We start from the raw sequence: 71,379 nt of genomic DNA, 5'->3' as shown, positions 1-71,379 counted from the left end.
ACATAATGACCGCTGCACCTCAAAGGGCACATTTCAGCCTTGCCCACGTGTCGGATGGGAGCAAAACCTCTCAGATGAAAGGGGGACAGATGTAATCACCCAGGAGAGCTTAGCAAGCCAATGCTGCTAGTTAGCAAAGTGCTTCACGCAAAAAGAATGCTTCAGGTCCCCCGGGGCTTGGAGACAGGGTATAAAAGTCCATGCGTCTCCAGGCGTGCCATCCGCTACACTTGCTGCCATCTACCCAGTCAGCTAGGTAAGCCTGAACCCACCCGGGCTCTTCGTGCAGGCGCGCTTGTGGTTCTGACCCGTCCTCCTCCCTCAGCTTCCGTCTCGTGCTCATGCCGTGCTCTGTGTTTCAGCTCTGCCTCGCTCGCTGAGAGATGTCTTGCTACAGACCCTGCCTCCCTTTCCCCTGTGGACCAGCCCCCCTCGCAAACAGCTGCAACGAGCCTTGTGTTCTGCGGTGCGCTGACTCCACCACCGTGATCGAACCCTCCCCGGTGGTGGTGACCCTGCCGGGCCCCATCCTCACCTCTTTCCCCCAGAGCACAGCCGTGGGATCCTCTCTGTCAGCTGCTGTTGGGAGCTCCCTCAGCGCTGGGGGGGTCCCCATCTCCTCGGGGGGCGGCCTTGGATTTGGCAGATTCACGGGCCTCGGGAGCGGTCTGTGTGGGCCCCTGCGTTCATGCAATCCGTGCTGGTAGGGCCAGGGGATCGCTCACGTTGGAAAGAACAACCAGGAATGGAGAAACGACACCTGGATCCAGGACCGGGGAGATGCCTGTGGTTTCCCAGTGCGTGGGACACCTGCCTCTGCCCTTGAATGGAAGGGAGCCGTGTGTCATCTCTTGACACCGTGCCCCTCTTGCTCTTATTCTTCCTGCGCTGTCCTTGCTACCGCCTGGTAGCCCCCTCATCCTCCCTCCTGGGCTTCATAGCTTTCGCCGTTGACCAAGGCAACATACTTCACCCGCCCTTGCTGTAGCTGGGAGTGGATTCTCACCAGCTGCAGCTGCAGTGGGGGGAAAGGAACGCCTTGCAGGTGCTTTGCACCCCGCTGCAAAGGGTGACGTCCTCTTGCCCTGTGGAGCCCTTGACCTCTCATGTGCAGTGCTCTTCCCCTCCCCTCCCGTCCCCTCCCCTCCCCTCCAAACGCACACTTTCTGTTCTCATTAAAGAAATGCTGCATCCCAGCCAGAGTCTCCTTGTGGTCCTTTCACCTGAAATTGTAACTGCCCCTAGGGAATGCCTGCTGTGGGGCTGGGGATTTTCTCTACAGGTCGATGCACAGACTCCTGCTCAGCCGTTCCACGCTGCCCTTGCCTCATCCCTGGCCACGTGCAGGCCAGTTGCTTTGAAAAGGTCTTTCGCTTGGTCTCCCACCAGGCGTCCGTGGTGAGCGGAAGAGGATGGAAATGGCGAGGCCCACTGCGGAAAGGCAGAGAGGGGTATTTGGAGGCATGCGGATGGAGAGGGGAGGACCTCTTTCTCCTGCCACTCGCTCTGTGCCCAGCTCTGTGTTCACCGGGCACAGAACCGGTGCGGGCAGTTTTGTTTGGGCCAGTGAAGGGACAGCGGGACCAGGAACTAGCCCGTCCACGTGGTGCCGCTGTGACCCTTTGAGGAAGGTGATGCTCACTCACAGGCACCGCTGTCAGTGATCCGTCCTAAGAGCACGATGCAGGCTACAGGCACAGGGTGAGCTGAACGGCAGGTGGCGTTTTTGTTCTTGGACCGTGAAGTCTTGCCAAGACAAAGCGTGACTTGCAGTGATACCAGGGCAGTTTCCTCGGCAGGCCGATGTTGTTTTCAACAGAGTGAAAGGGTTGGAGGCAACTCCCAGGGCAAGCCCCTGCCTTGCCCAGGCATGGCCATGCGGTCGTGAGCCTGGAAGCCTATGGCACGTGGAGTCAGTGATCACACCATGGCCAAACCATATCATGAACACTGTGTGACCGCTACCTGCTCCTCGCCGACGGAGATTTCGTCAGTGTGTATGCAATCATAAGCGTGCATGCACTGTTTGGTTCTCTCCACTTGAAATGTTATGGGGCTGTTCTGCACCACATGGCTGGGGGAGGGATGTGACAGAGGAAGAAACAGTGCAGGCTTGTCTTCTGCATCTCAGTAAGAAAGGCCCAACAACAGGTGTCTTAATAAAAAGGTGTTTTAATGAGATAGCGTCAGAAGAGATATATAGATAGCAAGTAAATCTTGTGTGCCTTCAGATGCTGGGCGCCCTGCCGCCTTGCAGCATCGGACAGACTCCAGGAGGATTTTCCCATGGCATGCTGTGTGGATCCTATCGGTGGAGACCCTCCTACTGCCTAGCATGCCATGGGGCCTCTTCTTTTGGGTAACAAACAGAATCATATGTCTTCTCCTGACAGGCTGCAGTTTCATCTCTGTCACAGCACAGGCTGGCACGGAGCGCTCCAGCTGGTTCCCTTAACAGCAGCTCCTTACGCTGACACATTGGGCCCTAAGTACAAGGCCCAGTCGAGCAGACGGGGCCTGTTCAAGATCACCAACTCCACAAATACAATGTCTACTGCGCGACTCCCCGTACAATGGCTTCTAGCACCAACCGTGTGCGCTTTTCCCAGGAGCTCCAGCTTTATGAGTATGTTAAGAATATTAGGATCTGTCACCCAAGGGAGCCCTCAAAGCTAAGTCCACGTTCCAGGCCTGATTGCTATCAGCATCTGATAACGTACTGAAGTTGTCTTGCAATCCAGGCTCTGTAGCAGTCCAAGTGAATGCAGAGCTGGTGAACGTCACCACGGACGGCATCTGCGCAGCATGCCATGCCCTGACTAATGGCTGCACCACTTGGGGTTCCCAGCATCAGACGGGAGGAAGGATCCTACCATTTGCTTTCACCGTTGCTATGCTAGTAATAAAATAATTATCTCCCTTGGAAGTGTTCACACCTTTCTCACTGGGTTCCCCAAAGAGCCAGCACTTCGTGCTTCAACTCAGGCTCATCCGCTTGTCTCCTGTGGGACACCCTACGGCCACAGAGCAAAGGGTTCTTTCTGCAGTCTGTCGAGGTCCAGCTGAATGGCAGTGCAGCAACCATCTGGTGCAACAGCCCCTCTTCCCAGTTTTGTATCACCTGCAGACTTGCTAAGGGTGCACTCTGACCGTGGTCCAGGTCATTCCTGAAGATGTTAAACAGCACTGGACCCAGTATCAACCCCTGGGCTACGTGGCTGCCTCCACCACAGACAAGGTTGTGGTCCTGAGGACTGTGACCTGCTCAGTAGCCTCCAAATTCATAGAATGATAGAATCATAAAAAAGTTTGCGTTGGAAGGGACCTTTAAAGGTAATCTAGCCCAAACCCCCCCTGCAATGAGCAGGGACATCTTCAACTAGATCAGGTTGCTCGGAGCCCTTCCAACCTGTCCTCAGATGTTTCCAGGTACGGGGCATCTTCCACCTCTCTGGGCAACCGGTTCCAGTGCTTCATCACCCTCATCGTAAAAAATGTCTCCCTTATGTCTAGTCTAAATATACCTTGTTTTAGTCCTATCGCGACAAGCACTACTGAAAAATTTATCCCCATCTTTCTTACAAGCCCCCTTTAGTTACTGAAATGCTGCAATAAGGTCTCCGCGGAGCCTTCTCTTCTGCAGGATGAACAACGCCAGCGCTCTCAGCCTTTCCTCACAGGAGAGGCGTTCCATCCCTCTGATCATGTCTGTGGCCCTGCTCTGGACCTGCTCCAACAGGTGCATGTCTCTCCTGTGTGGAGGACTCCAGAGCTGGATGCAGTACTCCAGGTGGGGTCTCAGCAGAGTGGAGTAGAGGGGCAGAATCACATCCCTCAACCTGCTGGCCGTGCTTCTTTTGATGCAGCCCAGGATACGGTCGGCGTTCTGGGCTGTGAGGGCACCTTGCCAGCTCATGCTTACCTTGCCATCCACCTGTACCCGCAAGTCCTTCTCTGCAGGGCTGCTCTCAATCCCTTCATCCCCCAGCCTGTATTGATACCGGGGGTTACCCCAGTCCAGGCGCAGGACCTTGCGCTTGGTCTTGTTGACCTTCACGAGCTTCACACGGGCCCACCCCTCAAGCCTGTCAAGGTCCCTCTGAATGGCATCCCTTCCCTCTAGAGGATCAGCCGCACCACTCACCTTGATATCATCCACAAACTTGCTGAGGGTGCACTCGGTCCCACTGTCCGTGTTGCCAACAAAGATGTTAAATGATACTGGTGCCAGTACGGACCCCTGAGGGACACCACTCATCACTGCTCTCCACCCAGACATCGAGCCATCGACCGCAACACTTTGAGTGCAACCATCCAGCCAATTCCTTATCCACCGAGTGGCACACCCGTCAAGTCCATGTCTCTCCCTTTCAGAGACAAGGATGCTGTGCGGGACAGTATCACATGCTTCACACAAGTAGATGACATCAGCCCTTCCTCCGTTATCCACCGAGGTTTTAAGCCTGTCGTAGAAGGTCACTAACTTCTTCAGGCACCATTTCCCTTACGCAATCCATATTCACCATCGCCAACCACCTCCTTATTTTTCCCATGTGCCTTAGTGCAATTTCCAGGAGGATCGGCTCCGTGATCTTACTCCATGATCTTGCCAGGCACAGAGGTGAGGCTGATGGGCCTGTAGTTCCCCAGGTCTTCCTTTTTCCCCTTTCTAAAAACGGGGGTTATGTTTCCCCTTTTCCAGTCACTGGGAACTTCACCGGTCTGCCATGACTTCTGAAATTTGATGGATGGTGGCTTAGCCACTTCATCTGCCAGTTCCTTCAGGACCCTCGGATGCATCTCATCAGGTCCCATGGGCTTCTGCACCCTCAGGTTCTTTAAACGGTCTTGAACGTGATCTTCTCCTACGGTGGGTGGTGATTCATTCTCCCAGTCACTACCTTTGGATTCTGTGAATCGGGTGGCTTGGCTAGAGCACTTGACGGTGAGGACCGAGGCAAAAATGTTGTTGAGTATCTCTGTCTTCTCCATGTCGGTTGTAGCCAGGGCTCCCTTTTTGCTCGTTGGGTGTTACAGTTTCTTTCGTCTTCCTTTGTTGTCCTGTGTACCTGAAGAACCCTTCTTGCTATTTTCCACATCCCTAGCCAAGTTCAGCTCCAGCTGTGCCTTGGCTTCCCTGATCCCCTCCTTGCACTCCCGGGCCATTTCCCTATAATCTGCCCAGGATTTGTATACCTGCTTCCACTGCCTATGTAGTTTGGCCTTGTGTTTTTGTTTGGCTAGGAGGTCTTGACTTCACCGAGCTGGCCTCCTGCCTCCCCTGCCTGACTTCTTGCACGTTGGGATTGAGAGATCTAGCACCCTAATAGAAATGTCTTGAAGTATGTCCCAGCTCCCGTTTGCTCATTATCTCTAAGGGCAGTCTCCCGAGGGGTCCCACGCACTAGCACCCTAAACAGCCACGTTTGCCTTTCTGATGTTTAGGGTCCTGACTCTACTTATTACCTGTCCTGCACCCCTCAAGACTGACAGTTCTACCAGGGCAGGATAGCTGCAGCCCAGGGGGAGGCAGAGGCTCACGCAGGACTCAAACCCTGGCCTTTTTGCATCAAATAGCAGAATACCTCCTGCCTGGGAAGAGTTAAAAAGGGGAGGTGCAATTTGACTTAGGTGGCTTGATTTGATTTGATTTGATTTGATTTGATTGGATTGGATTGGATTGGATTGGATTGGATTGGATTGGATTTAACTGTGCTGGGTTGGATATGGCTGAGTTGGGTTTGGTTGGGTTAGGTTTGGCTTGGTTTCCCAACAAACACAGTGGTCTTTGCGTGTGTCCCCGTGTGTGCAGCAGGTGTGTACAATCGTGCACCTGTTGAGAGATGCATTCAGTGAGGCCTGTGACGATCACACTGCTCAGCAGTCCTTGTGGCTCACCCTCCGCCCAAGTCATACAGACATCAGCGGTACATCAAAGAGCTGAGCTGGTCACTCTCATCAGGAAGGTCCAGCTGTTTCACTCCTGGATGTGAATGGTGCTGTTCCTAGAGGACGTCAACTTTGCTGTTCTTCTTCCCACGGGACATGTGAGTGCAGCTTTGAGGGTTTATTGTTTACTGTAAAACAAGTCTATCAAAGGAATGGGCAGAGATGTTCAAAGAGCCTTATGACTCCTTGCCTGAGGGTGATCCAAGCCAAAATGGATTTGTTTTTCTCCTCATGCTCATCCTGGAGGCCAAGAGCCTCTGTGGGATGTGGTAAAGGCAGGGAACCCCAGCTCTCCGATGCTATTGTGGGGTCAGGGTCAGAGCGAAGTAGTTCCCTTACTGGGTCCAGGAAATTTGAAGACTGCAAGAGCTGGGCAGAGGATGAGCCAAAAAGAGGCTGGCTGGCCATTGCCCAAATGTCTAAACATGCCTGCTAAGCGTATGAGTCTCTGCTGGTCAGGCCCGGGCCCTGAGCTGCAGCCAGCGGTGAGGTGACTTCAAGTGCTGAACTCCTCAATGCCTGAAGGGCGGTGTGTGGTCTGGAGGGGCGGTGGTAGTGGCCGTGCTCCAGGAATGTGCGTGGCCAGCGTGCCACTTAGCGTCTCTGCGAGCAGCTGAGACGAGATGGGCAACAGCATCCTGTGGCCTTAGGGAGCAACATAATGACCGCTGCACCTCAAAGGGCACATTTCAGCCTTGCCCACGTGTCGGATGGGAGCAAAACCTCTCAGATGAAAGGGGGACAGATGTAATCACCCAGGAGAGCTTAGCAAGCCAATGCTGCTAGTTAGCAAAGTGCTTCACGCAAAAAGAATGCTTCAGGTCCCCCGGGGCTTGGAGACAGGGTATAAAAGTCCATGCGTCTCCAGGCGTGCCATCCGCTACACTTGCTGCCATCTACCCAGTCAGCTAGGTAAGCCTGAACCCACCCGGGCTCTTCGTGCAGGCGCGCTTGTGGTTCTGACCCGTCCTCCTCCCTCAGCTTCCGTCTCGTGCTCATGCCGTGCTCTGTGTTTCAGCTCTGCCTCGCTCGCTGAGAGATGTCTTGCTACAGACCCTGCCTCCCTTTCCCCTGTGGACCAGCCCCCCTCGCAAACAGCTGCAACGAGCCTTGTGTTCTGCGGTGCGCTGACTCCACCACCGTGATCGAACCCTCCCCGGTGGTGGTGACCCTGCCGGGCCCCATCCTCACCTCTTTCCCCCAGAGCACAGCCGTGGGATCCTCTCTGTCAGCTGCTGTTGGGAGCTCCCTCAGCGCTGGGGGGGTCCCCATCTCCTCGGGGGGCGGCCTTGGATTTGGCAGATTCACGGGCCTCGGGAGCGGTCTGTGTGGGCCCCTGCGTTCATGCAATCCGTGCTGGTAGGGCCAGGGGATCGCTCACGTTGGAAAGAACAACCAGGAATGGAGAAACGACACCTGGATCCAGGACCGGGGAGATGCCTGTGGTTTCCCAGTGCGTGGGACACCTGCCTCTGCCCTTGAATGGAAGGGAGCCGTGTGTCATCTCTTGACACCGTGCCCCTCTTGCTCTTATTCTTCCTGCGCTGTCCTTGCTACCGCCTGGTAGCCCCCTCATCCTCCCTCCTGGGCTTCATAGCTTTTGCCGTTGACCAAGGCAACATACTTCACCCGCCCTTGCTGTAGCTGGGAGTGGATTCTCACCAGCTGCAGCTGCAGTGGGGGGAAAGGAACGCCTTGCAGGTGCTTTGCACCCCGCTGCAAAGGGTGACGTCCTCTTGCCCTGTGGAGCCCTTGACCTCTCATGTGCAGTGCTCTTCCCCTCCCCTCCCGTCCCCTCCCCTCCCCTCCAAACGCACACTTTCTGTTCTCATTAAAGAAATGCTGCATCCCAGCCAGAGTCTCCTTGTGGTCCTTTCACCTGAAATTGTAACTGCCCCTAGGGAATGCCTGCTGTGGGGCTGGGGATTTTCTCTACAGGTCGATGCACAGACTCCTGCTCAGCCGTTCCACGCTGCCCTTGCCTCATCCCTGGCCACGTGCAGGCCAGTTGCTTTGAAAAGGTCTTTCGCTTGGTCTCCCACCAGGCGTCCGTGGTGAGCGGAAGAGGATGGAAATGGCGAGGCCCACTGCGGAAAGGCAGAGAGGGGTATTTGGAGGCATGCGGATGGAGAGGGGAGGACCTCTTTCTCCTGCCACTCGCTCTGTGCCCAGCTCTGTGTTCACCGGGCACAGAACCGGTGCGGGCAGTTTTGTTTGGGCCAGTGAAGGGACAGCGGGACCAGGAACTAGCCCGTCCACGTGGTGCCGCTGTGACCCTTTGAGGAAGGTGATGCTCACTCACAGGCACCGCTGTCAGTGATCCGTCCTAAGAGCACGATGCAGGCTACAGGCACAGGGTGAGCTGAACGGCAGGTGGCGTTTTTGTTCTTGGACCGTGAAGTCTTGCCAAGACAAAGCGTGACTTGCAGTGATACCAGGGCAGTTTCCTCGGCAGGCCGATGTTGTTTTCAACAGAGTGAAAGGGTTGGAGGCAACTCCCAGGGCAAGCCCCTGCCTTGCCCAGGCATGGCCATGCGGTCGTGAGCCTGGAAGCCTATGGCACGTGGAGTCAGTGATCACACCATGGCCAAACCATATCATGAACACTGTGTGACCGCTACCTGCTCCTCGCCGACGGAGATTTCGTCAGTGTGTATGCAATCATAAGCGTGCATGCACTGTTTGGTTCTCTCCACTTGAAATGTTATGGGGCTGTTCTGCACCACATGGCTGGGGGAGGGATGTGACAGAGGAAGAAACAGTGCAGGCTTCTCTTCTGCATCTCAGTAAGAAAGGCCCAACAACAGGTGTCTTAATAAAAAGGTGTTTTAATGAGATAGCGTCAGAAGAGATATATAGATAGCAAGTAAATCTTGTGTGCCTTCAGATGCTGGGCGCCCTGCCGCCTTGCAGCATCGGACAGACTCCAGGAGGATTTTCCCATGGCATGCTGTGTGGATCCTATCGGTGGAGACCCTCCTACTGCCTAGCATGCCATGGGGCCTCTTCTTTTGGGTAACAAACAGAATCATATGTCTTCTCCTGACAGGCTGCAGTTTCATCTCTGTCACAGCACAGGCTGGCACGGAGCGCTCCAGCTGGTTCCCTTAACAGCAGCTCCTTACGCTGACACATTGGGCCCTAAGTACAAGGCCCAGTCGAGCAGACGGGGCCTGTTCAAGATCACCAACTCCACAAATACAATGTCTACTGCGCGACTCCCCGTACAATGGCTTCTAGCATCAACCGTGTGCGCTTTTCCCAGGAGCTCCAGCTTTATGAGTATGTTAAGAATATTAGGATCTGTCACCCAAGGGAGCCCTCAAAGCTAAGTCCACGTTCCAGGCCTGATTGCTATCAGCATCTGATAACGTACTGAAGTTGTCTTGCAATCCAGGCTCTGTAGCAGTCCAAGTGAATGCAGAGCTGGTGAACGTCACCACGGACGGCATCTGCGCAGCATGCCATGCCCTGACTAATGGCTGCACCACTTGGGGTTCCCAGCATCAGACGGGAGGAAGGATCCTACCATTTGCTTTCACCGTTGCTATGCTAGTAATAAAATAATTATCTCCCTTGGAAGTGTTCACACCTTTCTCACTGGGTTCCCCAAAGAGCCAGCACTTCGTGCTTCAACTCAGGCTCATCCGCTTGTCTCCTGTGGGACACCCTACGGCCACAGAGCAAAGGGTTCTTTCTGCAGTCTGTCGAGGTCCAGCTGAATGGCAGTGCAGCAACCATCTGGTGCAACAGCCCCTCTTCCCAGTTTTGTATCACCTGCAGACTTGCTAAGGGTGCACTCTGACCGTGGTCCAGGTCATTCCTGAAGATGTTAAACAGCACTGGACCCAGTATCAACCCCTGGGCTACGTGGCTGCCTCCACCACAGACAAGGTTGTGGTCCTGAGGACTGTGACCTGCTCAGTAGCCTCCAAATTCATAGAATGATAGAATCATAAAAAAGTTTGCGTTGGAAGGGACCTTTAAAGGTAATCTAGCCCAAACCCCCCCTGCAATGAGCAGGGACATCTTCAACTAGATCAGGTTGCTCGGAGCCCTTCCAACCTGTCCTCAGATGTTTCCAGGTACGGGGCATCTTCCACCTCTCTGGGCAACCGGTTCCAGTGCTTCATCACCCTCATCGTAAAAAATGTCTCCCTTATGTCTAGTCTAAATATACCTTGTTTTAGTCCTATCGCGACAAGCACTACTGAAAAATTTATCCCCATCTTTCTTACAAGCCCCCTTTAGTTACTGAAATGCTGCAATAAGGTCTCCGCGGAGCCTTCTCTTCTGCAGGATGAACAACGCCAGCGCTCTCAGTCTTTCCTCACAGGAGAGGCGTTCCATCCCTCTGATCATGTCTGTGGCCCTGCTCTGGACCTGCTCCAACAGGTGCATGTCTCTCCTGTGTGGAGGACTCCAGAGCTGGATGCAGTACTCCAGGTGGGGTCTCAGCAGAGTGGAGTAGAGGGGCAGAATCACATCCCTCAACCTGCTGGCCGTGCTTCTTTTGATGCAGCCCAGGATACGGTCGGCGTTCTGGGCTGTGAGGGCACCTTGCCAGCCCATGCTTACCTTGCCATCCACCTGTACCCGCAAGTCCTTCTCTGCAGGGCTGCTCTCAATCCCTTCATCCCCCAGCCTGTATTGATACCGGGGGTTACCCCAGTCCAGGCGCAGGACCTTGCGCTTGGTCTTGTTGACCTTCACGAGCTTCACACGGGCCCACCCCTCAAGCCTGTCAAGGTCCCTCTGAATGGCATCCCTTCCCTCTAGAGGATCAGCCGCACCACTCACCTTGATATCATCCACAAACTTGCTGAGGGTGCACTCGGTCCCACTGTCCGTGTTGCCAACAAAGATGTTAAATGATACTGGTGCCAGTACGGACCCCTGAGGGACACCACTCATCACTGCTCTCCACCCAGACATCGAGCCATCGACCGCAACACTTTGAGTGCAACCATCCAGCCAATTCCTTATCCACCGAGTGGCACACCCGTCAAGTCCATGTCTCTCCCTTTCAGAGACAAGGATGCTGTGCGGGACAGTATCACATGCTTCACACAAGTAGATGACATCAGCCCTTCCTCCGTTATCCACCGAGGTTTTAAGCCTGTCGTAGAAGGTCACTAACTTCTTCAGGCACCATTTCCCTTACGCAATCCATATTCACCATCGCCAACCACCTCCTTATTTTTCCCATGTGCCTTAGTGCAATTTCCAGGAGGATCGGCTCCATGATCTTACTCCATGATCTTGCCAGGCACAGAGGTGAGGCTGATGGGCCTGTAGTTCCCCAGGTCTTCCTTTTTCCCCTTTCTAAAAACGGGGGTTATGTTTCCCCTTTTCCAGTCACTGGGAACTTCACCGGTCTGCCATGACTTCTGAAATTTGATGGATGGTGGCTTAGCCACTTCATCTGCCAGTTCCTTCAGGACCCTCGGATGCATCTCATCAGGTCCCATGGGCTTCTGCACCCTCAGGTTCTTTAAACGGTCTTGAACGTGATCTTCTCCTACGGTGGGTGGTGATTCATTCTCCCAGTCACTACCTTTGGATTCTGTGAATCGGGTGGCTTGGCTAGAGCACTTGACGGTGAGGACCGAGGCAAAAATGTTGTTGAGTATCTCTGTCTTCTCCATGTCGGTTGTAGCCAGGGCTCCCTTTTTGCTCGTTGGGTGTTACAGTTTCTTTCGTCTTCCTTTGTTCTCCTGTGTACCTGAAGAACCCTTCTTGCTATTTTCCACATCCCTAGCCAAGTTCAGCTCCAGCTGTGCCTTGGCTTCCCTGATCCCCTCCTTGCACTCCCGGGCCATTTCCCTATAATCTGCCCAGGATTTGTATACCTGCTTCCACTGCCTATGTAGTTTGGCCTTGTGTTTTTGTTTGGCTAGGAGGTCTTGACTTCACCGAGCTGGCCTCCTGCCTCCCCTGCCTGACTTCTTGCACGTTGGGATTGAGAGATCTAGCACCCTAATAGAAATGTCTTGAAGTATGTCCCAGCTCCCGTTTGCTCATTATCTCTAAGGGCAGTCTCCCGAGGGGTCCCACGCACTAGCACCCTAAACAGCCACGTTTGCCTTTCTGATGTTTAGGGTCCTGACTCTACTTATTACCTGTCCTGCACCCCTCAAGACTGACAGTTCTACCAGGGCAGGATAGCTGCAGCCCAGGGGGAGGCAGAGGCTCACGCAGGACTCAAACCCTGGCCTTTTTGCATCAAATAGCAGAATACCTCCTGCCTGGGAAGAGTTAAAAAGGGGAGGTGCAATTTGACTTAGGTGGCTTGATTTGATTTGATTTGATTTGATTTGATTTGATTTGATTTGATTTGATTTGATTGGATTGGATTGGATTGGATTGGATTGGATTGGATTGGATTGGATTTAACTGTGCTGGGTTGGATATGGCTGAGTTGGGTTTGGTTGGGTTAGGTTTGGCTTGGTTTCCCAACAAACACAATGGTCTTTGCGTGTGTCCCCGTGTGTGCAGCAGGTGTGTACAATCGTGCACCTGTTGAGAGATGCATTCAGTGAGGCCTGTGACGATCACACTGCTCAGCAGTCCTTGTGGCTCACCCTCCGCCCAAGTCATACAGACATCAGCGGTACATCAAAGAGCTGAGCTGGTCACTCTCATCAGGAAGGTCCAGCTGTTTCACTCCTGGATGTGAATGGTGCTGTTCCTAGAGGACGTCAACTTTGCTGTTCTTCTTCCCACGGGACATGTGAGTGCAGCTTTGAGGGTTTATTGTTTACTGTAAAACAAGTCTATCAAAGGAATGGGCAGAGATGTTCAAAGAGCCTTATGACTCCTTGCCTGAGGGTGATCCAAGCCAAAATGGATTTGTTTTTCTCCTCATGCTCATCCTGGAGGCCAAGAGCCTCTGTGGGATGTGGTAAAGGCAGGGAACCCCAGCTCTCCGATGCTATTGTGGGGTCAGGGTCAGAGCGAAGTAGTTCCCTTACTGGGTCCAGGAAATTTGAAGACTGCAAGAGCTGGGCAGAGGATGAGCCAAAAAGAGGCTGGCTGGCCATTGCCCAAATGTCTAAACATGCCTGCTAAGCGTATGAGTCTCTGCTGGTCAGGCCCGGGCCCTGAGCTGCAGCCAGCGGTGAGGTGACTTCAAGTGCTGAACTCCTCAATGCCTGAAGGGCGGTGTGTGGTCTGGAGGGGCGGTGGTAGTGGCCGTGCTCCAGGAATGTGCGTGGCCAGCGTGCCACTTAGCGTCTCTGCGAGCAGCTGAGACGAGATGGGCAACAGCATCCTGTGGCCTTAGGGAGCAACATAATGACCGCTGCACCTCAAAGGGCACATTTCAGCCTTGCCCACATGTCGGATGGGAGCAAAACATCTCAGATGAAAGGGGGACAGATGTAATCACCCAGGAGAGCTTAGCAAGCCAATGCTGCTAGTTAGCAAAGTGCTTCACGCAAAAAGAATGCTTCAGGTCCCCCGGGGCTTGGAGACAGGGTATAAAAGTCCATGCGTCTCCAGGCGTGCCATCCGCTACACTTGCTGCCGTCTACCCAGTCAGCTAGGTAAGCCTGAACCCACCCGGGCTCTTCGTGCAGGCGCGCTTGTGGTTCTGACCCGTCCTCCTCCCTCAGCTTCCGTCTCGTGCTCATGCCGTGCTCTGTGTTTCAGCTCTGCCTCGCTCGCTGAGAGATGTCTTGCTACAGACCCTGCCTCCCTTTCCCCTGTGGACCAGCCCCCCTCGCAAACAGCTGCAACGAGCCTTGTGTTCTGCGGTGCGCTGACTCCACCACCGTGATCGAACCCTCCCCGGTGGTGGTGACCCTGCCGGGCCCCATCCTCACCTCTTTCCCCCAGAGCACAGCCGTGGGATCCTCTCTGTCAGCTGCTGTTGGGAGCTCCCTCAGCGCTGGGGGGGTCCCCATCTCCTCGGGGGGCGGCCTTGGATTTGGCAGATTCACGGGCCTCGGGAGCGGTCTGTGTGGGCCCCTGCGTTCATGCAATCCGTGCTGGTAGGGCCAGGGGATCGCTCACGTTGGAAAGAACAACCAGGAATGGAGAAACGACACCTGGATCCAGGACCGGGGAGATGCCTGTGGTTTCCCAGTGCGTGGGACACCTGCCTCTGCCCTTGAATGGAAGGGAGCCGTGTGTCATCTCTTGACACCGTGCCCCTCTTGCTCTTATTCTTCCTGCGCTGTCCTTGCTACCGCCTGGTAGCCCCCTCATCCTCCCTCCTGGGCTTCATAGCTTTTGCCGTTGACCAAGGCAACATACTTCACCCGCCCTTGCTGTAGCTGGGAGTGGATTCTCACCAGCTGCAGCTGCAGTGGGGGGAAAGGAACGTCTTGCAGGTGCTTTGCACCCCGCTGCAAAGGGTGACGTCCTCTTGCCCTGTGGAGCCCTTGACCTCTCATGTGCAGTGCTCTTCCCCTCCCCTCCCGTCCCCTCCCCTCCCCTCCAAACGCACACTTTCTGTTCTCATTAAAGAAATGCTGCATCCCAGCCAGAGTCTCCTTGTGGTCCTTTCACCTGAAATTGTAACTGCCCCTAGGGAATGCCTGCTGTGGGGCTGGGGATTTTCTCTACAGGTCGATGCACAGACTCCTGCTCAGCCGTTCCACGCTGCCCTTGCCTCATCCCTGGCCACGTGCAGGCCAGTTGCTTTGAAAAGGTCTTTCGCTTGGTCTCCCACCAGGCGTCCGTGGTGAGCGGAAGAGGATGGAAATGGCGAGGCCCACTGCGGAAAGGCAGAGAGGGGTATTTGGAGGCATGCGGATGGAGAGGGGAGGACCTCTTTCTCCTGCCACTCGCTCTGTGCCCAGCTCTGTGTTCACCGGGCACAGAACCGGTGCGGGCAGTTTTGTTTGGGCCAGTGAAGGGACAGCGGGACCAGGAACTAGCCCGTCCACGTGGTGCCGCTGTGACCCTTTGAGGAAGGTGATGCTCACTCACAGGCACCGCTGTCAGTGATCCGTCCTAAGAGCACGATGCAGGCTACAGGCACAGGGTGAGCTGAACGGCAGGTGGCGTTTTTGTTCTTGGACCGTGAAGTCTTGCCAAGACAAAGCGTGACTTGCAGTGATACCAGGGCAGTTTCCTCGGCAGGCCGATGTTGTTTTCAACAGAGTGAAAGGGTTGGAGGCAACTCCCAGGGCAAGCCCCTGCCTTGCCCAGGCATGGCCATGCGGTCGTGAGCCTGGAAGCCTATGGCACGTGGAGTCAGTGATCACACCATGGCCAAACCATATCATGAACACTGTGTGACCGCTACCTGCTCCTCGCCGACGGAGATTTCGTCAGTGTGTATGCAATCATAAGCGTGCATGCACTGTTTGGTTCTCTCCACTTGAAATGTTATGGGGCTGTTCTGCACCACATGGCTGGGGGAGGGATGTGACAGAGGAAGAAACAGTGCAGGCTTCTCTTCTGCATCTCAGTAAGAAAGGCCCAACAACAGGTGTCTTAATAAAAAGGTGTTTTAATGAGATAGCGTCAGAAGAGATATATAGATAGCAAGTAAATCTTGTGTGCCTTCAGATGCTGGGCGCCCTGCCGCCTTGCAGCATCGGACAGACTCCAGGAGGATTTTCCCATGGCATGCTGTGTGGATCCTATCGGTGGAGACCCTCCTACTGCCTAGCATGCCATGGGGCCTCTTCTTTTGGGTAACAAACAGAATCATATGTCTTCTCCTGACAGGCTGCAGTTTCATCTCTGTCATAGCGTCCACCAGTGCACAGCGCAGGCTGGCACGGAGCGCTCCAGCTGGTTCCCTTAACAGCAGCTCCTTACGCTGACACATTGGGCCCTAAGTACAAGGCCCAGTCGAGCAGACGGGGCCTGTTCAAGATCACCAACTCCACAAATACAATGTCTACTGCGCGACTCCCCGTACAATGGCTTCTAGCACCAACCGTGTGCGCTTTTCCCAGGAGCTCCAGCTTTATGAGTATGTTAAGAATATTAGGATCTGTCACCCAAGGGAGCCCTCAAAGCTAAGTCCACGTTCCAGGCCTGATTGCTATCAGCATCTGATAACGTACTGAAGTTGTCTTGCAATCCAGGCTCTGTAGCAGTCCAAGTGAATGCAGAGCTGGTGAACGTCACCACGGACGGCATCTGCGCAGCATGCCATGCCCTGACTAATGGCTGCACCACTTGGGGTTCCCAGCATCAGATGGGAGGAAGGATCCTACCATTTGCTTTCACCGTTGCTATGCTAGTAATAAAATAATTATCTCCCTTGGAAGTGTTCACACCTTTCTCACTGGGTTCCCCAAAGAGCCAGCACTTCGTGCTTCAACTCAGGCTCATCCGCTTGTCTCCTGTGGGACACCCTACGGCCACAGAGCAAAGGGTTCTTTCTGCAGTCTGTCGAGGTCCAGCTGAATGGCAGTGCAGCAACCATCTGGTGCAACAGCCCCTCTTCCCAGTTTTGTATCACCTGCAGACTTGCTAAGGGTGCACTCTGACCGTGGTCCAGGTCATTCCTGAAGATGTTAAACAGCACTGGACCCAGTATCAACCCCTGGGCTACGTGGCTGCCTCCACCACAGACAAGGTTGTGGTCCTGAGGACTGTGACCTGCTCAGTAGCCTCCAAATTCATAGAATGATAGAATCATTAAAAAGTTTGCGTTGGAAGGGACCTTTAAAGGTAATCTAGCCCAAACCCCCCCTGCAATGAGCAGGGACATCTTCAACTAGATCAGGTTGCTCGGAGCCCTTCCAACCTGTCCTCAGATGTTTCCAGGTACGGGGCATCTTCCACCTCTCTGGGCAACCGGTTCCAGTGCTTCATCACCCTCATCGTAAAAAATGTCTCCCTTATGTCTAGTCTAAATATACCTTGTTTTAGTCCTATCGCGACAAGCACTACTGAAAAATTTATCCCCATCTTTCTTACAAGCCCCCTTTAGTTACTGAAATGCTGCAATAAGGTCTCCGCGGAGCCTTCTCTTCTGCAGGATGAACAACGCCAGCGCTCTCAGCCTTTCCTCACAGGAGAGGCGTTCCATCCCTCTGATCATGTCTGTGGCCCTGCTCTGGACCTGCTCCAACAGGTGCATGTCTCTCCTGTGTGGAGGACTCCAGAGCTGGATGCAGTACTCCAGGTGGGGTCTCAGCAGAGTGGAGTAGAGGGGCAGAATCACATCCCTCAACCTGCTGGCCGTGCTTCTTTTGATGCAGCCCAGGATACGGTCGGCGTTCTGGGCTGTGAGGGCACCTTGCCAGCTCATGCTTACCTTGCCATCCACCTGTACCCGCAAGTCCTTCTCTGCAGGGCTGCTCTCAATCCCTTCATCCCCCAGCCTGTATTGATACCGGGGGTTACCCCAGTCCAGGCGCAGGACCTTGCGCTTGGTCTTGTTGACCTTCACGAGCTTCACACGGGCCCACCCCTCAAGCCTGTCAAGGTCCCTCTGAATGGCATCCCTTCCCTCTAGAGGATCAGCCGCACCACTCACCTTGATATCATCCACAAACTTGCTGAGGGTGCACTCGGTCCCACTGTCCGTGTTGCCAACAAAGATGTTAAATGATACTGGTGCCAGTACGGACCCCTGAGGGACACCACTCATCACTGCTCTCCACCCAGACATCGAGCCATCGACCGCAACACTTTGAGTGCAACCATCCAGCCAATTCCTTATCCACCGAGTGGCACACCCGTCAAGTCCATGTCTCTCCCTTTCAGAGACAAGGATGCTGTGCGGGACAGTATCACATGCTTCACACAAGTAGATGACATCAGCCCTTCCTCCGTTATCCACCAAGGTTTTAAGCCTGTCGTAGAAGGTCACTAACTTCTTCAGGCACCATTTCCCTTACGCAATCCATATTCACCATCACCAACCACCTCCTTATTTTTCCCATGTGCCTTAGTGCAATTTCCAGGAGGATCGGCTCCGTGATCTTACTCCATGATCTTGCCAGGCACAGAGGTGAGGCTGATGGGCCTGTAGTTCCCCAGGTCTTCCTTTTTCCCCTTTCTAAAAACGGGGGTTATGTTTCCCCTTTTCCAGTCACTGGGAACTTCACCGGTCTGCCATGACTTCTGAAATTTGATGGATGGTGGCTTAGCCACTTCATCTGCCAGTTCCTTCAGGACCCTCGGATGCATCTCATCAGGTCCCATGGGCTTCTGCACCCTCAGGTTCTTTAAACGGTCTTGAACGTGATCTTCTCCTACGGTGGGTGGTGATTCATTCTCCCAGTCACTACCTTTGGATTCTGTGAATCGGGTGGCTTGGCTAGAGCACTTGACGGTGAGGACCGAGGCAAAAATGTTGTTGAGTATCTCTGTCTTCTCCATGTCGGTTGTAGCCAGGGCTCCCTTTTTGCTCGTTGGGTGTTACAGTTTCTTTCGTCTTCCTTTGTTCTCCTGTGTACCTGAAGAACCCTTCTTGCTATTTTCCACATCCCTAGCCAAGTTCAGCTCCAGCTGTGCCTTGGCTTCCCTGATCCCCTCCTTGCACTCCCGGGCCATTTCCCTATAATCTGCCCAGGATTTGTATACCTGCTTCCACTGCCTATGTAGTTTGGCCTTGTGTTTTTGTTTGGCTAGGAGGTCTTGACTTCACCGAGCTGGCCTCCTGCCTCCCCTGCCTGACTTCTTGCACGTTGGGATTGAGAGATCTAGCACCCTAATAGAAATGTCTTGAAGTATGTCCCAGCTCCCGTTTGCTCATTATCTCTAAGGGCAGTCTCCCGAGGGGTCCCACGCACTAGCACCCTAAACAGCCACGTTTGCCTTTCTGATGTTTAGGGTCCTGACTCTACTTATTACCTGTCCTGCACCCCTCAAGATTGACAGTTCTACCAGGGCAGGATAGCTGCAGCCCAGGGGGAGGCAGAGGCTCACGCAGGACTCAAACCCTGGCCTTTTTGCATCAAATAGCAGAATACCTCCTGCCTGGGAAGAGTTAAAAAGGGGAGGTGCAATTTGACTTAGGTGGCTTGATTTGATTTGATTTGATTTGATTTGATTTGATTTGATTGGATTGGATTGGATTGGATTGGATTGGATTGGATTGGATTGGATTGGATTGGATTGGATTGGATTGGATTTAACTGTGCTGGGTTGGATATGGCTGAGTTGGGTTTGGTTGGGTTAGGTTTGGCTTGGTTTCCCAACAAACACAATGGTCTTTGCGTGTGTCCCCGTGTGTGCAGCAGGTGTGTACAATCGTGCACCTGTTGAGAGATGCATTCAGTGAGGCCTGTGACGATCACACTGCTCAGCAGTCCTTGTGGCTCACCCTCCGCCCAAGTCATACAGACATCAGCGGTACATCAAAGAGCTGAGCTGGTCACTCTCATCAGGAAGGTCCAGCTGTTTCACTCCTGGATGTGAATGGTGCTGTTCCTAGAGGACGTCAACTTTGCTGTTCTTCTTCCCACGGGACATGTGAGTGCAACTTTGAGGGTTTATTGTTTACTGTAAAACAAGTCTATCAAAGGAATGGGCAGAGATGTTCAAAGAGCCTTATGACTCCTTGCCTGAGGGTGATCCAAGCCAAAATGGATTTGTTTTTCTCCTCATGCTCATCCTGGAGGCCAAGAGCCTCTGTGGGATGTGGTAAAGGCAGGGAACCCCAGCTCTCCGATGCTATTGTGGGGTCAGGGTCAGAGCGAAGTAGTTCCCTTACTGGGTCCAGGAAATTTGAAGACTGCAAGAGCTGGGCAGAGGATGAGCCAAAAAGAGGCTGGCTGGCCATTGCCCAAATGTCTAAACATGCCTGCTAAGCGTATGAGTCTCTGCTGGTCAGGCCCGGGCCCTGAGCTGCAGCCAGCGGTGAGGTGACTTCAAGTGCTGAACTCCTCAATGCCTGAAGGGCGGTGTGTGGTCTGGAGGGGCGGTGGTAGTGGCCGTGCTCCAGGAATGTGCGTGGCCAGCGTGCCACTTAGCGTCTCTGCGAGCAGCTGAGACGAGATGGGCAACAGCATCCTGTGGCCTTAGGGAGCAACATAATGACCGCTGCACCTCAAAGGGCACATTTCAGCCTTGCCCACGTGTCGGATGGGAGCAAAACCTCTCAGATGAAAGGGGGACAGATGTAATCACCCAGGAGAGCTTAGCAAGCCAATGCTGCTAGTTAGCAAAGTGCTTCACGCAAAAAGAATGCTTCAGGTCCCCCGGGGCTTGGAGACAGGGTATAAAAGTCCATGCGTCTCCAGGCGTGCCATCCGCTACACTTGCTGCCATCTACCCAGTCAGCTAGGTAAGCCTGAACCCACCCGGGCTCTTCGTGCAGGCGCGCTTGTGGTTCTGACCCGTCCTCCTCCCTCAGCTTCCGTCTCGTGCTCATGCCGTGCTCTGTGTTTCAGCTCTGCCTCGCTCGCTGAGAGATGTCTTGCTACAGACCCTGCCTCCCTTTCCCCTGTGGACCAGCCCCCCTCGCAAACAGCTGCAACGAGCCTTGTGTTCTGCGGTGCGCTGACTCCACCACCGTGATCGAACCCTCCCCGGTGGTGGTGACCCTGCCGGGCCCCATCCTCACCTCTTTCCCCCAGAGCACAGCCGTGGGATCCTCTCTGTCAGCTGCTGTTGGGAGCTCCCTCAGCGCTGGGGGGGTCCCCATCTCCTCGGGGGGCGGCCTTGGATTTGGCAGATTCACGGGCCTCGGGAGCGGTCTGTGTGGGCCCCTGCGTTCATGCAATCCGTGCTGGTAGGGCCAGGGGATCGCTCACGTTGGAAAGAACAACCAGGAATGGAGAAACGACACCTGGATCCAGGACCGGGGAGATGCCTGTGGTTTCCCAGTGCGTGGGACACCTGCCTCTGCCCTTGAATGGAAGGGAGCCGTGTGTCATCTCTTGACACCGTGCCCCTCTTGCTCTTATTCTTCCTGCGCTGTCCTTGCTACCGCCTGGTAGCCCCCTCATCCTCCCTCCTGGGCTTCATAGCTTTCGCCGTTGACCAAGGCAACATACTTCACCCGCCCTTGCTGTAGCTGGGAGTGGATTCTCACCAGCTGCAGCTGCAGTGGGGGGAAAGGAACGCCTTGCAGGTGCTTTGCACCCCGCTGCAAAGGGTGACGTCCTCTTGCCCTGTGGAGCCCTTGACCTCTCATGTGCAGTGCTCTTCCCCTCCCCTCCCGTCCCCTCCCCTCCCCTCCAAACGCACACTTTCTGTTCTCATTAAAGAAATGCTGCATCCCAGCCAGAGTCTCCTTGTGGTCCTTTCACCTGAAATTGTAACTGCCCCTAGGGAATGCCTGCTGTGGGGCTGGGGATTTTCTCTACAGGTCGATGCACAGACTCCTGCTCAGCCGTTCCACGCTGCCCTTGCCTCATCCCTGGCCACGTGCAGGCCAGTTGCTTTGAAAAGGTCTTTCGCTTGGTCTCCCACCAGGCGTCCGTGGTGAGCGGAAGAGGATGGAAATGGCGAGGCCCACTGCGGAAAGGCAGAGAGGGGTATTTGGAGGCATGCGGATGGAGAGGGGAGGACCTCTTTCTCCTGCCACTCGCTCTGTGCCCAGCTCTGTGTTCACCGGGCACAGAACCGGTGCGGGCAGTTTTGTTTGGGCCAGTGAAGGGACAGCGGGACCAGGAACTAGCCCGTCCACGTGGTGCCGCTGTGACCCTTTGAGGAAGGTGATGCTCACTCACAGGCACCGCTGTCAGTGATCCGTCCTAAGAGCACGATGCAGGCTACAGGCACAGGGTGAGCTGAACGGCAGGTGGCGTTTTTGTTCTTGGACCGTGAAGTCTTGCCAAGACAAAGCGTGACTTGCAGTGATACCAGGGCAGTTTCCTCGGCAGGCCGATGTTGTTTTCAACAGAGTGAAAGGGTTGGAGGCAACTCCCAGGGCAAGCCCCTGCCTTGCCCAGGCATGGCCATGCGGTCGTGAGCCTGGAAGCCTATGGCACGTGGAGTCAGTGATCACACCATGGCCAAACCATATCATGAACACTGTGTGACCGCTACCTGCTCCTCGCCGACGGAGATTTCGTCAGTGTGTATGCAATCATAAGCGTGCATGCACTGTTTGGTTCTCTCCACTTGAAATGTTATGGGGCTGTTCTGCACCACATGGCTGGGGGAGGGATGTGACAGAGGAAGAAACAGTGCAGGCTTCTCTTCTGCATCTCAGTAAGAAAGGCCCAACAACAGGTGTCTTAATAAAAAGGTGTTTTAATGAGATAGCGTCAGAAGAGATATATAGATAGCAAGTAAATCTTGTGTGCCTTCAGATGCTGGGCGCCCTGCCGCCTTGCAGCATCGGACAGACTCCAGGAGGATTTTCCCATGGCATGCTGTGTGGATCCTATCGGTGGAGACCCTCCTACTGCCTAGCATGCCATGGGGCCTCTTCTTTTGGGTAACAAACAGAATCATATGTCTTCTCCTGACAGGCTGCAGTTTCATCTCTGTCATAGCGTCCACCAGTGCACAGCGCAGGCTGGCACGGAGCGCTCCAGCTGGTTCCCTTAACAGCAGCTCCTTACGCTGACACATTGGGCCCTAAGTACAAGGCCCAGTCGAGCAGACGGGGCCTGTTCAAGATCACCAACTCCACAAATACAATGTCTACTGCGCGACTCCCCGTACAATGGCTTCTAGCACCAACCGTGTGCGCTTTTCCCAGGAGCTCCAGCTTTATGAGTATGTTAAGAATATTAGGATCTGTCACCCAAGGGAGCCCTCAAAGCTAAGTCCACGTTCCAGGCCTGATTGCTATCAGCATCTGATAACGTACTGAAGTTGTCTTGCAATCCAGGCTCTGTAGCAGTCCAAGTGAATGCAGAGCTGGTGAACGTCACCACGGACGGCATCTGCGCAGCATGCCATGCCCTGACTAATGGCTGCACCACTTGGGGTTCCCAGCATCAGATGGGAGGAAGGATCCTACCATTTGCTTTCACCGTTGCTATGCTAGTAATAAAATAATTATCTCCCTTGGAAGTGTTCACACCTTTCTCACTGGGTTCCCCAAAGAGCCAGCACTTCGTGCTTCAACTCAGGCTCATCCGCTTGTCTCCTGTGGGACACCCTACGGCCACAGAGCAAAGGGTTCTTTCTGCAGTCTGTCGAGGTCCAGCTGAATGGCAGTGCAGCAACCATCTGGTGCAACAGCCCCTCTTCCCAGTTTTGTATCACCTGCAGACTTGCTAAGGGTGCACTCTGACCGTGGTCCAGGTCATTCCTGAAGATGTTAAACAGCACTGGACCCAGTATCAACCCCTGGGCTACGTGGCTGCCTCCACCACAGACAAGGTTGTGGTCCTGAGGACTGTGACCTGCTCAGTAGCCTCCAAATTCATAGAATGATAGAATCATTAAAAAGTTTGCGTTGGAAGGGACCTTTAAAGGTAATCTAGCCCAAACCCCCCCTGCAATGAGCAGGGACATCTTCAACTAGATCAGGTTGCTCGGAGCCCTTCCAACCTGTCCTCAGATGTTTCCAGGTACGGGGCATCTTCCACCTCTCTGGGCAACCGGTTCCAGTGCTTCATCACCCTCATCGTAAAAAATGTCTCCCTTATGTCTAGTCTAAATATACCTTGTTTTAGTCCTATCGCGACAAGCACTACTGAAAAATTTATCCCCATCTTTCTTACAAGCCCCCTTTAGTTACTGAAATGCTGCAATAAGGTCTCCGCGGAGCCTTCTCTTCTGCAGGATGAACAACGCCAGCGCTCTCAGCCTTTCCTCACAGGAGAGGCGTTCCATCCCTCTGATCATGTCTGTGGCCCTGCTCTGGACCTGCTCCAACAGGTGCATGTCTCTCCTGTGTGGAGGACTCCAGAGCTGGATGCAGTACTCCAGGTGGGGTCTCAGCAGAGTGGAGTAGAGGGGCAGAATCACATCCCTCAACCTGCTGGCCGTGCTTCTTTTGATGCAGCCCAGGATACGGTCGGCGTTCTGGGCTGTGAGGGCACCTTGCCAGCTCATGCTTACCTTGCCATCCACCTGTACCCGCAAGTCCTTCTCTGCAGGGCTGCTCTCAATCCCTTCATCCCCCAGCCTGTATTGATACCGGGGGTTACCCCAGTCCAGGCGCAGGACCTTGCGCTTGGTCTTGTTGACCTTCACGAGCTTCACACGGGCCCACCCCTCAAGCCTGTCAAGGTCCCTCTGAATGGCATCCCTTCCCTCTAGAGGATCAGCCACAACACTCACCTTGATATCATCCACAAACTTGCTGAGGGTGCACTCGGTCCCACTGTCCGTGTTGCCAACAAAGATGTTAAATGATACTGGTGCCAGTACGGACCCCTGAGGGACACCACTCATCACTGCTCTCCACCCAGACATCGAGCCATCGACCGCAACACTTTGAGTGCAACCATCCAGCCAATTCCTTATCCACCGAGTGGCACACCCGTCAAGTCCATGTCTCTCCCTTTCAGAGACAAGGATGCTGTGCGGGACAGTATCACATGCTTCACACAAGTAGATGACATCAGCCCTTCCTCCATTATCCACCGAGGTTTTAAGCCTGTCGTAGAAGGTCACTAACTTCTTCAGGCACCATTTCCCTTACGCAATCCATATTCACCATCACCAACCACCTCCTTATTTTTCCCATGTGCCTTAGTGCAATTTCCAGGAGGATCGGCTCCGTGATCTTACTCCATGATCTTGCCAGGCACAGAGGTGAGGCTGATGGGCCTGTAGTTCCCCAGGTCTTCCTTTTTCCCCTTTCTAAAAACGGGGGTTATGTTTCCCCTTTTCCAGTCACTGGGAACTTCACCGGTCTGCCATGACTTCTGAAATTTGATGGATGGTGGCTTAGCCACTTCATCTGCCAGTTCCTTCAGGACCCTCGGATGCATCTCATCAGGTCCCATGGGCTTCTGCACCCTCAGGTTCTTTAAACGGTCTTGAACGTGATCTTCTCCTACGGTGGGTGGTGATTCATTCTCCCAGTCACTACCTTTGGATTCTGTGAATCGGGTGGCTTGGCTAGAGCACTTGACGGTGAGGACCGAGGCAAAAATGTTGTTGAGTATCTCTGTCTTCTCCATGTCGGTTGTAGCCAGGGCTCCCTTTTTGCTCGTTGGGTGTTACAGTTTCTTTCGTCTTCCTTTGTTCTCCTGTGTACCTGAAGAACCCTTCTTGCTATTTTCCACATCCCTAGCCAAGTTCAGCTCCAGCTGTGCCTTGGCTTCCCTGATCCCCTCCTTGCACTCCCGGGCCATTTCCCTATAATCTGCCCAGGATTTGTATACCTGCTTCCACTGCCTATGTAGTTTGGCCTTGTGTTTTTGTTTGGCTAGGAGGTCTTGACTTCACCGAGCTGGCCTCCTGCCTCCCCTGCCTGACTTCTTGCACGTTGGGATTGAGAGATCTAGCACCCTAATAGAAATGTCTTGAAGTATGTCCCAGCTCCCGTTTGCTCATTATCTCTAAGGGCAGTCTCCCGAGGGGTCCCACGCACTAGCACCCTAAACAGCCACGTTTGCCTTTCTGATGTTTAGGGTCCTGACTCTACTTATTACCTGTCCTGCACCCCTCAAGACTGACAGTTCTACCAGGGCAGGATAGCTGCAGCCCAGGGGGAGGCAGAGGCTCACGCAGGACTCAAACCCTGGCCTTTTTGCATCAAATAGCAGAATACCTCCTGCCTGGGAAGAGTTAAAAAGGGGAGGTGCAATTTGACTTAGGTGGCTTGATTTGATTGGATTGGATTGGATTGGATTGGATTGGATTGGATTGGATTTAACTGTGCTGGGTTGGATATGGCTGAGTTGGGTTTGGTTGGGTTAGGTTTGGCTTGGTTTCCCAACAAACACAATGGTCTTTGCGTGTGTCCCCGTGTGTGCAGCAGGTGTGTACAATCGTGCACCTGTTGAGAGATGCATTCAGTGAGGCCTGTGACGATCACACTGCTCAGCAGTCCTTGTGGCTCACCCTCCGCCCAAGTCATACAGACATCAGCGGTACATCAAAGAGCTGAGCTGGTCACTCTCATCAGGAAGGTCCAGCTGTTTCACTCCTGGATGTGAATGGTGCTGTTCCTAGAGGACGTCAACTTTGCTGTTCTTCTTCCCACGGGACATGTGAGTGCAACTTTGAGGGTTTATTGTTTACTGTAAAACAAGTCTATCAAAGGAATGGGCAGAGATGTTCAAAGAGCCTTATGACTCCTTGCCTGAGGGTGATCCAAGCCAAAATGGATTTGTTTTTCTCCTCATGCTCATCCTGGAGGCCAAGAGCCTCTGTGGGATGTGGTAAAGGCAGGGAACCCCAGCTCTCCGATGCTATTGTGGGGTCAGGGTCAGAGCGAAGTAGTTCCCTTACTGGGTCCAGGAAATTTGAAGACTGCAAGAGCTGGGCAGAGGATGAGCCAAAAAGAGGCTGGCTGGCCATTGCCCAAATGTCTAAACATGCCTGCTAAGCGTATGAGTCTCTGCTGGTCAGGCCCGGGCCCTGAGCTGCAGCCAGCGGTGAGGTGACTTCAAGTGCTGAACTCCTCAATGCCTGAAGGGCGGTGTGTGGTCTGGAGGGGCGGTGGTAGTGGCCGTGCTCCAGGAATGTGCGTGGCCAGCGTGCCACTTAGCGTCTCTGCGAGCAGCTGAGACGAGATGGGCAACAGCATCCTGTGGCCTTAGGGAGCAACATAATGACCGCTGCACCTCAAAGGGCACATTTCAGCCTTGCCCACGTGTCAGATGGGAGCAAAACCTCTCAGATGAAAGGGGGACAGATGTAATCACCCAGGAGAGCTTAGCAAGCCAATACTGCTAGTTAGCAAAGTGCTTCACGCAAAAAGAATGCTTCAGGTCCCCCGGGGCTTGGAGACAGGGTATAAAAGTCCATGCGTCTCCAGGCGTGCCATCCGCTACACTTGCTGCCGTCTACCCAGTCAGCTAGGTAAGCCTGAACCCACCCGGGCTCTTCGTGCAGGCGCGCTTGTGGTTCTGACCCGTCCTCCTCCCTCAGCTTCCGTCTCGTGCTCATGCCGTGCTCTGTGTTTCAGCTCTGCCTCGCTCGCTGAGAGATGTCTTGCTACAGACCCTGCCTCCCTTTCCCCTGTGGATTAGTCCCATCAGAGTTCTGTAGTGACCTCTTCTGAGACCTGTGTGATCAAGCTGCAATAGCAGATAATTTGAGATTTACAGCTAATCTCAAAACACAACTTGTCTCCCCATCTGTCTAAGGCATGGTTCCTCAGGTGCTCCAAACCTCTGAACTCCAGAACACTGGGACAGTGAATTATGTTAATTTCTGCATCAAACGGACAAATCCCATAGCACTTTTCGGTTGGATGGCCCAGTGAGGGATAAGATGATAGAAGGACATTTAAGGAGCAAAGCATAGAGTCAAATCATCCTTTTGACTTATCATCTGCCAAGGAAGTGAAAACCTTTCGCCTGGCCTGGAACAATCCACAACCCCATCCTCTGAATGAAGGGAAGAGAGTCTCAGAAATTATGTGATTGATTCCTATGTGTCCAGAGAAATAATGGTTTGGATTTTTTTCAGTCCAAGTGTGTAGGCTCAAGGCCTTCTGTTCTTTCTGGGCCATCACACATTTCCACAAATATGCTGCTCCCTACTGAGCAAGAAGTGCTTATGCCATGCAGGTAGTAGTCCCAGGTGAGTGTGGGAGAAGTCTTCTTGAGAGGCTGTGGTGAAAAGACTCTTTCTGGTCACTCCATCCTGACTTACAGCTCTTCATTCCCCAACCAGCATGAGGAAATGGGCTGTTCTGAGTTCCCCCTTGCCCTTCTTTCCTCTATCCCACTTAACCTCCTGGACACATGACAGACATAAGGGATCCTCATTCCTAACTCCTCATTATCACCTTCTGTTGCATTTAAGTAATGAATTAATTTTGTAAGAGATGAATCCTCTTGCATTCTAGCTGGTCCTCAGAGATTAGAGGGGCTAGGGGCAGCTGGACTTACCTCTTAATAGGCATGCCAATTTATGGCCATAACTATAGGCCTGACACCAGATGCACAAACAGCCCATATGCTGTAGGTCCGGTTGCATTCAAGAGAAGCAGTCAGGTTCACGAATACTACGGTTTATTCTTATGCAGCATCTACAGATTCTTTGAGATTGCCTACGATAAATGTACAAACTGCAGGTTGGCTATATAGTACTACACACAAAAAACCCCTGATCGCAATCACACACACTTAATTGCTGGGTAATCACTCAGTGTAGCCAAGGGCCCAAATCTTACCAAAAGGCGTCCCTTTTGGGACAGGGCAAGGAGCACAAACCCATCATTCTGTCCCTCCGATTTGGTAACGGATTATCATTCCTCCGAGTTAGATACAAACTCGGGGTAGTATTTATCTAAGTATGTATGTGTGAGTGTGTGGAATTGTGGTCAAGCCATTGTTTTTTGAGTAACGACACAGCACATTCTTTGGTGTGAGGGGTGCGCTTGTTTTGTGGGAAATGAGGAAGAATGAGAGATAAGGTCTGCAGAGTTCTGCAAAACAGTCCTTGAGAGAAGGGGAAGAGCAGGAGATAAACCTGCATGTTCATGTCAAAAGTTCCTTGAGAAAAGTGGAAGAACAGGACTGTGCAGCCTCCACCTCGCTTTGTATTCCTCCTTGGTGCCATGGCAACACAAATCACTGGATCTCCAACCCATCTTGTGTTTGTTCTGTCCACCACATGTTAAGGAAATGTGTGTTTTGCAGACTTTTAGCTGTTTTGCTTTTCCCACACTTCCAAAACCTTCTGAGACTGAGAAGACAACAGGTGCTTTGAGATGAGAAAAGCAGTGAAGACCCAAGGCCAGCATGTCCTTCTCCATCTTACCCATCCCTGGGCAGAAATCTGTCCATCAGCAGGCCACAGGGAGACAGGAAAACCCCTGGACTCCAAGTAGGGCTGTCTGAATGGAAGTGTTAACAGTCTTTCAGTCACAGAAGCCATTTCAAGCTTTTTTGTTTGGTTTGTTGGTTTTGTTTTGTTTCTGTTAGGCACATTTCCTCACTTCCGACTTAGAAGCCTGCGGTGGTTTGACCTTGGCTAAATGCCAGGTACCCACCAAGTCGCTCTATCACTTCCCCCCTTTCCCCCTTTTTTTCTCAACAGGGCAAAGAGGGGAAAGAAAATGATAGAAAAAAAAAATAACCCTTGTGGGTAAAACAAAAGCAGTTTTAATATAAGCAAAGCGAAGCAAAGGTCTGCACGCTGAAGCAAAAAAATAAGAAAACAGATTTATTCTCTACTTCCCATGAACAGGCGATGTCGGGCCTTCTCAGGAAGCAGGGCTCCAATACACGTCGTGGTTGCCTCAGAGGACCAAGGGTGACCCCACCCCCTTCCTCCTTTCTCCCAGCTTTATACTGAGCAGACGTCATATGGTCTGGAATATCCCTTTGGTCAGTTGGGGTCAGCTGTCCTGGTTGTGTCCCCTCCCAAGATCTTGCCCACCCCGTCCCACTGTGGGGGGGGAAATGTCAGAAAGAGCCTTGGTGCTGTGTAAGCACCACTCAGCAGTAGCCACAACACCAGTGTGCTATCAACACCCTGCCAGCTCCCAACATAAAACACAGCACCATGAGGGCTGCTACAGGGGAAAACCAATTCCGGCTCATCCAGACCCAGTACAAAGCCATTAGATGGACTTGTCTTCATACAAACACACTTGTCTTCCCTGATCTTACCTCTTCTGTTCCAGCTTCTGTTGTCTTCATTATGAGTGGATAAAGGGCAAGTAAGGCATGCCAGCACATCACCTTCACCCACTTCTTCCATCACAGTAAGGCATAAGACAAGCTCTTCTTGAGCAACAACACAAACAAGATACAGGGTAGGGCCAACAATGAGGACAGAGTCAGGCAGGAGACAGGAGTATTTCTTTTTTCCCACTATTGCCTGATGAGCTGATACTCCTCTGATCATCTTTCTTCAGTGTTGGCACCTGAATTTCTTGCCTCTGTGCCTGAACTATGGATCATCAGTGAAATTTCCACACAGATTTTACAAAAGCTTCCCTTGTGCTCTTCTTTGACTCTTGGAAGAAGCCAGTAGTACCAGGCTCTGTTCCAGGCCTGAAATTGTTCATGCAGAAATTAACTCAGCCTGGACTCAAGAGTGAATTTACACTGCCAGCATGGCCAAGGATGCAAGAAATGCCTTATGTCCTGGTGAAGCATTTAGTTACCAAAGTTCAGTTACCAAAGCACCTTGAACACCCATGTTGTGCTGTTCACACAGCCAGAAAACAGTGGGAAGACTATCCTTTTTGAATCCAGGGCGTCTTGAATCCTTCCTCCAGATCAACAAACTAGGGTGGGGACCTCTGCTCTTGCAGGAATTCTTGACAAGGCTGGAGGGCAAACACTGCAATTTCTGCCCTGAGAATGGGAACCCTAGAGGGAAAGGTCAAGTCAAGGAGCTCTGCATTGCTTGACTTAACAGGGGAGCCCCACAAAGATGGGCAGAAATCCCCTTCCTTTTTGCACTGCAGTGGGGATTAGATGCTTTCTTTTAGAACGTGAGAAAGACAAGATTTGAGCCTTGGCTGGGCTCCAAGGGGCCTGAGAGGACCTGGAAGTGTAGGGTGACCTTGGTATGAGTGTGTGAGTGCTGTGTGTTTGCAGTGTGCATCAAGCTGGGCTAACTGGTGTATAAGACACTCATGAGGTGGGTAAGAGGGCTGGGGCCTGGCCAGGGGTATTGGGCAGCAGAGGGGCTGTTCCAGGGCTCAAGAGACCTGTGAATGTGTGTGAGCTTGTCACCCTGAACAAGAGGCCTTGTTCAGAGTTGCTTAAATTTTATGTGCTTGCTATCCATGGGAAAGAATGTATTGTTTAATGGGGAATTGTAGGCTGCACAACTGTTTCTCATCGCACCCAAGGACACATAGTACATATGTTTCTCATCAAATATGAGGACAGACTGGATGCATCGGCTAGGTCAGGCTGTTCTTCACACCATCAACATTAATTAGTAAGGAGCTTCTAATCAGGAGCTACCATCCTTGAAGAAGAGAAACATCCTGGAACATGGAAGCTTGTTAAAGTTGTTTAACGTACATCGGTTTAATTAGAGATTAGAGTGCTTTGAAGACCCCTGCCCCCATAAAGTCCCTCATACTATGAGCTAGCACAGAAAATTAAAAACCCACTGTAACTCTAAATTGGAGTGAACATTACTAACCAATGAGGGATAGAGGTGATAAGTAAGTAACCAATAATCATTATAGTAAATACATAATCATGTAGTTTGGAGTGTATAAATACTCTGAAATTATTTTGTTTGGGGTGCTTGATTGGTGGATGTTTTCCACCTATAAGCCTGTGCAGAATAAAGCAATACCTCCTCTCTAAACTAATCTTGGTTTTGAGAGTCTTTATTTTAGGCAACAATCTTGTAAACCCAGAGAGTCTCATGTGTGTTCCTGCACTAGTGACCTCCTGTCTCTGCCAGCCCCAGAGGAGGGGGGACATGACTGTTTGTGCTTGGGTGTTATGTGGGTTCTGTGTGTGTGTGCTGGTGACAGCAGTGCCTTGTCTGTGGCAGTCTGACTGGTCATCTCAGTGTCCTTTGTGTGTGTGTGTGTGTGTGTCTCTGGGACATGTGCTCAGCTTTGTTACTGTTTGAACCTGCAAATGGAAAAGCATCAGCTGCATCCCTTGGTCTGGGCAGGGACCCCAGGTCCCTAGGCAACTGGGTTGAGCTCCAGTGGCTGGACAGGGGGTCCTAGGCCGGGACTGCAGGAGGAGGCAATCCTTCTGACATCCTTAACAAAGGACACCATAGCCAGGTGAGGGAGACACATGTACTCCAGGAGATGGAATGTAGCAGATAGAACTACTTTGGTTGTTGGTTTATTACTTTCCATTTAGAGGCTCCTGTCATGCCTGGGGAATGTTCCTTGAAATAGACTGGAGTCCACTAGTTTTCTTTTTCCTCTCTAAGCAATTGTAAGAGAGAGGCAGAGCCCAGCAGTGTGATTCTTCCTATCTGAAGGTGTGTGGTGTCCCTCGGCCACTCTGTCACATCTTGATACAAGTGCAGTGACTTGGGTGTCAGGCACTCTCTGGCCACACCTGGGCCATCTGCTGCCTGAATGTTACATCAGGATAAGCCATGCATGCTTTGAGAACTCTCCCATTGTGCTGTTGTCTTGAATACAAACGCAGTAGCCTGGAGCTGGGGTGGCCAGGCCTCCCTGGCCACACCTGGACTATCTGCTGCCTGAATTGTCTATCAGAATGACTCAGCATGAATTGTGGCCAGAATGGAGAATACTGACTAAAGCCAATCATCTTGAGATCCTATAAATAACGACCCAAAAGTGAGACCTTTTGAGCTCTCCAGGACTGCAGCGGGCTGTGTGACCCAGTATCTCCCCCTGAGATGGGATGTCTCTCAGGGTAGATTTTACGATGAAGGAAAGATCATCTGTTGACAATTTTGCAAGGACTCAATGGCCTGATTTCGCAAGGTTCGTCAACCGTCCATTGATGAATGCACATAAAAGTGAGTAATTCATGAAATTCACAAAAAGGGAAATTTTAATCATAGGTTAATCTCTATCTGTCCATGTGCAGGTAATTTGATTCAGAATTGTTTGTTTTCCCATCTGTATGTGTGATTTGACTTAAGCTCCTTCTGTGTATGCAACCCTGCTGTAAGTTTCAGGTCACCTTTGCCATTCTCGAATCTTTAAATAGGTTGCTATTTTGATTGTAGCAAATTTCATTGAATCACTCTGTTAAATTGGCTGATGTTTAAGTGCTGTTAATAAATATGCAACCTAATCTTGTGTTCTATCTCAAAATATTAATAAATCCTACATTGCTGCTAAACCAAAGCAGTGGAACAAAATCTTATTCACAACAGGGTGCATTTCTAAGACACATGGAGTTATTTTTCTATGGAAGGCCCTATTCCATTCCCAAAACAGAAAGGGATGTCTTGACATCTACATTCATTTTACTTATGCTCAGGGTACTGATTCAGCTGAGTCAATCTAGGCATCAGTCCTGGTTAGGAGGTATAGGAATGGATTTGGATTCATCTCCCTTCAATGCATTCCACAAGGACATGGGAAGTATGATTCCTCTTGCTGATGTTTAGGTGTGCACAGAGAGGGTGCACAGAACAAAGTGCATAGCATATGAGCTCCTTGTATAGGTTCCTAATATAATCAGTGGAGATGGAGGAGAGTTTTAAGTTATCACACATAAATTCTTGTTCACATTTGAGATGCTTTGGCATCTCAAGGCATCTATAAGTGGTCGCAAGTTATGGTGGTAGAATTATGAGAGATCCACATCCTTCTAGCAATCAGCCAGGTGCTGGGGGGGGGCGGGGATTCCCCTTGATCATTTCAAATGATATTAACTGCCTACTTTTAGGACAACTGAACCTATGTTTGTCAGTAAAATCAGTGAACATCCATTTAGCTAACCTTACAACAGAGGTGTTTGTCACAAAGAGAGAGATGTGCAGCTAGGCCCCTCTTTAGGCTCCATTCAGTAGAGCTCCATTGACTATGATAGAAGTTTGGGCACATGTAAATCCCAGCAATGAAAGCAACAAACTTATCTTGGGACACTGACTGTAATGCCCTAAAAGAGGCATCTAGTACCATGTAAGATGCGTCGGGTGTCAGGACAGCTACATGGAGCAAATACAAGACCTGACCTAAAAGAAAGCTGTGTCCTTCTGGAGCGGATGCTAGGCAGACATCCCAGGGAATTTGTAATATATTCACTGTCTGTGTGTCAGTTTATTCTACCTGTACCCAAAGGTGCAGTATACATGGAAGGTACATGACACAAAATTCTCCACTTGTATGTCTATAACCTCAAATCCTCTGCTTTTCATCTCCCTTACCCTTTGCTCACCTGCATGATGAAACAAGCAGTGAAAATGCTAAGGATGTTCACATGGTGTCTAGATAATAGGTTGCCTACAACCAGGGTATTTCTTAAAAGCACATTCTCTGTCTAGGAGATTGACTTCACCTCTGTCATAGGACTTATTTTATGCAGCAAACACCTCTCCTGCCTTGGCTTTGTGGACAAGTGACAATGCAAAACCTGTTAAAGAATCCTATGGGGAATTGTCAAAAATAATTAGTCTTTGGTTTTCTTATTAAATTCTTTCTTAACTATCCCGCTAATTTCACTCTCTATGCCATGTGTGAGTATTGCAAACTCCAGGTGTCAGCAACTGGAGAGACTAGAGTAAATCAAGTGCCAGCAACAGGAGTCAGATAATGAGTCATAGGGTCCATGTGTCTGTGGGACCAGCAGCTGGAGCTAGTGAGGGTCTAAGCACCAGCAGTGAGAGGGACCATGGGTCATAAGACCCTTGTGGCTGGGATGCCAGAAATCAGGGGGATCAATGTGCTTGTATTTTCAACTGAGGTGATGCATGCGGGTGTGTATGTGTAATTCACTCTCAGATTTTAAACTGCACTAGCCAGTGGAGGAAACACTGTATCAATCTGTCTCAGAGTCAGTTTCTGAGCAAGACATGGTGTGACAGACAAATTTTAACTCCTCAAAAACAAGAGAAACAGGCCTGTGAGAGAAAACAGCCTGAGACAGATAAGGCATGGGGGGTAGTGGAGGCCCTCCAAGCTGAGGAATGTCTCAAACACTTGCAAGTAACAAAACTACAGTCATGGGGTGGATAGTGTGGAGTTTGGAGCTGATAAGGCTGACTGGATAACACGGGATGCAGCTGGAAGAGGGAGCCCTGTGAAGGCAGGATGGTTCTGCTCTGGGGCATCTTGCAAAGTGTCAAGGGCCATCTGTCCGGTAAATGACCTTTGCTTCATTATCCACAAAATGCATATTAAAGTTGACATCCATTAATATGCCAACAAAGATTAACATGATCATGCTAATTACATCATCCCATGAAGCACCTTACCCCTCCCCATACGTGTGATGCCTAGGTGTGTGGGTTGACCTAGGGGACAGACCAAAGGAAACTGTATATGAATTCAGGAAGGGGTCAGAAGTGAGAGGGAGAAAGAAAAAAGGAGACATGAAGAAGTAAAGAAGACAGATGCATCACTCACGAACTCAGACAGGACCAATGCAGGAACCCAGATCAATGATCTCTCTCTATTCTATCTCCTTCCTTCCTTTTTCCCCTTTTACTTCTCTACCATTAAGTAATGTAAGGCATACTATATTACAGAATCACAGAATCATCTAGGTTGGAAAAGACCTTGAAGATCATCTAGTCCAACTGTTAACCTAGCACTGACTGTCCTCAACTCCACTACATCCCTAAGCTCTATGTCAACACAACTCTTAAACACCTCCAGGGATTGGGACTCCACCACCTCCCTGGGCAGCCCATTCCAATGCCTAATAATTTATAATTTATTTCTGTAAAGAAATACTTCCTAAGAGCCAGTCTAAACCTTCCTTGGTGCAACTTGAGGCCATTACCTCTTGTTAACTCGTTAAAGAGACTCATCCCCATCTTTCTGCCGCTTCCTTTCAGGGAGTTGGAGAGGGCCATGAGGTCTCCCCTCAGCCTCCTCTTCTCCAGACTAAACCCCCCCAGTTCCCTCAGCCGCTCCCCATCAGACCTGTGCTCCAGACCCTGCACCAGCTCCGTTGCCCTTCTCTGGACACGCTCGAGTCATTCAATGGCCTTTTTGGAGTGAGGGGCCCAAAACTGAACCCACTCATCGAGGTGTGGCCTCACCAGTGCTGAGTACAGGGGTAAGATCCCTTCCCTGTCCCTGCTGGCCACGCTATGGCTGATACAAGCCAGGATGCCATGGGCGTCCTTGGCCACCTGGGCACACTGCTGGCTCCTGTTCAGCCGGCTGTCAATCAACACCCTCAGGTCCCTCTCTGACTGGCAGCTCTCCAGCCACTCCTCCCCAAGCCTGTAGCACTGCTGGGGGTTGTTGTGGCCCAAGGGCAGCACCCGGCATTTGGCCTTATTGAAGCTCCTCCAGTTGGCCTCAGCCCATCGCTGCAGCCTGTCCAGGTCTCTCTGCAGAGCCTCCCTACCCTCGAGCAGATCAACACTCCCACCCAACTTGGTGTCATCTGCAAACTTACTGAGGGTGCACTCAATCCCCTCATCTAGATCATCGATAAAGATGTTAAACAGGAGTGGCCCCAAAACCGAGCCCTGGGGGACACCACTCGTGACCGGCCGCCAACTGGATTTACCTCCATTCCCCACAACTCTTTGGGCCCGGCCATCCAGCCAGTTTTTTACCCAGCAAAGCATGTGACCATCCAAGCCTCAAGCAGCCAGTTTTGCCAGGAGAATGCTGTGGGAAATGGTGTCAAAGACCTTGCTAAAGTCAAGGTAAACAACATCCACAGCCTTTCCCTCATCCAATAAGCAGGTCGCCCTGTCGTAGAAGGAGATCAGGTTTGTCAAGCAGGACCTGCCTTTCATAAACCCATGCTGACTGCTTGCCATAACTTGTTATACACTTAGCCAATTATCATGTATCCAATTAGTACATTGTGGGAAGTTAATAAATGTCTGGACTTTGAGACTTGTCTCAGCATTGTCCACTCCATTGGGGATTTGTGAATCTTCGTCACTTGTCTTCCTCGTCGAGCGGGACATGACATTAAAATTGGTATAGTTGACAGGATACCCCTGGGTGTTGGAAAGCCCTATGAGATACCAATTCTCCATCCAATGACATAGACAGGGAGAACCAGGAATTGGCCCCTCAGCTATAAGCTGGGAAAGGGTCATAGGGATACCCATTCTCTATCTGATTAACTTGGACGGGAAGAACTGGGAAGTGACGTCTCAGCTATCAGCCAGGAGAGGTTCGAGCAGTGGCAAGCCACGACTGTCCAGGAAATGTCGGTGCTTGACTGCTCCCCTGTTCTCAAGACGTTGAAGGAGTATAAGGCATGTCCTACTCCACAAGGAAGGAATGATCTGGGCCCATGAAAAGTGGCGTAATCCAGAAGCAGTGGCAAGCTGTATCACTATCCTTGTGAAGGAGAAATGATTGCAGCCAGGCAAAGAAAAAGCTACAGTGTGTGCTGTATTAGGGGCAGCACTGGCCACAGCCCAAAAAGATAAACACTTGAATAGGCAAGCAGAAGGGGAGATAATCAGATCCTTGCAAGAACTGGTAAAACCTGTCCAGGATCCATTGGCTGAGGAACGTAGCTTTACTGAAAAAAAAAGTTAAGTCCTTGTAAGAGCAAAATGCGATTTTGCAAAGCAATTAACTGCTGAGCGTAACACCACTCAGTGACTCCATGCAGCTCTGTCAAATGCCCTGGACTGAGAAAAAAATCTCGGAAGGACAAATCTCTAGGTCCCAGAGTCTGCAGGTGTTGGCAGCCTTATAACAACCCTTAACACTGTGACAGTCCAAAAAAGTCACGGTTGATGCCTGTCCTGGTTTTGGCCAGGATAGAGTTAAATTTCCTTGGGCTGAGAGGGAGCACAGCTGGAGGGCCGGGTCCAGATCGGTCACTGGAATATTCCATATCATGTGATGTCATGCTCAGTATATAGGCGGATGCTCTCTCATGCCTTGTTTTTGGTTTCCAGGCCAGCGTGGTGGGATTTTCTGGTGCAGTTGGATTGCTGCTGGCGGGGGGGTAGGCTGTGTACCTGTCCCCATGCTCGGTAAGCCACTGCTACATTTTTACTTGTTTTGGACTTACTATTGTTACTGTTGTTTTTGTTACTATTACTAAATTGTTTTTTATTCAACCTACGAATTTCTTCTTTTGTCCCTCCCCAATTTGATCGGGGAGGGGTGGGGGGGTGGGAGGAATTAAACAACTGGCCATGTGGCGATTGACTACTGGCTGAGTTCAAGCCACAACAGTTTTTGGTGCCCAACATGGGACCTGATAACATTTGAGATAGCGACAGAACAGGTAATAATGTTAATTGCTTGGCTCCTTAAGATTTTATCACCTCATTTGCAATATGTATTTCCCATACTGTTGCTCACAGTCTGTGAGAGTTGGGTTAAGATTTTGTTTTTACTGTACTATGTGATGTTCATCTATGATAGGGTGCAGTCATCGGCCCTGGTGTATTTACAACTGTGTTTGAGAAATTCAGGAATTTCAAATATCTTTGGCATGTTGACATTAACATGGTTGTCTTACTGCTGGGAGCCGGTGTGTTCCTGCATGTGGTTCAGGTTTTGTTCAGGGTTAAGCAACTATTTAAGAGTATCCCTTGGAAATCTACCCCGAGGTTGGAGAATTATGAGTGGCTGGGGGTGTGGGACAGCATGGGCAAGTACCTAGAACAGTGGGCACCTCTGGTGTATTGGAACTTCACTCCTGCACAGGTGCAGAATCCTGAAGAACTAGTAAAATCTTTGGAAAAAGTATGTTGTCACCTGGGTAATTCCGGAGAGGCACAGCTCACTGCAACATGTTGGGGCCTAGCCCATGCTTATCGAGTGCTATTAAACACTGTTCAGCACCCTCAAGAGGAAAAGAAGGGCTCTGGATCTGGTGACAAAGTAACAGAAACTGCAGCCACTACAACCCCAAGGACAGGCGCTGCAGCTGAACCAGAGAGCCAACCCATGTCGGTGTCAGTTGCTCCCATACGGAAGAAGAAATACGCAAGAAAATCCCCTCACAGTGTACAGGGTGATGATGAACCAGGCCCATTACGCCAACAGGAGGAGGAGGCAGAGCCAGTGATAGTCACCCAATCCTTATCCCTGAGCAAGTTGCGAGACATGCGAAAAGATTTCAGCCACCATCCAGGTGAGCAACTCGTTACCTGGCTGCTCCGATGCTGGGATAGTGGGGCCAGTAGCATGGAACTAGAGGGCAGGGAGGCAAGGCAGCTGGGATCCCTGTCTAGGGAAAGGGGCATTGACAAAGTCATTGAAAAGGAGACACAAAATCTCAGTCTCTGGAGGCGACTTCTGTCAAGTGTGAGAGAGAGGTATCCCTTCAAGGACGACTTTGCATGTCGACCAAGTAAGTGGACCACTATGGAAAGAGGCTTTCACAGTTATATGGACACAGAGGAGTCAGAAGTGAAAATCCTCCTGCTCCCTCCCAGATCTGGTAGATGTAACTTTTGTCTGGGGGTGGGGCAACAGGTTTGGGCCATGCAGAGGGAGGGAGGGAGGGAGGGAAGATATCACTCCCAGGGAAAAGACCCTCTCCACATTACCTTGCTTGTCCCTTCCCAGCCACCTACACGACCACAGCCATCTACAGGGCCACAGGCTCTGGTTCAGAGATACTTGTATGAGGGGCCCTGGGGAGACAAAGAGACGTCTCTGTGTTTCCTGTGCAGGCTGAGCAGGTACAAAAAAGGGAATGTGGTTTCCTGTCCCCACCCAGGCCAGCAGTGACAAATTTATCCAACTCCTCAGTGTATGAAGCACCTGCAACTACAAAGGGGTTGCTCAGAAAAGGTTGCAAATCTGCCTGGGGTTGCAAGGAGGTCTGAGTCTTCAGTGCTGGGAGGACAGGACATTTCTCTGCTGACTCGGATAGAGGAAGGTCTAAGCCCTTTTCAGCCCCACAGTTTTACTTTCCTATTTCATGGTGCACCATGCAAATTCCTCTGGGGAAGCCTGCAATGCTCCTCTGGATCCTGGTCATCACCTTTGCTGCAGCCCTTAAAGGTGAGAACCCCTCACCCCTTTTCCTGGGAAGAGGACATGGCGATGGGTTTTTTGTATTTCCCTCTGCCTGGAACCTTTATCATTCCAAAATTACTTTGCCCTTTCCTGCTCTCCCGTAGAATGTGTGGAGGTTGCGGGACCGATAGAGAGATGGAGATCTGACATAGCCCTGCAGTACCCCACTGCCAGGCATAGAAGAGATGTTCACCAGACCGAGGGGTAGAAGGGATGGGAGCCCAAGCTGGTTCTTCCTGACCTAGGAAGATCTGAGGTCTGTCCTCCCATGGTATCTTGACCCCTCTCTCCAGATCCCCAGAGCATTGCTCAGCCCTGCACTGTCCTGATGTGGGTGGGAGTGGGGAGCCAGTCCAACTCTGGGCTTAGCTCTGGCTGGAGAAGGAGCATGGGCAGGATGGTCCTGATGCTGTCATGTCTCCTTTTAGCAGCTACTGCAGGAGGTAAGGCAGGTCCCAAGAGAGGTCCCAGGAACACAGGGTCATTTGTGTGCCCAGGTATTTCCATGCTCCATTGTAATTCCTATCCCATGCATTCCTGCTCCGTCACATTTAATTTATCCACATATTGGGGTATCCAGCTCATGGAAAGAGAATGGTGGTGTGGGGGAACGGGAAGTTCTTTGGAGATTTAACTTCTTTCTGTAAAAGGGAGAGGAAGGGATTGTAGCCCCCCAGCATTCTCCTTCTCCCCTACCAAACGCTGTGCCTCAGCTGAATGGACAGTCTGTCAGTGGTGGGGAGCAACCCTGAGTGAGGGGGACAACAGGTGAAAGTGATAGGGCACCCTGCACCTATCCTCTTGTTGCTGTGACTGTGGCCATGTGTCTTGGAAGATATGAGCTCTCAGGTGTGGCTGGTGGCGAATGGAGAGGGGCTGACAGCACCCAGGGGCTCAATGCATCTCTCTTGCGTCCAAACCTCTGAACTTTGGGTTTCACTTATACCAACAGATGCCTAGTGTGTGCCAAGTTTGTCTCCTACATCAACCACAGTTCTTCCACATTGCAGTATGGGGCTGCTGTGGACAGACAAACCACCACTTCTAGGAGCAGCTCCCAGAGCATATTTCTGGTCTTCTTCACCCTGCATCCTCAGGACCCTACAAACTAATTTTGCATGTGGTGACTTAGCACAGCGTTCAGGAGCCAGTCAGGAACCAGGCAAAATCCTCTGTGTCTGCTCACCCTGGGATCAGTGAGCTCCTGCCTGTCCTCTACCTCCAGCCCTTCCAGTTTCCACCCCAGGGCACTGATACAAAAGGGCCAGTGTGAAGCACTGCAGGAAAGAGGATAGAAAGAGAACTAGACACTCTTGTGAATGAAAGAGGAGGAAGAGGAGAACTTCTGTTGGGGAAGAGGGAGTGGAGCAGGGGATGCCTCTCCTTCTGCTGAGTCAGGGCTAGAAGAACCTAGCAGGGCCCAGAAGGATCACAGCTCTGACACATACTCCTGCAGGACTGCAGGGTACATTTAGACCATGGTCCCACAAAGGGTGTAAATGAGCACCAAAGATGAGCACAGCATGCTCACACCACCTCTACCCATGCAGTGACTGGAACTGATTTGTCCCCTGGGCTCTTGTTCCCACTGCTGCTGGGAGGTGTGTGATAGGTCCAGAAGGGTCACAGATTCTGTCTGCCCAACCCAAGTCTTGCCTCTCCCTTCTGGGAGTGAAGAGTTGGGCTCTGCTCCTCTCTGTGTTCCTTTGGGAATTAGTTTCTCTTCTCCCTGCCCCAAAACAGAAGGACATGATCCCATAGAGGATGGGTCCTTGGCTCCTGACCTTGTCCCCTGAACAGCACTGCTGGGAGATGAGACCCATGAAGGAAACAGAGAGAGACTGGGACTGAGGAGGCCTGGGTTGCCCCTGCACACCTTGGCTTGCTACTGCCCAAATCTAATTGCATAAGATGAATCCATGTACAGAAATCATCTTCCATTTTTAGGTGGGGTGGGATGCTGGTGCAGTGCAGACGAGGGGAGTTTTCAGAGATTTTTCTGAGCATGGAGTAAGGGGAAGACATTCCACGACAAAGCCAATAACTGCCCCAAGGAGCTGTGCAGAGTCTCACTCTGAGCAGCCTTGGGATTTTCTAGGGGCAGGTCATTTCCTGGGCAGGTTTAAGAGCCCCATGCTTCCTGTCCCTCTGGGGCTCATGTGCAACTGGCAAACCAATTTCCCATGTGTCCCTGCCCTGCTCTCTGTAATCTCTGTGCACAGGGATGTGGATCCAGGCATAGCTGGTGAAGGGAGCAGAAAGATTAGGAAGGGCCACATGCTCTCCTTCTGCCAAGCTTCTGGATTCATATTTAAAGCTATGGCATGTTTATGAGCAGTTACCCAGATTCTTATGGGTCTCCTGTCTCAGCAGTCCTTTGACCAGTACAAAGAAATATGAGTCTGTGGTGTCTGGGCAAGCCACTGCCTCTAGGGATAACTCCTGGAACTAAAGGCCAAAATTCTGGTTTTGTGCACCCTACAACCCCAGGATGGACTACTGTACCCATAAGTTCTCTCATAGACACTCAAATCTCACACCTGCCCTGTGTCTTTTTAGGTTCCCTTTCCCCAATAAAGATGGTGGCATCTGGTCCCAAGGAGGGGAAGGTTTCTGGATCACTCCCACTCACCTGTACTGTAATGGGAGCACCTCTGGATAGCCCTCGATATGACTGGAATTGTGTCCGTCAGGCCCCAGGAGGGGAGCTGCAATTTCTAGGCTGGATCTATCCTTTTGGAAATAACACAGGCTATGCCCCACCCTTCCAAGGCCGAGTCAGCATCTCTGCAGATAAAGACAAAAACAAGATTTCTCTGCAGCTGCATGACCTTACAGCCTTTGACACAGCCACCTATTTCTGTGCCAGGCAGAACACAGTGATGCCAGTGGAGGGAGAGGCAGCACAAAAAGGGGGAGTACTCCTGTGGTGGGAGGGCCCTTTCTTAAAATGACAGTTGCCTGTACATGGTCTGGGAAATATCAGTGAGGTTTGGGATTAATAAATGTTGGAACTCCCAGTCTATCCATGGGCAACTGAATTTGCACTAAAATTTGACATTTATAATGGAAGCTAGAAATAAAATTTCATGTGTGAATAAGTCCCATGGGCAGGCCAATCCCCAAACCCCTCAGACAGCACTGACTCTATTCACAGACTTCAGCACAAGCAACCATCACTGCCTCTTCCTCACAGTTACCCTGGTGCTTCTTTAATCCCAGGAGTTAAGGAACAAAGGGACCACATTAGAGCATCTCTCTGGGTAGGGATGCTGTGGAGCCAGTGTAGGCACCACAGGAGGGCACATGGCTCCTTCTCTGTGCAGCCCAAATCTGCCCCAACCTGTCTGTCCAACCCTCTCCTGTAAAGAAGGGGTTGTATCCTTGGAGGGTAGGAACCCGCACGGCTCTGGGCACGGAAAGGTGGATGGATGCTTTGTCACATCCTGGACCTGACATGGAGCTTGAGCAGTGTCACACTGCAGCAGCATGTGTAAAACATCACTGCACAAGGGGAAAGGCTTTTGGGCTGATGGGGCTGTTTAGGTGAGAGGAGCCTGCAAGCAAGGGACCATGAGGAGAGAGGGAGGTGCCTCTGAGGGCACAGAGGTGGCGAAGGAGAAGAGGGAGGAAGAAGGCAAAGAAAGCAAATGGTATCCTGGGCTGGCATTGCCAGCAGGTCAAGGGAGGGGATCCTTCTCTGCTCAGGATTGATGAGGCGCATCTGGAAGCTATGTCTAGTGCTGGGCTCCCCAGTATGAAGAGACATGGACATACTGGAAATGGTCCAGCAAAGGGACACAAAGATGATTAAGGGATTGCAGCACCTCTCCTGTGAGGAAAGGCTGAGAGAGCTGAGATTGTTCAGCCTGAAGAAGAGAAGGCTCAGAGGGCATCTTATCAATGAATACCTGAAGGGAGGGTGTAAAGAGGACAGAGGCTCTTTCCAATGATGCCGACTGACAGGACAAGAGGCAGTGGGCACAAATGGAAACACAGGAGGTTCCCTCTGTACTTAAGGAAACACTTTTTTACTGAGAGTGACAAAGCACTGGCACAGGTTGCCCAGAGAGGTTGTGGAGTCTTTTTCTTGTGTTGTCTAATGACTTGGTGTGGTGGTGCAATCCTTACCCCCCCGCCCCTCTTTGTTGGGCTGCTTGGTGCTAGGTGCGATTCCACCCACATCCCCCGAGCTATACACCAGTCTGTGGAGATAAGGACTGACAATGTTAACGAGCCTGGCTCCTGCCCCTCCCGATTGCTCGGAAATGGTTAAAATGGCCCATCAACTCCTAAGGGCCTGGCACACCTGTGCCTGGGATGTGGTCAAATGGGAACAATAACAGAGTCGCACATTAATCAAATTCTTTTGTAACTGCTGGAAGGCACCAGAAGGCATTTGACAAAAGTCAATTATCTTGGTCCCTATAAATGGCGACCACCAGGGAGACCCTTTGAGCTCTCCTGGATCGCAGCGGGCCTGTGACCAGCATCTCCCCTGAGCTGGGACGCCTCTCAGGTACCAAACCCTTAAGGTGCCGTCTGCTCCAGACGGAAGGCCAGGGCAAAGTCCCCCGCTCGAGTCTCAATTATCGCCCGTTGAGGAATGCCAAGGCATTGTGAGTATTTGCTCTAAACTCGAGAGGGAAATTTTCTTTGAGCTAGCTTCTCTTTATTCTGTGTGTGTGTGTGTGGGTACGTACCCTTGTTTCTGTGTGTGTATGTCTGTTCTGTGTCCATTCTACTGAATCCAAACACCTTTGTTTCTGTATGTTTGTCCATTTTGTTATGTGCATGCATGTGTATATATGTATATATAGGTACCGTTAAGTAAGTTAGTGTGAATCTTGTCATTTTAGAATCTGAATAAGTCGCTTTTCTTTCTTTTAGTATTTCTGAATTATTTTATAATAACAAATTGCTGTTAGTTATTAATAAACCTAGATTTCTTACTAAATATTACCGTGTCAATACTTTCATCCGCGACACTTGGTTAAAGAAATTAATTGTATTGTTTTGAAGATTATAGTCATAATAGTCTGTGTGATTGTTTTGTTTCAGTGTTGCATTGGTTGCCCTTTTATAATGCAGAAGATAGCAAGAGAGGTGTAGAATTATAAATAAGAAGGATCGCAGGAGTGCGATGGAAAAACAAAAGGGGGGAATTTGTAAAAGGAACAAGCTTTAGAAAACTCTTTTAGGATATTATTAATAGCAGGAATAATTAATAAATATTGTTTTATAGGTTTAATTAATAGAGCACAGGTGCCCTAGGAACAATACTGACAGTTTAAGCAATTTAGAAAGGCTAAGTAATGAGAAGCTAGACATAGATTAAGTATATGTTAAATAGAACATTTTGGGTCTTTTCTCAGAAGTCTAAAAGTGAATTATGAGGAAGATTGTTCAGAAGATAAGTAACCATGATGACTGAAGACTGCATCAGTGAACAACAGTGTCCAAAGAGGAGTTGGAACGGAACAATAAGAAGTAGCCGAAACTGTGGAATACAATGGACTTTTGAAATTGATGATGAGTTGAGAGCTGAAAGCTCCTGGAAAATCACCAAAGACTCTTTGTATTGTATGTTAGATCATGTATATAGAGGGTGCTTTTTGTGAGCTGTTGCCACTCACTGAGGTGATGGCCCAACTCTGAGTTGTTAATAAAGCCAGCCTAGAGATACCCACGGTCTGGTGAAATCCTTTAACACTGACCATGCTTAAAGCAGGGGGTTGGGACTTGGCAATCTGCTAACATCCCTTCCATCCTCACAGAAGAAGTGACAATGATAGCAAGCAAAATTAATCTCTGAAGAATTTGGGTATCACAGGCTCATTTTGCAGGATTATGAAAATATCAGAGATATAAATAATTTTACGTCATTCATAGTTCTGATATGTAAGAAAATATTAAACTGACAGTTAATGTGGGACAGCTGGCTCTTGACATTCTTAAGAAAATGTCCTACCTTGAAATCTCTAGAAGCTTATTAAAAATATATCCGAAATCAAGTAATTTGAGTTGAAAGGGCTGTTACAATCCAAATCAATCCATAATCAGTGTCACCAAGAATGGTCAATGTTTCAGTAAGAGAGCTTAATCTACAATAAAAGTGATTCTGGCAATGCTATTTTTAATTTATGGCAATTTCCATGTGGTTTAATTATCCAACAATAAAAGAGCAGAGGAAGACAAAATGCAGTATTTGAGAGACATCAAAGAAGGGGTGTCACCTGACACTGAAATGAAAACACAAGTATTTTTGTATGACTATTCATCACTGTGTGGGGTAGGTATCACAGTGGTTGAAGGGGACTGAACCACTCAACACAAACTGACTTCCTGAAAAACAGAAAAAAGATGAAACATACTCCACTTCCTCACAACCTCATCATCCCACAGACAACTGCATCCTGAAGAATACGTTTGATGCTGATTGTGAAACTATAGGGTAATCACTATATGTAATATCAGTTTTTCTTGCACTCAAATATGGCTATTGGGTTCAAGACCATTTGATTTTGAACATATAGCTATCAACACCAGTTCAGCACATAGGTTTTTACCGGCCACAGTTTAGAAGTTTCCATCTAAGTTACTCATTGCATCCATTTTATATCTATTACAGAGACACAAGAAGAAATTTGTCACTTCCCAAGGTATTTTAGACAGACAAAATAGCTCAATCAATTGCCCTCGGGGCATGACTTTCTCTCCACAACATTCAGGCGACTACCTCAAATGCAACCCCTGGAAGCTAAGTGAGAAGACTCTAACACCATGTGGCTGGAAGACAGCTGCAGTTTTCTGTGATGAGCCACACAGATCATGACCCTACACTCTACTACTAAGCATCATCACTGAAATGGTCCCCTCTATCTTCATCTCAACTCACAGTAAACAATGACCCTCTATCCACCACCTCAATCTGGTATTATAATTCTTCCCCCCTTCACCCTTTTTCCACATGTGTTGCTTCTTCAGCTCAATGATTTAAGAAACCATGCATTAATTCCATCTTGAACTGCATGACTAATATTTTTCTCCATGGACCAGATCATGACCTGCTTGTCTTTGCCCCTAAGAGCTGCAGTTTCTTCCCATTTATTTTCTCATCAAAGACCACTTCAGGGAACATTTTCTGAGTTTCTGATAATACCAGCTTACCTCACAGTGATAGGAAATCTAACACCTTCATGGGCTATAGATTGCCATAGGAGATGGTTGCTGCAGAGTCTCCATTGCTGCTAAACTCTAAGGAGGCCTTAGAGCTTGCCTGAAATCACCCAGGCAACTAATAGCTTCAGGGAAGAGGGCAGCGCCCAGCCACTCCTAGGCCTCTTCCAGCAGTGGCCTCTTTATGCCATGGTCAGCAGCTAGAGGTCGGCCTCCCACCCGCTTTTTTGTGTACGTTTGTTAACCCTCACTGCCAACTTTCAATAGCACTTTGGTAGATGATCAGACTAAAAGTTTTGCACCCTTTCTCCTTGCTGTCCGTTCACTTGGGTAGATCAATCCTATACTAAATTACAATTGCCTTGTTGTCTTCCTGCGCATGTAATTTTTTTCAGGATGTTAATAAATTTCTCTTCCTTCTTGCCCTCTTCCAGCTTGACAACAGTTAGAGAGCAGTATTAACTTATATTTCCTTGGTACACTACCTGCTCCCATCTGTACCCAGGACGTCTTTTTTCCCTATAATGCTGTTAACGTGAGGTTAACTTAAAGTTTCTACTTCAGTGTAAGAAAACCATGGCATGTCCATTTTCAAGTAATGCTCTGTTCAAACACTGTCTGTGGTGGGGGAAGTACCCATGCACACACCCTAGTGATTACATATACACATACACAAACCAAGTGATTAAAGTTTCAATTAAAGGCAGTTGGCTTCTATCATGTGGCTGCGTTTACATCCTTGCATTGCAAGGTTATCTTTCATAGCATCTTCAGTAACAGTCAGACAGTATCTAGACACCATACCTTTTCTTCCTTAGTAATCACTGAAGTGACAGCTTTTTTGCTGTCCATCCTACACATGAGGAATGTATTCAAACAAAATTTATCTTCACCTGCATATTAAGCTTCACACAAGTCTTTAGGTGCAGGTGTTACTGATTTGTTATTAATTTGAGTTGATGATTTATGGTGATTCTGATAAGGAATGATTAGGACTAAACAATTAAATGGAATCTTACAGAAATACTGGTTTTTATAAAAGATAGTGGTGTAATGTTTTAAGTAGTCATAGAGATGTTGTATTTAGTTTAAAGTAACCATACAACCAGTTATGCTGCTAGATGAGGTACCATTGTTAGACTGTCTGGTGAGGATATTTATTGCCCTGTAGACCAGATGTTTTAAAAGCCATATAGTGAAAGGGCCTTGAAACATGTTAAAATCGCAATGTGAGCCAAAGTCCTTGAGTCAGGGGCATTGGAGGGTCTTTCTTCTAGGTCAGCAGTCTGTGGTGGTCACAAAAGCAGCCCCTGACTCATTTCAGGACTCAAGTGCATATGACTGGAAAGAGGTGGGAATATGAAAATGACTTACAGGAATAAGCATGTTTATGCATGAGAACTTGATTAATCTGTCTGACTGTATCCTATATAATCAGCATGCTCCACGAGTTAGGTGTGCGTTGTTGGTGAGATGACTCCCCTGCGCACCAGGCTGTTAGTAAAGGAGTGTCTGCTCATCTACATCCCATCGGTGTCGCTAAGTTCTTTTATCCCGTTTTGGTGACAGTTTATGGTGACCCAGATGGGACCTCGTTGAAAGAGACCGGAGGAGTCGGGGACCTGATCTGTTCCAGCCGGCACCAAGGAATTCTCGGAGATACCCATCAATCCCCGATCCATAAGGCTCTTTGCAATGTCCCCTGGAATTGGTAAGACACTTCTTATTTGGTTTGGTTTGAGAAGTGGCTGTCAGACATGGCAAAAGCTGCGCAGGGTTGGACAAAGGGTACCCATTTGGTTTGGAAGCCGAGGCGTCTGCCCGCAAGACATAAGCGAAAGCTATTGCAGGGTTGGACAAATTTGGGTATTGGAAAAACCTATATGCTATAGGTTTTTATTGGTATTTGTATTTTGGCATTAAAAAAATCAGAAAAAAAGTATTAAAAAAAATGGTGGTGTTTGTGTGAGTTTGAGACATACAAACAAGTACGAAGCGAGCGCAGAGTTTGGATCTGCAGTTCTGTTACCCCGTGAGGGGTGCAGCCGGAGAAGAATGAAGTGAAAGATTGAGTGATTTTGTGTGCATGAATTTTAAAATATTTTGAAATGACATCTAAACTAATGCGTTTGTTCGAGAGTAAGAGTGTTGGTAATTTGGCTTTTGATGAGAAGGTACCGAAGATTTCCCCGTTAGGATGTCTGTTAACGCACTGGGGAGAAATACATGATGACTTATATAAAAATCAAATGATAAGAGTATTGTAATTATTGGTGGCCTTTATATGTTTTGGAAGATCAGGAAAAGTGGCCTGCCACTGGAACTTTAGAGGAGGATTTGTGAATTCTGGGAACCGAGATTTTAATGCACCCCTAGGAATAAATCAGTGTGCTTATTGTAGAGAAGAAGGGCATTGGAAACAAGAATGTTGAAAGATGAGGGGTGGTCAGCAAGAGGTAGCAGGAGTAATGACCCTAGATGAATGAAGGGGACCAGAGGGGAACCCAGCTGAACCTCTGGTTGTAATTAAGCTGGGAGAAAAAGAGGTTAAATTTTTTAGTAGATACAGGAGCAACATTTTCAGTATTGAATACCTGTAAAAGGAAATTGGGAGTGAAAAGAGCAAACATAAGGTAAGCAACAGGGAAAGAAGAAAAACAGGTCATTCCTACAACCCCTGTATTTAAAATCTGGGAACAAAATAATTACTCATAAAATCTTGTATGTATTGGAAAGTCCGATACCCTTGTTAAGAAGGGATTTGTTGTCCAAATCAAACGCACAAATTGTTTTTGAGGAAGGGGAACTCTTCCTAAAAATACCTGAGTCAAAGACAGGAGAAATCCTGATGATACAAGAAAGAATAAAAGAACAAGAAGTTCCACAACAAGTAGATCTAGCAGTAATCCCTACAGTATGGGAAACAGATAAATCTGGTAAATCAAAATTAGTACTACCTGTGAAAATACAATTGAAGGAGTGTGCAAGACCAGTAAGGATTAAACAGTATCTGATTAAACCAGAAGTTAGATGGAGAGTTAAGAAATGATTGACAAATTTTTGGAGTATAAAATCCTTGAGGAATGTGAACCTAAATATAATACTCCAGTTTTACTGGTTAACAAACCTTTGGGTGAATATAGGTTAGTAACAAGATTTAAGAGAAGTGAATCAGATAGCTAAGGACATTTATTCTGTAGTGGCAAATCCATACATATTGTTGACAGCATTAAAAGACCCATCAGTGGTTTACAGTGCTTGACTCAAAGAATGCTTTCTTTTGCATGCCTCTGGAGAAGGGAAGCAGAAAATTGTTTGCCTTTCAGTAGGAAAATCCACAAACAGGACAAAAAAAAATAAATGCAATTGACATGGACAAGACTACCCCAAGGATTTAAAAAATAGCCTGACCATTTTTGGAAATCATCTGGTAAAGGAACTTGAAGTATAGAAACAAGATGATTCACAGCCAAAGCCTGGACACTTACTTTTGCAATATGTGGCTGACGTACTGATTGCTACAGAAGAAAGATCCACCTGCATAAAGGTAACAATAGAACTTTTAAATTTTCTTGGACTAAATGGGTACAAGGTATCCAGAAATAAAGCCCAAACAGCAAGCCAGACTGTAATGTATCTGAGCTTTAAGATTTCAAAAGGACAGCGGCAATTGGGAACAAACTGTAAGGAAGCCATTTGCGGCACTGGAGCCGAAAAATTTTCATGAACTAAGGACCTTTTTGGGAATGGCTGGGTGGTGTTGCCTTTGGATAATGAATTACAGTCTAATAACTAAGCCATTGAATGAAGCTCAAAAGAACTTCCCCTTTGTATGGAGCCCACATCAGCAACAGGCCTTTAAAAATTTAAAATGAGCTCTAATGTCTGTACCTGCCCTGGAACTTCCAGATTTAACCAAAGATTTCCAGTTGTTTGTCTATAAAAGACAACATCTTGCACTGGGTGTGCTGACCCAGAGAATGGGAAGCTGGAAGAGACCAGTAGGATACTTTTCCAAACAGCTGGACACTGTGAATAAAGGATGGCCCACTTGCCTTCGAGCAGTTGCTGCTACAGTGATGCTTATTCAAGAGGCCCAGGAATTGACTTTGGGAAGAACAATAACAATATGTGTCCCACACATGGTGATAACTGGTTTAGAACAAAAGGGGGGACATTGGTTGTCCCCGAGCAGAATGATGAAGTACCAGGCGGTCCTGACTGAACAAGATGATGTGGTTTTAAAAACAACTAACCTGGTAAACCCTGCAGTTTTTCTAAGTTCTACACAGGAGGAAAGGCAGCTGGAGCAGGACTGCCTGACTACCACTGAGCATGTGTCGAGAGGATCTGAAGGACACACCGCTGGAAGATCCCAACTAGGAGTTATATACAGATGGCAGCAGCTTTGTGGAACAGGGAGTTCGATATTCTGGATACAACAGACAACTAAATCATAAAGGCAAATGCAATGTCTGGCACCACCTCAGCTCAAAAGGCAGAACTCTTTGCTTTAACCCGAGCTCTTGAAAGAAGTGAAAAGAAGAAAGTAAATATCTGGACTGACTCGAAGTATGCTTTTGGGGTCGTACATGTCCATGAAGTTTTGTGGATAGAAAGAGGATTATTGTCCTCCCAGGGATCAAATATTAAACATCAGGATGAAATTTTGCAGTTAATTGCAAGCAGTTCAGAAACCAAGTCAGGTAGCAATCATGCACTGTAAACTGCTTCAGGTTAGGAATACAAAAGAAATTGGAGGAAATAATTTAACAGATAGGGCTACCAGAAGAACAGCGAAAGAAATAACATTACAAATGGCATTGATTCCAACCAAGACAGTAATTCTTCCAAAGGAGAAACCTAAATATTCAGAAGAAGATAATAAATTAGGACAATTATTGAATACTAAGAAAATGTAGCTGGATGGTGGGTGACATCTAGTAGACAAATAACAGTACCACCTCTTCTAACTAAGAAATAATTCAAATAAAACATCAGGAATGTCATTGGGACATAGAGGCTTTGGTAACCCTTTCAAAAAAAGACAAGTAGTATCAGTCAAAATGCTTGGATTAGCCAAAATAATAATTGCAAAATGTGATGTGTGTTTGAAAAATAATCCAGTAATAAAGAAAAGGGTCCAAATGGGTAAGCTCAAATCTGGAACAGAACCAGGAGACTATTAGCAAGGAGACTTTTCAGAGTTACCTAGACAAAATGGGTATCGGTACATTCTGGTGGGGAGTTGATACTTCTACAGGATGGCCAGAAGCCTTTCCTTGTTACACCACTCAGGCAAAAGTAGTAGTAAAATGGTTACTATGAGAAATAATCCCAAGATTTGGAGCCCCTATTGAGATCTCTTCAGACAGAGGCCCACACTTTGTTGCTGAAGTTGTACAAAGTGTATGTAAAACTCTAGAAATTACTTGTGATTTACATACACCATGGAGGCCACAAACCAGTGGAAAAGTAGAAGAAAAAAAAATAATCAGACCCTAAAACAGCAGATTATCAAAATATCTCAAGAAACTAATTTAAAGTGGCCTCAGACACTTCTATTGGCATTGTTGCAAATCAGAGTACAACCAGAAAACAGCACATCAGTTAGTCTTTATGAACTACTATATAAAAAACCGTATGAATCTCTGGAACCGAATCCAAATGTGCATGTAAAAGGAAACAAGATGTATATAATTATTTACTCTCCTTAGGAAAAACCCTGACTGCAATCCAAAATGCAGTACTGTGGAACTGACCTTTATCCCTGGAAAATCCAATACATGACTTTCAACCCGGAGACTACGTCTACGTGAAGACGTAGACTTCTGAACCCTTACAAGAATGCTAGAAAGGACCATTTCAAATACTGCTGACTACCTTTACAGCTATTAAAATTACAGAATCAGATGCATGGATGCACTATGCTAGAGTGAAGAAGGCTCCCCCTTCCTGGAAGATCAACAGTAGGAATCTGGGAGCTTCAAAATTGACTCTAAAATATGCCTAACTTTATATATTAATTAGAAATTGTTTTAGATTTGATTTTAACCTGGAAACTGATGCTTGTGGAATTCTGGCTTGAAGTAATAATCAAAAGACAAAATATAACTGAGAAAATACTAGACCTGAAGGTGAGGAGTAGAAAGCATGTAGAAACAGAACAGCTAATATACCTCCCAAAGAAATCACCAGAAGGAAAATTTGATGTTAGGATTAATTAAGAAATTTGACAATTTGCAGAACATAACACAAATTGCTGTTTACTGATACCAAGAACAGTAGATGAATCTGTTCCATGGGGAATTTTAACAATGAATTTGACCAATTTAAGACACAAAAATGAGACTACTTAATTGTGAACAAAAAACCTGTTGTTCAGTAGTATGAACAAGTAAAACTTATCAAGAAACAGTAGAAGTTCCCAGGAAATAAAACAGATTATGAAAAATTGTTAAATATTTTTTCACAAAAATAGAAAAATATTGAACTGTTAGGAGGTGTTCTTACGATGAACAAATTAGAAACAATGTAAGTAGAAACATCATGGAATAGAAGTGTGACAAAACCAATTAAACTGCACAAGAGGAGGAAGTACAATAAGATTCTATATGGTCCATGTCTATATTTTCACAGTTTCAATATGGCTAGAACTCCTTGGTGTTTTACTTGGGATGGGACAACTTTTCCAGCCTTTCCATCAGTAAGTGATAAAGGAAACACATCGAGAGAAAAGAAAAATTTAGTGTCTTAGTAAAATATGAAGAAGTAAATAACTACAGCAGTGTAGACCTAATAATTCAAAGAATTCCTGCTTTGGGTGCTGCCTTAAAATATGGGTGTCTTTGCCAAAATCTTAAAAACTGTCTTAATTTAACCAAAACATATATTCCCAAAAGAAGAACAATATTTAGCTTTAAAAGATCTGCAATTCAGAGTCTAGGACATTTGGTTTGGGCAATGAATAATCGAACCTGAACAACACATCTGCCCTTAAATAGGAAGGTAAAACAGATTACTTCAGGTATGCCAACGTTGTGCCCAATTTGAAAGGAATCTCCTGTTAAGGGGTCCTTAAAAAATAAATAAATAAATTAAATTAAAGCAGATTAGGTGATCAGAGATAGATGACACGTGGAATGAACCCCCAACAGGAATAAAAATTAGTTAGGTTCTAGAATCTCTTTTGAATCCCATAGCATCATATAGAAACAGGAAATGATTATATCAACTAACGGGAGAGGTAGAAAAACTGGCTAACGTCACAAGGAAAAGATTCAAGGAATTAAATTTTCAATTACAAGCAACCTCAAGGATAACTTTGCAAAACAGAATGACTCTAGATAGGCTCCCGCTTAAAGAACATGGAGTTTGTGGATACCTTAAAAACAGAATAGATCACTGCTGCATACATATCCCAAATGTGACACAAGGTGTAAAACATGATCTAGAACTACTAAGAAAAATTAAAGAAGATACTAAAAAAAAATGTCCGAGAAGATATGTCAGAAGATTGGATAGACAAAATTTTTAATAAATTGGGTTGAAATTTAAGTTCATAGATAAGGTTATTAATTGGCATGATATTTATCTTGCTGGTTGTTTTCTTGATGATAATGTTGATTTATTCCTGCTTAAAGAGAGCAAAATTATATTCAATCGCATGATCACAAGAGAAATCCCAGGACTCCCACCAGCATACAGTAAAAGAGAAACATAATAAACTCTGATATGAAAGTATTGAAATGATTTTCAAAACATTCAAAGGGGGGAAATGTTACTGATTTGTTATTAATTTGAGTTGATGACTTTGGTGATTTTGATAAGGAATGATTAGGACTAATCAATTAAATGGAGTCTCACAGAAATATCAGTTTTTATAAAAGATAGTGGAGTAAAGTTTTAAGTAGTCATATTGTATTTAGCTTAAAGTAACCATACAACCAGTTACACTGCTAGACGAGGTACCATCGTTAGACTGTGCGTTGAGGATGGTTTATTGCCCTGTAGACCAGGTGTTTTAAAAGTTGCATTGTGAAAGGGCCTCGAAGCATGTTAAAATTGCAGTGTGAGCCAAAATCCTTGAGTCAAGGGCATTGGAGGGTCTTTCCGTGGTGGTCGCAAAAGCAGCCCCTGACTCGTTTCAGGACTCGGGTGCACATGACCGGAAAGAGGTGGGAATATGAAAATGAGTTATGGGAATTATCACGTTTGTGTATGAGAACTTGATTAATCTGTCTGACTGTATCCTCTATAATCAGCACGCGACACGAGTTAGGTGTGCGTTGTTGGTGAGACGACTCCCCTGCGCACCCGGCCGTTAGTAAAGGAGTGTCTGCTCATCTACATCCCATCGGTGTCGCTAAGTTCTTTTATCCCCTTTTGGTGACCCAGGTGGCACTAAGTATGCAGAACTTGTCCATCATGCAGGATTTGATTAACCTGCTTTCCACCATCCAGAGCAAAACCCTTATTTAATAACTCCTCCCACAGAACAATATATCTCTACCTAATAAAGAGAAACTATTTCTTTTTCACTTTTAAAGATACTAAAAACATGATAAAGCCTTCCTGAGGCACCAAATGACCCTCAGCACTGGCCCATTCAGAAAGAGAACAACTCTAAACCCCCAGATTTAGCATATTACTCTTCTTTCTGGGCAACAAAAAGTAGTTCAAAGTGAAAAAACAAACCAGAACACTTCTGCAACTCTGGAGGGTTTCACTAATTGCTTTTGCTTTTTCATTAGACTAAAATCTGAACCTTCCCAGAGGAACATTATAATCCTTCATTGTAATCCTACAAGTCACAAGCAGGTACAAATCCCCTCTTGTAGCCCAACTTCATGTCCTTATTTTAAAATATTGTGATTTCTTCATGTGGTATATAGGGTATATGACTACCTGTCTCTTGTGAAATACTGTACGGTAAAAGGGAAGGAAGAGGCACTTTTTGTAACTAAGCGTATCACAGTGTTGAGAACTTGGAGTTGCACAGTGACACAAACGCTGTAAGGTCTCATACAAAAACCTGAGACTGCAAAAGAAACAATACATTTTTGAGAAAGAAAGGAAAAAGGAAATGTGTTGAAGAAGAAAACTGCAGAATTCCTATGAGCATTTGTTCTGGAAGCGTATTGCTTTACTGAGCTAATAGAAAATAAAAGGGTTTTAAAAGCTTTAGCCTGGATCAAGTTGTTTGAAAGCACTCTACTATGAAATCATTGTTTTCTCCCCTCATGATTTTGGAAACAGTGATGACTTTGGAGCACTTTTATGGCAGTCCATTGATGGATCCTTTGGATGAACTGCTGGCATTTATGCCACCTTTGGATTGTGGTGAAGAAAGTGGGTTTATCTGACTACATGCAAACAGTGTGGCAACAGACAGGCTCGTATTTGGAACTGGGATCACTTTTTCAGTCGAGCCAAGTAAGTTCCACTTTTTTTACTACTAATGTATTTAAGTTTGTGGTGGGGTGGACAAAGGAATTGTGTGATGTGACAACATAATGAGAAATCTCTGCTGCCTCGGATCTCTTGAACATGTGTTCTCCAACCAGGTGAATCTTCAGTTCATATTTATTTAACAAAGCTTTTCAGGAACAACAAAGATAGTTTCCTAGCTATGTGCATCAACATTACTCCACAGATCCTCACTCCCTCCTGTAGCCCCACTGCTAAATTTAAGACTGTTTATACCCAGTGGTGTCTTAGCCCAGCTTCAGTATAAGGTGAAAGTAGTTGTTTGCTTTCTTTTGTCTAAACACTAAGGTGTGTGGAAAGGAAAAAAGGACATGTAAAGAGTTTCAGGAGAAAGTAGTTCCCATGGAAAGAGGGCATATTATTTTTTGCAGCAACTGCTTGAAATGGCAGTCTTCTGAACGTGTTCTTCATAAGGATGGACTATCTTCCTCAGCTTTTGTGTGACAGTGTGAAAGTGGGAGCAATGGATGAGTTTGTTGGGTTGATTTTTATTGTCCTAAAACTTTCAGTTGCATACCACCATCTGAACACACACACTCCCCAGACAGGCATGGGACTCTCTTAGGTGGTAGCTCACATCTGTAAACCCCATATAGATATACAGCTGCCTTGAAATCTTTAGGGCATCTTACCTGCCTATTTTGGGGTAGATAAATGCAGCTTTGCGTCCTGTGGGAGTAGGGAATCCAAAGATCCTGTTTTGAAAACATCATTTGCAAAAGTAGGACAGCAAGGTACCAGCAGCTTCTATCAGCCCAACTTCAATGTACAGTAATTTAAACCTGCCAAAAGGTGTTCTACCATGAACAATCAACCAACAGAAGTTGTTGGTGGGTGAAAGTCTAAATAATGGATTTGCCTTTTCAGACAAACACAGCAACCCCAATGTGAGGTTCAGTTTCTACACGGGAAGTATCTTGCATGTCTTTTAAAATAAACTGAGTAATTGGCTATCAGTTTTGGTAATCAGTATTTGGTAATTGGTAATCAGTAATTGGCTGTGTCATGACTCCTGTTCTTCAGGAAAGAGGGAAAAAAGCCTTTCCCCAAACAGTAGGCTTTAGAAACTATCGATTCCTCCAAAGACAAGAATAGATTTTCCATGTTTCTATAAAGCTGTTATCCTGACTCTTTCAGTGTTATTTTGGGGTTTTTTTGGGTTTTTTTTTTCATTTACGTGGAAGATATTCAAAAGGACTTTAAAACCACTAAGAACACTGCAGGAGCTGGGCCTCCTGAGAATCAGCAAGAACAAAAGACAGATAAAACATTCTTTAATCTCTACACAGTTTTTGAGACATCTCCTCCTGAGAATTCAGTAAGAGAATAGCTAAGGGATTACTTGGTTCATTTCCTGTATACTTCTCATTGGAGTAAGCCAAGGTCCACAAGAGGATTGAATATATAGCCAATTCTGTGATTTTTGCATAAATTTATTAACTGGGTTTTGTGTGCAATACAAATAGAACTGCTCACCCCCCACTCCACCTAAAAGTAAAAAGATGTCCTAAGGATCTACAAGACATCTGTTTCTTTCAGAAGGGACAGCCAGAAAGAAGACAGAATAAATGGTGTATGTGGAATGGCACTAAACTCTGTTAGACACCGCTGTTGTTCTTTAGGATGGCTCAGCATTATGCAGTCAGTCTCATGACTTGGAAACCTCTCCAGAGTTCACATAACACTATTCACTTGTTAAGAGAGGTTTATATGCCTGGGTCAAGTTCCACATAGAAATATTACAGAAACATTCAAATAATGGAATTTGAAAAGAAAACCTTGTTGAAACTGAACATTTGTTAATGAAAGATTTAACCTTATCTTCCATTTTAGCAACATTATTTTGTATCTGCAAGTAATCCCACTCTTTGGAATAGCACTGTAGAGTGGCGTAACAAACTGTCTTCTCTCCCTATATACTATGGTTAAGCCTTTTAGCCTCATCAGGTAAAGGATTTTTAGGTAATAAAAAGAAGGATCTTTTAGTATGTATCATGTCACAAGCATAGAAGGCTACCCTTGAAGCAAATGTTCTTCTTGGTGTCTAAATTTTTATGAATTCAAAAATAATATGATCATTTGTTCTGTATTCTTAAAAGTTGTCTTCCTCACTTCAAGATTGCTCAGTTAAAGGAATTCAATTATATATATTCTGGCAAAACCAAGCTTAGGACCCCAAGGGACTAGAAGCTCTAATGAAAATCCCACCCTTATATTTCCTTTCTGTCTTTGATCTGCTCTTTGGGAAGCAGGAGGAAGAAATAAACACAGAAAGACACTCAGCTGTCAGGGGGCAGACATGGCTGGACTATATCTGAACTGTAAATGATTTAGCTCTCAGAAAGTACTCAGAAAATAAAGTCTCGTGCTTCTTTTTCAGAGAGTCAAGAAGAATCTTCACCAGAAGTCATTGTACTTAAATCAAAGGAACCCAAACAGTATGACAACAAACTGAACATGGCTTGTTTGGCAAGGACTTTCTACCCTAAGAGCATCAGCCTTGATGTGCCCGAGAGTGACATTTCGTATGATCTGAAGGCACCTGTTGTCACATCTGAGGGGATGTATAGTACCATGAAGGTAACTCGAGTGGAACCAGATGCAAAGGTGACCTGCAAGGCTATGCACAAGGGCAACAAGACTACAGCCAGCATAATTCTGCCAGGTACAGTGTTGTGGTCCAAATGCAATGTAATTCTGGGAGATGCATCTTCCAGGATTTTTTCTTGCCTTTTGAGAACCTAGCAGAAACAAGTAAGGACAGTCAGAAAGATATTTAGGTTCTTAGGTGAAGACAAGATATTCAGAAGTACCGAGCATACATGACCTTAATTCAACTATTTAAGCACTTGGAGTTTTCTTGCCAAAAAAGAAAAAAACAAACAAACAAAACCCCTACCGTACCACCAATGAAACCCCTCCAAACCTCTAATATTTGCTAGTCTACCTTTATCTAAGGCAAAATAATTCAAGGGACTTGAGTATACATGCCTGGTAGAACAAAGTTGAAAATAACTTTTATGAAAACACAAAATAAAAAAGGATGTGATTTTTTTTTCCCAAAAATCTTTTGGTTACTTTTTGATCACTTTTTAAATTGTTCTTTTCCTGTGGTAAAATTCATTTCAGAAAAGAGAGAAAATACGGCTCAACAATCCTGTATTTTTGTTTTTTCTGCAATGACACGTAGAAAGCTAATTTTTCTCTTCAAGTTAATCTCAGAATTAATGACCTGCCATCTGATCCTTCAATACTGTTTATCTATTGCTGGGAAAAGAGCTATAGGTATGTTTTGTGTAATTTTTGTTTTATATAGCTTGGATACAATTTATAGTGTCTCTCAATTATTCAGCAGAAGAGAAAACTGAAGAATTTGAAACAGCTAATGCTTGCAATGTTACAGATGCCTCTACAAAAGGTTAGTTGTCTAAAGGAACAATTGAGTATGGTTCTTTATTGAGGATTTAGTAACAATGCATGAGAATGCATTGTCTTTAGTACAGAAATGTCTGAACTGTAGATAATTTTTAAGCAATAAGCTGCACTTTTTGTGGACTCAATACTAAGACATGAAAAATTGCTTTCTCTGGTGCAGAAGTGTCAGAATTCAAAACTGAGAAATAACCTGCTGTTTCAGGTTAACAGACTACATAACTGACAAGTTTCCATGGGATAAAACAGCAATGAGAAATAAATTCCTCCTCTCTTCTCTGCAGTTGATACATTCATCTGTCATCTTTTCCTTTATTCCTGCTTCCCTCATCAACCTATGATGTGTGGATTTTTCTTCTTTTTTGGGAGGGGGGTCGGGGTAGGGCATGGGGATAATATCAAGACCACACTCTCTTCCCTCTTCTTCTTTTTAAAGCAGATGTCAGAACGGAGAAAGTGAATATGCTGTTCATGTCTGTTTTGTGTTTGAGAGTCCTGCTGGCAAAAAGCATCGCTTTCAATACAATCATGAGTGTCAAGCTGTTTCTCTTCTGAGGTAGGAAACACATAATTCAGTGCCTGAGAACACAGGAGGCAAGTTCAAGGAGTGACCACTTGGCTTTGCATCCTGTAACCCCACAAGGAGTGACATCAGTTCAGCTGCTCTTGTTACCATTGGATAAGTTAATGTAAGCCCCAAATTGCCCCTCATCCCCAAACTGCCTTTGCACCAGGCTAGTCCAGAGCATCTCAGGTTCTATCAGAAATCTTCTGTTGGTTGTTTCAAGTGGCAGAGAACAAAGTGTGGATAAACGTTCAGATCAGCAAGAACTGTAAAGGAATCCCAAAACCCAACAAATTTGAAAAGGGGGACAGAAAAAGGAGGAGCCAAAATGACAAAAAAACCTTTCCAATCCATTCCAGATTAACAGAAACTCAGCACCACTGCGTTAAATGTGAATATGAATTTAAACCAAACATTTAAACCAAACATTGTTTGCTCTTTCAGGTACTGGATAAGTGAGCCAGCAATGGGCTGAAGAAGAGCAGGAAAGAACACACAGATGAATATTTTAAACACCACGGGTCAGCTTTGCTACCAATAAACATCTGAAAAATCAACAAACACCCCAGTTCCTGTAGATCTATGAGTGCATTTACTTCTCCAAGGTGCTCTTCAGTTAAGATCATCTGGAAGCTTTCTTAGACAGCTAATACTGCTGAACACTTGCCTAGCTTAGTTTCATTAGTTGTTATAACACTTTTTTGTTATTTCTTATTTCCATAAGAAATTTCCCTCATCCCTCTGCTAAGCAGCAATACTTAGCCCTCCTACCCCTGTATCCATTGCACTGATGCATCCAAATTGCTTATATAGTTTTGAAAACTTAAAATTGAAATTTATACTTACTATGCTTTAAAAATACCATCTCTGGTCATATCACGTTATTGTGTAATGCTTTTCTGATTGGGGATCCCAGGCACAGAGGGAGCATTGTATAGTTTTAATTTTTAGAAGCTTTTATTAATGGCAATTTTCTGGTGCAGGTAATTGCACTGGACCTGAAGGAATTCACTAATACAGCAGTATTTTCATTTCCATCTCTTCTTTAGAATATTTTTCTCTTTTGTTATGTATATGTTACCTGCATTTTAGGTTTTCTTAATATACACCAAAATAAAGTTTTATTACCCTTGGTTTGCTCTATGCCCTTTCTTCTGGAAGTTGGGTGGAAACTGTGGAAATTCCACTGTCCTATGAAGTGACCACTGAGAACTAGAAAACCACCTATTACAGACTAGATTTCTTTTTTATTAAATTTGTCTATCTTGGGCTTTCCACAGGGAAAGAGACACTCCTTGGCACATTTAAGAGACTTCAAGGAGGGCTATGAATTCTGGCCCTACTGGGTTTAAAGGAATTTTAATAATTCATGCCCCCCTTTCAAATTCCTCAGGCTCAGAATTGTGGATCATAACAAAAAGAGAGATGGATCTAAAGAGAAAACAGTAAAGCCAGGGAGCAATACGAGTATTAACGTGCAGACCTCGGAAGGTGAGAGAACAGGCTGCTGATTTTCCGCTCACCAATACTAGGAAGGGCCCAACAGGAAACACTGTGGGGTGTTTTGATAGATAACATAGCTGTTTGGTTGGCAGTTAGAAAAACCCAACAATTTTGTCTCACAAGCTGCAAGCTGCTGCCCTGCTTGAAGCAGGATACTGTGGTTAAAACACATGACTAATCAGGCTATGCAAGACAAATTCCTCCTTGCTTTTAAAAACGTGTTAACCACTTCCTGGGGAGCAGGGCCCACAATGTTTTTCAGATGCTGACTGAACTGCCAGCTCCAAAATGGCCCCCAGAACGGTGCATGGCAAAATTTATTTAACTAGCCTTAGCACGTTTAGTTGTTCAAACCCTCATTCCTGTCCAGAAGATGTGACATATCTATGGTGAAACCACTGTCTCTAGGACCTGCAGCTCTGAGGCTGGGTCCCAGGAGCACACATTTAGTGTCAAAAACCATGATGATCATGTCTTTGTTTCCGAGGCATCCCAAGGGCCAGATGGACATGTCGAGCCACCTAGACTGTAAATGTTCCTTGAAACAGCTTCCTTCCTGACCCGGTTAGGCAGGCCATACTCCACTTGTGCAGTCTTAGTGACTCAGCCACACAATCAGACCAGGTTAGACTGCTCTCACAGCATCCAACTTCTACTGTATTGCTTTCCTTGCACTCTGGCTGCTGACCCTGGGTTAATGTCCCTGTAGGCAGTGCCCAGCACTCTGGTCTCCTTCCATCCCCAAGCATGGTGCTGTCTCCAGCAGCTCTTTAACATCCTCCTGCAAGTGGAGTAGCCCCAGACCAAACTGGTCCATGCGACACAGAACCTGCAGAAGGAGAGAGCTGCCCTGCAGCATCCCTGCTTTGTCAGTAGAGCCCCAGGAACTCTGCAGCAGGGTCTTTGCATGGTGCGGATGTTATGTACCACATCCCATAGGCAGCTTCTCCTTCATGACACTTTCTCACAAGGGCAAAAGCTGATCCTTTTTTGCATCTGTAGGGTGGGTGCACACTCAGAAGTTTGTGGGCTGCAAGATGCAGATAAAAGCACCTGCCCGTAGAAGATGCCTTTGAGCAGTAGGCAGTACTGCCAAAGGGGCACTTGCTTCCAAGCTTCTTGTTGGCATTCATTTGTTTTAACAGAAGACCTTTCCTTCTGAATATGGAAGGAAAGACATAAGGTTTCAACACATCACATATATCCACTCCTCCTCCTGTTAGTCCAACAGGAAAACAGTCTATAGGTCCAATAATATGCCAGATGAGGAAACATAATTAGTGAGTAGCAAAACTTACGCAGAGTAATACTAGCCTTTGCCCCAGCCCTAAAAGGTGGCTAGGCTAGAAATTCAGCTTGACCTTGGCACTGGCCTCCTTGCAAGACCTTCAGAAACTGGTGCATACTATAGGTGCTAAACATCAGAGCTCAGTGACAACTGCCAACTTGTTTACTTTTCTCTCAACCTCCATGGACCAAACATTTCTCAAGAGAATGAAGGAACAGCAGAGCAGCTTCTGGAATGGGCCTGTGACCCTGGGACTGACCCATGCCTGTGCAGTGACCTTTAAGACCTGGGAGAAAAGAGTGAGGTGAAGGCACTTCACAGAGGTAAAATGTCAAGATATTTAAGAGGACAGGGCTCCAATAATACTTTGATGAGGACAGGAGCAGTTGGGCTGGGAGGGAAATATTTGGACGTGTGTTGGTAGTGAGTTCTCTCTCAGGAGGAGTTACATCTGTTCATTTGCTATTTGATAGCTGAGGCTCAGCAGCTGTTGTGTTCCAGAGAACACAGGTTGCCTGTGCATTTCCACCCAGGGCTGGCAGGTAAGACTGAGCTTCAGCTAGCTCCAGTTTAGGACAAGTAGCAGGAGCTGCAGGTGATCCTACCTGCCCCCTGGGGAAATCATTAGCCTTCAGCAGCAAATGGCAAAGGCAAATTAGGAGAGAGAACTCTGGCCCTCAGGCAAGTGGAGGACTTTTTGTGATTTCTACTGGAGCTGGAGAGAGGACAAAGCTGGAAAGGGCAGAGGGACAGTGTGTGGAGGTGAACTGAGGCATCTGTGGGCATGGGACCTGCTATCAGAGCAGCGTTTCTTCTTCAGCACAGAGCACTTTTCTCCTGGGATCATCCATGTATATTGTCTGGGAAACCATCATTCACTAAACATTTCTGTTTTGGCCATTTCACCTCCTCTTCCAAAGACAATTCCCAGGGATGAAGGAGTGAATCCTTTCAAACTGGTCCGTCACAGACAATATGTTTACCTTATCCAGCTCCAGGTGCAGCTGGTCCCCTGCCCAGCCCCTCTGAGATATTTAGTCCTGCAGGCAAGGGGGAGGTGGAGCTCAGTGGGGAAGGAAATAGGGAGGGCAGATGCAGAGTTGCCTGTCAAAAGGAAAACTCTGCTTGTCAAGGATCATAAAATTTCTGCAGCTCCCTGACCTTGCTGCTCTTTTGGAACAGACTCTTGGATCCTCATCACCTGCTGGACCAGTTCTGTAGAGCTACATGGTGAGCACCTCATGGCCAGGCACTTCAGGACTTTGCTCACTGCTTTATAGTGCTCTGGCCAGGGACAGATCTGATGGTTGCAGAAGCCGTGGGATCATGTCCTGCTCCACTCTATGCTTGTGCCTCGAGGGTGTGAGGTGGGCCAGGGGGCATGGCTCTTTCTTGGCTCCCCAGGGAGCAGCAGGTGCAGGACAGGCACTAGCAGAGTGGGATGGGACAAGGGTCAGCCTGGCCCCAGAGCCCAGCCCCTGTCCCACCATCAGCAAGACAGGAGCACCCCCTAGTCTGTGGGGCCAGGGTGTGCTGGGGGTCCTGGGCCCAGACCGCAGAGCTGGTCTCTGCCTGCATTGCTCTATGTCTGAGAGTGCCCAAACCCTGTCCCTGTTTGTCAGAGGTGATTCTGAGAAGTGTCTCCAGCAGCATCTCCCGTTTCATGAGACAGATCGACCAGTGCCTCAGAAATGGCCCCTTTGAGAGATGAACGTAGCTCTTCCCAGACATGAGCTGAGGTCTCAGCATGGCAATCCCCATAGAAGAAGGTTGGGAGTCGGTCACCCAGCTTTCTGACCAGGAGCACTTGGCTTTTGTTGTGTTCTGGCTTTCCTCCCCAGCCAGAGGGGTTAAGTCAATACTCTTGTTTTGTAGGAATTGAGATTGCCTTGGAGCAGGGCTGCTGCAGGGATGGGTGATGTGTCTCTTTCATGGTCAGTCACTGCTCATCCCATTCTCCCAAATGCCCTGCTAAGACTGTGTGAATCAAGTGTAAAGGAGGTTCACCTCCATGCACCCTCCTCTGCAGCATGCAACCTGCTAATTCAAGTACGCACAGACAGACCCAAAGGAGCATGTGTTGAAGGTAAGCAGGCATATCATCTATCTGTGTGCAAAAAAAAGCGCTCTTCCTGGAAGGCTTCCTCATTCTAGGTGACACTCTTCCTCCCTGTTGGGTGAATGTTCCTCTGAATCTTTATGTTAAATAGACACTCTCTGGACAACCAGCTTACACCCAGGGATATTCTCTCCAGTAGCCTTCCCAGTGTTGACCTGGAGTCCCCTCACTCTAGTTATACACAAAGTCTGCATTAGCACACTGCAGCTACGGTAGTGTGTTGATGTGTGGTGAGTCATATAGTTCCTTTTCTAGTCAGGTACTCTGCATATGCAGTCCAGGAACTCCAGTAAACCCTTTCAGAGGGTTAGGGCTTTTGTGTAAGGCCTGTGTAATCCTTTTCAGACAACGCCACCAGGGTATCTGGGTAACCCCGAGGCACACAGCACTGGACACTGCTTCTCAGGCATTGGAATCCAGCCCTGTGCCTCTGCTGACATGAATGGAAACACCAGCAGGCAGTGTCACATGGCTCATGCTCTCAGAAGATCCCTGTGACCAGAATTTCCTACTGGTTTTATCTTCTCTTTAGAGGGTTCATAGGCAAGACCCAAGACAGAAAAGACTGGAAATCAGATCAGATTTCTAGGGCAGGGAATAGACTGTGGTCTGTCATTGGTCATTTCTGTGCAGGGTTTCTGGCCATTCTCACTGTTGCTTGGCCAGGAGAGGGGCTGGTGGTTGGGGTTATCAAAGCAGACATGGGCTGAAACTCAGGGCCCTCTCTGTGCTTCTTTCCTGCAGGTTGTGGGCTTGCAGTCTCACAACTGCCTGCCGTGGTGATCTGGCCACTGTGCTCAGCACCAACCAGACCCTGCTGGAGTTGAGGCTGGGCACCAATGCCCTGGGAGATGCTGGAGTGCACCTGCTATGTGAGAAGCTTAAACACCCTGCCTGCCCCCTTAAAGAATTGCAGTAAGGGACTTCAAGGTTCTTTTGAGCATTTCCCAGTGTGCCCATGAGGCAAACTTCAGCACATGAGAATCTCATGAGGCTGGTGCTGGAAAGACGCTTCTTCTTGGATGGAGAGAAGCCAAAAGTAACAAACCTATGATGTTGCTTATAGTTTGCATCTAGACTTTGCTTTCTGAATGGCATTAATAAACAGGGTACGCCAGGCACTTTCTCCCATAGAACTGCTAAGAAATAATGAAACTCTTGAGAGTGTGCTGAGTAGAATTACCTATCTCTGATTTTGGCTAGTAGCGGGGCAGTGTGGAAAGGCAACTGAATGTAGGCAACCTTACTTTGTTCATTTTTTTCTGATCCTGTGGGACTGCATGCTGTTCCACGAGGAGCACAGCCTGTGCTGTTTACCTTTGGCCTCAGCTCTTTCCATTATGGAGAAGCCCTGCTCCTGCATCTTCCTGACAGAAGAAGAGGGGGAAGGCAGTGATGAGGAAAGGACCTCCCTCATCTTTGTCTGGCCCACTGGCTCCTGCGTTGCCACTTTTGGGTGAGTCTTGGTGGCACGTCCCATGGCTGGGCAGGAGAGGTTCCCGTGCAGAGCCTTGTGGCAATTGAGGCACAGACTCTCCATGAAGTGCAGAAGGAAAGACCCTTTACTATTACAGTAGTACATGCTTATGCTCTTGTTAAAGCTCTTACTTCATCATTAGCAAATCAGCAATTAGACAGCTATCAGCCTTTTCTCCTATCAGCATCAGACCCCTCTAACACGCGCTGTGCAGACCAATCACCCTCTCGTTCACGCGGCGGTAACTTCTCACAGCTCAGCACTTTCCCACAGCTCAGTGTTGCAGCTGGCCGTTGTTTTTCCTCTGCCACCTCGGCACAACTCGGCAGTTTCTGACATTTCTCCCCAGGCCTGTTTCTCATCAAAGCCTTGCTGCTTCTCAGGGGCTGTGCAGGGCTGACAGGCCGATGTCGACTTGCCTCTCTCCCACAGTTTCTCACCAGAGTATAGACACCAACACGCTACCCCACCTCTCTCTCCCCCAGCATCTCCCCTCCTTTACTGATGTCTCTCCCTCGGTGCAGCCTTTGCTCCTCCAGCAGGTTCCAGGAGCCCTGTCAGCTCTCCTTCACCCAAGGGTGCAGTGCTGAGAGGCTGCTGAAGCTTGTCCAGCCCTTGAAATGTTTCCCCAGTTGCTCTTCCACACGAGCACCACTGATCCTGCCCCAGGACACCTGGAAAGTGTCAGGCATGACGACATGACTCTGGACACGATGTTCAAAGGCATTCGGATGCAGGTGATCTTCTTCTCAGTCCTGCTGGTGGGTGGCAAAGGGAACAGACCCTGCAGGTAGACGATTGTGCCACTGGTGTTAGCAGTGGGTCTCTATGACCTTGAGACCCTCCCTGGGGAAGAGATGGGATTCACCTGATGAAGTGGGACAAAACTACCTTTGCTAACAGGCTGGGCAACATGGAAAGAAGCTTTAAACTGAAAGGGTGCGTGAAAGTTTCACCAAAACGGGATAAAAGAACTTAGCGACACCGATGGGATGTAGATGAGCAGACACTCCTTTACTAACGGCCGGGTGCGCAGGGGAGTCGTCTCACCAACAACGCACACCTAACTCGTGTCGCGTGCTGATTATAGAGGATACAGTCAGACAGATTAATCAAGTTCTCATACACAAACGTGATAATTCCCATAACTCATTTTCATATTCCCACCTCTTTCCGGTCACGTGCACCCGAGTCCTGAAACGAGTCAGGGGGCTGCTTTTGTGACCACCACGGACTGCTGACTCAAAAGAAAGACCCTCCAATGCCCCTGACTCAAGGATTTTGGCTCACATTGCGATTTTAACATGCTTCGAGGCCCTTTCACAATGCAACTTCTAAAATACCTGGTCTACAGGGCGATAAATCGTCCTGACCGCACAGTCTAACGATGGCATCATCACGAGTCTTATTCTTTGACTAGAAATCTGGTTAATGATTATCACTAGTCTACGTGGCCTTAGCCTGGGACTTTACACAGGAGTTTGTAGCAGCATAACTGGTTCTATGGTTACTCTAAATCATTACTTATTTAAATCCAAATCACCAAAAATCATTAAAATCAGCTCAAATTAATAACAAATCAGTAACACTCCTGCAGTGGCCTTTTGATTATCTGTCATGTCTGCTGTGCTCCAGTAAGACCTTAGTTAATTCTGTGTTTTCTGCTGACACCTGCTGGCCCTCAGCAGAAGGTTACTGTGGGCCTGCTACAAAACTTTCCTTCCTGAAAGGCTTTCACAACCTCGGAAGTTGTTATTATTTATAAGGGGGTCAGGGTGCGGCACGGGACCCCTCGGTTCATCCCCCAGAGGGTCCCCATTCGGAGCGCGCCGTTCCCGCCACTTTCTGGATCCCTTTGCCAAAGGGCCGGAGGAAATACCCGGCCAGGTCCCAGCAGAGCCGCCCTGCGGGGACACGAGCATCAGCTCTGCTGGGGACACACGTGTCCCCTCCAGGGCCACCCTGCAGAGACCCGGGAGACCCCAGCACCCATCAGAGCCATTTTGGGCTCACCCAGCCCTTCCTGGGGGTCCCAAATCCAGGACTCATCATAAGGAGCCCCCACAATGGTGACAAACATCACGGCAGCCGCGAGGACGTGGAGGAGCGAGAGCCACCAGCCGAAGAGCAGCGGGCAGAGGATGTTCCCACACGTCACTGTGGATCCCACGGGAGGGGAGGCACCGGATGGGACCGTTGTCACCCGCAACGGCCCAAACCCACGCCGTCACCGCACAGGGTTGTCCCCAAGGCCACCCACCTCCGGAGCCCCGGATGACGTTGAGGTTGGAGTAGAGCTCCTTGACTGTTAAGAAATAGATGAAAATCTCTTTTTTAATGATTACTTACAAATAAATGAGATCGTAGAAATAAGAATTCAATGGTCATTAGAATAGGAGATTAGAAATCAGTAAACTATCGTAAGGATGCAGGTGTTCAAATAGTCTGAAGACGTAAAACCACGCTGTGCTGCTCATTCGTCATATGGTTGGCCAAAAACCCAGCCCAGTTAATCCGTGGATAAAGACAGATGAATCGAAACCTTTAATTTAATTTTTTATTATATTTATAATTAATATAATTTTTATTAGATATCATTAAATTTGATATATAGTATATATGTATATATTATCTATATTATAGATTATATATGTATATCTAAATACAATTTATATTATATTTAATATAATATTTTAACTGATACAGACATAAGAAATGGGTGATAAAGCGTCTAGTTTTAATATTCTTCAAGGTTATAAGATCAACGTCTCAGAAATTAGAAATGTGAAATGGAACATGGAGAGAAGGTTGTGGAAATCAGAGGAAGCAAGAGGGTGGTTTGAAGAGGGGTGACTCGATGGGCCTGGAACGGCCCAACAGAGCGTGTGATCAGGAGCAGAACCAACGACAAGAAAGGACTCGCTGACGGATGGAAATTTATGGACATTTTTGATCACTGGAAGAATAGAGAATTGAAACGTCAAGGGAAACTGAGGTGGACTTTGTATGAGGTGCTGGTTTAGAATCCCGACAGGAGGAGGAGCAGGGGCTGAAGCCAGCTGCCATTCACGGGGGTGGGTGCACGGGATAGTAAAGGCCAAAGCAGAGCGAAGCCCATTCCGTTACAAGTCGATTTGATTTATCACTCTGCAAGACATGGAAATATCTGTCCTTTATGCTGCAGGCCTGAGTAGGATGGAAATGTTTAGAAAGTGTCAGTAAAAATGAAACAAAGAAGAAATGAGGAAAGAAGCAAAGCAAAGAATATTTATAAACAGAATTTTCAGCTTTTTAAAATATTTTTGTGTTTGTTTCCTCTTTAACATACCTTGCTTTGTTTTGATATACCAGTCTTCGGGGCATGTCATGAACATAGTTTCAATTACGGTTTCGAAAGACAAAAATATTTCCAGAAGTGGGGTGGGATGTAGCTACAGGGACGCGGATGCCCTAAGTCACAGGGAAAGAGTTTTATTTGTCTTTATCATTGACGATCTCTGATCGGTGCTCCCAGGGCCGCGCCGTCCTGTGGCCCTTCCGTTTCTTGAAGCCAAACTGCGGAGATTTTTTAAATTTATTTTTTTGGGGGGGTGGAGGGAAGAAAAAGAAACCCCATTACAGCCATCCAGGAGCACCCGTGGGTGCCCCCACCCACGCCACAGCCACCCACCTTAGAGTTGCCAGAGAGCTTGTTGGCCTCCGCGGCGTTTTCGGCCGCAGAAATCCCCCCCCAGTGTGATGCTCAGGAGGGGGGACCCTCTGATACCCAGGATGGGGGGGCGCCCCCAGCATGCCCAGGACTGGGGACACACACCCCATCAGTGCCCAGTGTGATGCTCAGGAGGGGGGACCCCCTGGTACCCAGGACGGGGGGGACCCTCCCAGTGCCTGGTATAATTGTCGGGAAAGGGGAGACCCCCCCTCAGGTGCCGCCCTCCCCCCACTCACTGGGCGCATCCTCTGTGCAGCAGCAGCGGAGGGGAAGGGGCGGGGGGTGCCGGGCTCCCCCTCGCTGGGCATGGCGGCGTCTGTCGGTCGGTCGGTGGGTCCGTCCTGCCCCGCCGGTATTTAACGGGAGGTGCCGGGCATGCGCGAGGCGTGGTCCCCCCCACACTCCCCAGAACCGCCCCCCTTCACACCGGGAGGGGCCGGGGCCGACCTGCCTCCGCCGGGGGCCTGGAGTGCGCCTGATAACGGGGTGCGCGGTGTATCGGGGTGCGGGGGGGCTGGGGTGCACGGTGTATGGGGGTGCCCAGAAAACAGAGTGTGAGCTATATCGGGGTACACGGGGGCAGGGATGCACAGGGATCCAGGGGGGGCGCGGTGTATCGGGGTGCCCAAGGATGTGGGGTGTGCTCGGACGGCCGGTGTGGTGTATCGGGGTGCAGGGGAACCGAGGTGCACGGTGGGGGGGGCGCACAGGGTCGGGGAGGCACGGGAATCGGGGTGCGTGGTGTATTGGGGTGCGTGGGGCTGCGGCATGCGGGAAGGGGGGGTGTGGTGTATCGGGGTGCGGGGGGCAGAAGAATCTGGGGTGCCCAGGGAGTGGGGTGCAGGGTTTACCTGGGTGCGCAGTGCACCGTAGTGCAGGGGAGGGGGGGCCACAGTATGTTGGGGTACATGGGGACTGGGGTGCAGAGTGTATTGGGGTGCACAGGGAGTGGGGTGCACAACGTGTTGGGGTAGAGTATATTGGGGTACACGGGGAGCACAATGTATTGGGGTACACAGGGACTGGAGTACATGGTGTGTTGGGGTACACAGTATATTGGGGTACATGGGGTGTTGGGGTACATGGTATATTGGGGTACACGGGGTGTGTGGTTTCTGGGGGTGCCTGGGGAACAGG

The 71,379-nt window shown here is 48.2% G+C and overlaps 1 protein-coding gene and 1 long non-coding RNA gene across 2 annotated transcripts; both read left to right on the top strand.

Moving 5' to 3' along the window:
• The first annotated feature begins 39,249 nt into the window (after positions 1–39,249).
• Positions 39,250–61,282, top strand: LOC141948430 (uncharacterized). The gene is made up of 8 exons (XM_074880842.1): positions 39,250–39,463; positions 42,038–42,415; positions 48,242–48,368; positions 49,189–49,290; positions 56,022–56,096; positions 58,531–58,811; positions 59,502–59,564; positions 60,018–61,282. Exons 1-8 carry the CDS (start codon positions 39,391–39,393, stop codon positions 60,131–60,133), a joined length of 1,215 nt encoding a protein of 404 aa, XP_074736943.1. The 5' UTR covers positions 39,250–39,390; the 3' UTR covers positions 60,134–61,282.
• Positions 61,283–64,844: 3,562 nt separating this feature from the next.
• Positions 64,845–67,681, top strand: LOC141948257 (uncharacterized). Its single transcript, XR_012630405.1, has 3 exons — positions 64,845–65,020; positions 65,798–66,509; positions 67,055–67,681. It is a non-coding gene; the product is annotated as an uncharacterized LOC141948257 (long non-coding RNA).
• The last annotated feature ends 3,698 nt before the right edge of the window (positions 67,682–71,379 follow it).

The sequence above is a fragment of the Strix uralensis genome, chromosome 11 (assembly GCF_047716275.1).
Source record: "Strix uralensis isolate ZFMK-TIS-50842 chromosome 11, bStrUra1, whole genome shotgun sequence".
NCBI lineage: Eukaryota > Metazoa > Chordata > Aves > Strigiformes > Strigidae > Strix > Strix uralensis.
This window is presented reverse-complemented; position numbering and strand designations above follow the sequence as displayed.

Bases quoted from the DNA above. Each gene is read 5' to 3' on its own strand.
- LOC141948430 (XM_074880842.1), top strand. From the start codon at position 39,391: ATGCAAATTCCTCTGGGGAAGCCTGCAATGCTCCTCTGGATCCTGGTC. The intron at 48,369-49,188 runs GTAAGACACTTC...GTTGTAATTAAG, and splicing joins TGCAATGTCCCCTGGAATTG to CTGGGAGAAAAAGAGGTTAA. The intron at 58,812-59,501 runs GTACAGTGTTGT...ATTATTCAGCAG, and splicing joins AGCCAGCATAATTCTGCCAG to AAGAGAAAACTGAAGAATTT.